The sequence below is a fragment of the Vigna unguiculata genome, chromosome 5 (assembly GCF_004118075.2).
Source record: "Vigna unguiculata cultivar IT97K-499-35 chromosome 5, ASM411807v1, whole genome shotgun sequence".
NCBI classification, from domain to species: domain Eukaryota; kingdom Viridiplantae; phylum Streptophyta; class Magnoliopsida; order Fabales; family Fabaceae; genus Vigna; species Vigna unguiculata.
Window position 1 is genome coordinate 13,797,565 of NC_040283.1, and position 72,089 is coordinate 13,869,653.

Here is a 72,089-nt window from a genome sequence, read left to right on the forward strand (position 1 = left end):
TTTAACAAAAGAAAATAATTAGGGAGGATTTATCATACAAGGTCATGTTTGTGATAATTCCAATGAAGAACTAAAATTAATTTCTATTTTCTTTCACTAAATTTTTAAATAAAGACATTTTCATTTGTATTTTTTTCTTTTTCTTTGATTTTTTAAAACAGTTCTTATCCTCAGCTCCGAATAAAAAATGTGTATTTTAATGTTAAGAGAATGGATGATGTGATTGTTAGGATTCGGTAGTTACTATTAGGTCAAAAATTATAGTTTTTAGTTAGGATGTAACTTTTTTCGTTTAAGAGTGTAACACAAGTTCAAACATTACAATTCAATTGTAATCCGATCTATTTGGTCTTTGTCACGTGATAATTGATATCACCTTCAACAGTAACAGTGATATGTATTAAACACTATAATTTTATTTATTTTGGTACATTGTTCAACGAAAAATAAATGCATGAATTTAACAATTTAACAAGAGAAATCAATGTTATTTGTTTGAAAGATATAAAGGTCAAAGTAAAAAATTTGATCAAAAAGTTTATATAAATTTGTGAATGATTTAATGGATATGATAAAAAAATATTTTAATAGATTAAAATTAATTTAAAATAAAATAAAAACATTATTTGTTGAAAATAATTTATTAAATATTACATTGTAATAAAATTAATATTATTGTCATTATTATTTTATTTAGATGTTGTGTTATTTTTTTATTAATTTTATTTTTAGATACCTTTTATTTCATTATTTCAATGTTTCATGTGCAGTTTTTAACGGTGTCATGCACAATTTAATAAAAATGAAAAATACTCTGGTCAAATAACATTGCATAAATAATATTACTCATTCCGCGTGTTCCCTCAAATAATCGTCAAATCCCTTTACGCAAAAACAACCTCATTTGTATCTTCATCCACTACAATAAATAAGCACAAATAAACACAATGATAAAGAAAATACAAACATAATAAATTGAATGATAAAAAGAAAATTGAAAAAACAAACGAAGAATTAAAATTGTAATTAAAAACATGTATCCTAATTGTTTTCTTTGACACTAATTTTTGTTTATTTTTATTTTTATTGTTATTTTATTATTATCTTTTTAATATTATTGTCGACATCCGTAATAAAATTTCAACGGATGTCAGGTTATGTTGCGGATGTCGACATTCGCAACATACTTTTCTTTTCTTCTTTTCATATGTAATTTTTTTGGATAAAATTTGTTATCCATAAATTTCAGTAAAAATTGTATAATATGTATAAAGATTAATATAGTGGTTCGATAATTTTTTTTTTCATTTACTTGAGTATGCTTTCATTAAAAAAAAATTAAAAACAGGGGTAATTAAAAAATGTATTGCGGATGTCGACATTCGTAATACAATTTCAATAGATGTCAATTTATGTTACGGATGTCAACATCCGCAACATACTTTTTTTCTCTTCCGTTACTTTTACTTTTTTACTGCAAGGGCAAAGCGGAAATTAAAAATATTTTTTGGATACAAGAAAAAGGGTTAGGGTTGTAGGGAGAAGTCTCCTTTTAAATTGTATAATGGACTAAAAGCCCATAAAAAAAATACCTCATTTTTTGTTAATTAAATTAGTGTGAATCTAATAAATTGGCGCCCCATTAATATAGGTGACATAAAAATAAAAAATATCCAATGTAAAATGTCTCTTATGTAATAATAGTGTCTAACAAGTGCACAAATTATCTAATTTAAATATAATATTAATTTAAAGTAAATTAAAAATTTCATATAAAATATAATTTAATCAAAACTAGACTATTAACAAATTGTTGAAGTTTTTTTACTAGAAAAGATCGAGTCGATCATCACTGTAGTTAGATCTTACCACAACGAAACATAATTATCTCGATATGAACCAGACACTAAGACAAATCAAATTATGATATCACTCTTAAATTTTTTTTATTTACTGAAATAGATTGAAATTATTGACCACCTCTGACGTATGAGTGATCTATGCAGGAGATCTGATACTCTCTTTAATATAAAACCTTAAGATCCTATTTTTGTGGATTTTATTTTTGTTCATATAGCATTCAACTTTTTCATTTATTCTCAACGTGTGAATTTCAACTTATACTTAAGTTTTTTTTTTAAAGATAGTTATAGTTTAATGCAATTTTTTTAATTAGGTGATTCATTAATTAAATGATTTAATATACTTATTAACGTCTCTTTTACTCTAAGAAGGAAAATTTTATCACTCTATCGATTTCCGTAAAAATAGTTAAATAACACCCTTTAAAACTGATAATGTGGACCTTATTTAATAAAAAATTAAATTAATTTAAAAATTAAATTTTAAACATTCAATGCTTTAAATAAGTAATTTATTAAATAACTATATTGATTTTTTTTACCAAAACTTTATTTTTGAATTAAAATGTCCCATAAGTACAATGAGTATTGCATGATAATCCTGAATAGCATTTATATATAATGGTTAAATATGTTTTTGGTTCCTTAAGTTTTAAGTTTAAGTTTTAAGTTTTAGTGAAATTTGGAATTAGTCTCTCTTCAAAACTTTTGACCAATTTAGTCTTTCATCTTGAAAGATACGTGAATTTAGTCCTTTTAACCAAATTTTGTTAAGTTTATCTGACTTTTCAAGCACATTTCATTATAATATTTGAATTGTTTATACCATTTGACACATTTTTGTTTCAATATTAACTCGAATATTATCATAAAATACGTTTAAAATGTCAAATAAATTTAACAAAAATTTGGTAAGAAAAAACTAAATTTACATATTTCTAAAAACGAAGAACTAAATTGGTATAGAGTTTTAAAGAAAAACTAATTTCAAAATTCCTTGAAAGTTGAAAAACCAAACACATATTTAATCCTATATATAATGGTTAGGATATGAAACATTCATCTCACCACCAGAAGAAAATATCAATCTGAAAAATAAAATTCTGTGGAAATGGCTTCTCGCTTCTGTCATCCTTTTCTCTTCAGTGTTTTGTTAGTTGCTCTGGTTTTCACAGCAGGTGATTAGAAAAATAAATCACTTTCATTTCTCCAATTTGGTATCTTGTTTTTTTTCTAGAATGAAGGAAAAATACACAAATCCATATGAATTTGATGGTGAAATTTGATATAATTTTTTGGTGGTCTTAATAACTCAGGAGTAGAAGCAGCAACAGAACCAAAAATAGGATTTCTGAATGATTGCATCGGGCTTTGTTCTGGTGGATTAGCAAAATGCAAGAGCGATTGCGCAAAACTGGGCTATAAGGATGCTTTGTGTATCGACAAAATAAACATAAATGAATGTTGTTGTCAATGATTCATTTATACTATACCTATCACTATTTTATCAAATTTTAATAAAACGTGTGTTTCAATTATGTTCTTTTACTATTTATTTAATTTTAAAATATTATTTAAGAGATATAAATTTAAGATAAAAAATTTCGAATTCATCATTTAAACAGATAAATGATATGTGAGAAAGTAACAAAATTAAAATAATAAAAAACCAAAATATAATCTTGGAAGCCGGAAATCAGATTTGATGATTATTTGAAAGACCATAAAAAGAAATAAATAAATTGATTATAAATGAAATGTGTTATTTGTATGAAAATGAAATAATACATGGCATCTTTGTTTAACCATTTTTTCTAACATCCATTTTACACCAATGGCTTTTTGACCTTTAGTTATATCACATAGCTCTCAAGTGTCATTCTTTTCAACGAAATTGACTTCATCATCCGTTGCTTTTTTCTTTATTTTTTTTTTCTTTGAATGCAGTTTAAAAATTGTGGGATCACGATTTGCAAATAAAGATAAATGAGTAATTTTCTCTTCATTAATTCCCTCTACCCTAAAATTTTCTACCCACACAAGTCTCCTCATATTGGGTCGAGGACACTCATTTGTTGGTTCAGTTGCGTTTAATTTTTAAAAATGGTGTTCTCTGACTTGATATAGTTCATAGAACGAAGACTTAAGCAAAGTCGAAGCAATGAGTAATGATTATCTTCACTGCTCACCGTACTTAACTTATGAGAGGGATAACTCAAGTTCATAGTTTGAGAGAGAAGCCAATGAAATTCTCTTCTCCCATTACTAAAATTTTTCATATTACATAATTTCTTTTTTGTAAATTTGTTAAAAAGATTTGTAAATTTTTTTTTTCTATTATTGTTTCTAAGAATCTTAATTGGTAGGTATTCTTTTCTGGATAATTATTTCCTATAAAATTATAAAATTCGTGAATATTTTCTATAAAATTTGTTGTGATAAGTGTTTCATACAAAATATTTTGCAAAAAAAATGACAACAATTTCCTGAAAAAAAAAATTTCATAACAAAATTTATAAGTATTTCTTACAAAAAAAACTTCAAAACAAAATTGACAAGAAATATGAATTTTTTTAATAATATCCTGAAGTGATAATGTTAAGCGACATTTGCTCGCTCAAGTTCAAAGTGTGGTGATGTTGCAAGGGTCATAGATGATGCAATTATGTTAAGATGGTGAAGCGTTGGTGAAATGTAGGGGTGGGCATGGATTGGATATTTAATGATCCAATCCACATCCATTTTATATCCAAATAATTGGATTAGATTTTTGACCAAAATCCATTTTTTTAGCAAAAGTAGTTTGGATTTTTTTAGAATCCAAATCCAAATATTTGGATCAAGATTTAAATCCAATCCAAATATTTGGATAAAGTTTAAAATCCAGAATCCATTTTTAATAAAAGAAATTTAAATTGAATTTCTTAAAACTTGTGTCATTAAGGCCCGAATGACTCGGATGAGATCGACAATCCGGACGGACCCGACAACCCGGACGATCCAGACGGGCCCGACCACCCGAACAACCCAGACGGGTCCGATGACCCGAACGGGCTCGACAACCTGAACGGGCTGGACAACCCGAACGGGCCCGAAAACACAAACAGGCTCGACGACGCGAACGGGCCGGACGACTCGAATGGGCCCAACGACCCAGACGGGCCAGACGACCCGGACGGACAGGTCCAAATAGTCGGGCCCAAACGGGTAGTCGGGCACATTCGAATCGTGGGGCCCGTCTGGGTCGTCAGGTACGTCAAGGTCATCGGGCCCGTCTGAGTCGTCGGGCCCATCCGGGTCGTAGGGCCCGTCCGAGACGTCGAGCTCGTCCGGGTCGTAGGGCTCGTTCGTGTTATCGTGCCATCCGGGTCGTAAGGCCCGTGTAGGTCGTTAGGCTCATCCGGGTCGCCAGGCCCGTCAGGGTCGTCCAAGTTGTCATGTCCGTCCGGATCGTCCGGCCTATTCGGGTCGTCTGGCCCGTTCGTGTCGTCGTGCCCATCTGGGTCGTAAGGCCCGTGTAGGTCGTCAGACCCATCCGGGCCGTCGGGCCCGTACGGGTCTTCGGGCCCGTCCGAGTTGTCGGGCCCGTCCGGGTCGTCAGGCCCATCCAGGTCGTCGGGCCCGTCCGGGTCACCAGGTCGTCCGGCCCATCCGGGTCTTCGGGCCCGTTCGGGCTGTCAGGCCTGTTCAGGTTTTTGGGCCTGCCTGACTCGTTCGGGTCTTTGGGCTGCCTGACCTGTTTTCGTCATTGGTTCTGCCTGGTCCGTTCGGGTTTTCGGGTCCGCATGACTCATCAGGTCATTAGGCCTGATCGACTCGTTCGGTTTGTCGGACCCGCCTATCTCGTTCATATCTTTAGGCCCGCCCAACCTCTTATGGTTGTCAGGCCTGTTCGATCTGTATAGGTCGTCGAGCAAGACCCATCCAAGTCTGAATTTAGCATAGTTCATCTCAACCTTTAGTCTAACCCAACTAAAAATTTAAATTGAAAATTTGGATTGGATTTTTTGGATTATCCATATTTAAAAATCTTAATTTATAAAATGGATATCCAATCCATAAGATATATAAAATGTAAATTAGATTGGAATCCATATCCATTAAATGGATTTTAAATGGATTATAAATGGAGTGGATTGGAGCAAAAGTGGATTGGATCAAGAAAATTAAATTTTTTGCCCACCCCTAGTGAAATGGTGGGTTTCATGTTTATGGGACTTGCTGAAAGTGGTCCAACAAATATATCATTCAAGAGTTATGAACACTCAAGCAAGCGATGAGCTCTCAAATGTGCAAATAGGCATTTCAGCAAGAAGGGACAAATTCTATTATAATCTTTGGAGGTATCTTGCTAAAGTAGCATGAGAACAAACAAAAAAGCTTTTTTTTTAGGTATAGGAAGCAGGGCTGGAGAAAGTCGCTCAAGTGACATATTGATAAAATGATGATGTTTGTTGTTTATTTAATATAGGGTTAATTATTCACATAGTTCTCATTTGGTATGAATGTGTCAACTTGATCTTCACTTTTAAAAAAGTTTTAATTACATCTCAATTTTTTAAAAAAATGTTTCAATTAGGTTATTTCTAAAAACATTACTAATGTCATTAATAACATGTCACGTGTTGTGTGATATATGTTAGTGTCACTGTTAAATGTCATTTCAATTTACTTTCTATATATGTCTTCCTATTAATGTCAAATTACTACTAATATTTTCCTGTGAATTAATTAATTATAAAATTATTTTTTAAGAAAAAATCCTCAAAAAATTATTTTTGTACTAATATATCTCTATTAAAATAATTATAAAATTATGTTTGAGATAAAAAAAAAGTCTCAAAAGAATATTTTATTACTAATATAGATCTATTAAATTAATTATAAGTTTATGTTTGAGAATAAAATTTAATTAAATTATTATTAGTGTATGTGAATTTTTATTGGTATTAAAAATGATAGTTGATGGGTTAAAACTTTTATTTAGTAAATTATAATTTTGTTTACGAAGACGAGAATGATTAGTTATTTTTATTCTCTTATAATTATATTTTCTTCTTTTATCTTTTTATTTCTTTGTGACTTCTCTTGTCTCTCCTTACTTTCTTTCTTCTCTTCTAAGAGTTGTTGTTTGAGAGTCTTGGCAGATTACATTCCTTCAATCTCATATTGTTTATGTGTACCAATTTTTCATCCTCAATCATGATTAGTGTGTTTTTTCTTTCTATTTGTGTTGTTGTAGTTTTTATTCTGTTTTGGATTTGTACTAAAATTTTAGAAATGCATTTCTTTTGTCCAATTTCATTTTTCGGTACTTTTCGATTTACGAGTTTCTAAGAGTTTTTTTATGTATATTTTGATGAGGTATTGGAATTTTTTTACAAAACTATTAATTAAATTAAGGGTTAGTCTTTTGGTGGATAATAGATTAATTGTAGCATAATTAAAAATTGAGTTTTCTATAGAAAGATAATTCAAGTTTAGGAAAAAAAATTCATTATCAAGTCAAAAATAGCCTAAGTTTTGTGAAAAAACATATTAGACGGAAAAAGAAATAATTTATTGTAAAATCTCGTTTAGAACCGTTTAAAATTGATTACTTTTTGTATATTGTAAATAAAGAAATTACCACACTTCAGAGTATATTTGAACAATTTAAAATATATGAAGATATTTTTTGTTTTTTATGCAGTGTTAAAAAATTAAAGTCTAGATTGTACACTTTTGAAAGAAAAAATGCTTAAACTTTGAAAATCTTTAAAACATGATAATTTGTTGGGTAGTGATAGATTTGATTTATTTTCATAATTAAATATCTTAAGAGAAATTACAGGTTTGGAAAATAATAAACCAATTGACATTCTTAATTATATAAAAAGATAATATTCTTTTCCATATATATATATATATATATATATATATATATATAACTTACACAATATGTTAACAATTCTACTGTTAACGATGTCTCAATAAAGATTAAATGGATTAGCTTGAAATGTTAAATGAAATTAATTATTACAATTTAATAAATAATTTTGTATAAAAAAAGCTCAAAAAATAAATTTTAAATAAAATGTCTCATTTTATAAGTTTGTTTTAGGTCTCCCAAACTCTTAATTGCCCTTGTTTTGCTTCGGTTTGGTCCCTACATACGTCTTTTTTGTTCAATTTAGTCTCAATTATTTTCAAAATAGAGTAATATTGTCCTTCTTCAAGACAAAAAATATTATTTGTATAAATATTATACAGATAATTTTATGAAAAATGACATTTTAACACATTATATTATTGTATAGTATTAACTCATGTTTTGTTAATCATGACCTTTAGTACTTAATTTTCTAAAAAAATTATACTTGATTAGTTTTACTTTTATAAAAAAGCATGGATTAAAAAAACATATTTTAATTATTAATCCCTTTTTTTATAAGATCAAAACTAATTAAATATAAATATTTTTACAAAATTAAGTATACCATTTTTACAAATAATAAATTTGGTGTGTCACACCAAGTACCTGACACGTGACAACAAAAACAATATTGAAAAAAATTAAAAAAATTAAAAAAAAAAACGACAGATTGACACGTAGAATACCGTTAACTGTGGTAGTAATTTTTTTTAAATAACCTAATTAATTCTCATTTTCAAAAGTAGGGACACAATTAAAACTTTTTTAAAAATAGAAACCAAGTTGAGATACTCTTACCAAAGTGAAGACCATTCAAATAATTAAAATATGTTTTTTAATTCATGTTTTTTTATAAGATTAAAATTAATTAAAAATAAATATTTTGACAAAATTGAATATTTATATTTATATTAAAATATAATGATAAAAGTTAAGATTAATAGAACCTGCGTTAATAATATAATAATATGTTAAAATTTCATTTTTAATAAAAATATTAATATAACATTTATACAAATAATAAATTTGGTCCAAATTTAAAAAAAAATAATTAATAATTTTTTTAAAGTACCTAATTAAATCATTTTTTTTAAGTTGAGATTCAGTACTCTATATTTTAATTTAAACTTGCTAATATTTGAATTCCCAACATGTTAAAGCATAGCTTTCATTACAAGACTTCGTGACCTTGTAATATTATTGTAACTTTTATCAAATTTTATACCATCAATACTTTTATAAAATTTGTTATTTAAATGTTAAGTTGTAAATTCATATATTACGATTATTTTTATCAAACTGTTTAATAATACTACAGTGATAAAGTTATTTAAATTTTGATATATTTTAAAAAATTATATTAATTATATAAACTTTTATCTATATAAACCAAACATTTTTATGCGAAAAAAGGTTAAATTTAAAAATATTAAGATTTTAATATTTCATAAAAATTGCACCTTTGATTTCACACTTTATATCTACTATTTTATCTTTCAATATTTTTCTTTTTTACAGATACAAAAGTTAATTATTTTAATAACCAAAAATACTCCTAAATATTGGTTGTGAAGTGCATGTCAAAAAAGTATTTTCCATGTGCAAACATGCAGTCAACATGTAACGCATGCATACAAATTCACACATTTTTAGTTGTTAATAGACGTACTTTTGAGTTGTCTAGCATTACTAAGCAAATCTCTTACAATAAATGATAATAGGAAAAGATATTTTGACAAAGTTTTATTTAAAAAACTTTGAAAAATAACTATTTTTGATAAAAAAAATTCTAAAATTTTATTATTTTATTTTGTAACTTTATTACTCTATTTAATAACTTTGTCAACAAAATATTTGTCAAAAAAACAATTTTCCTAAATGATATATTTTCAGAAGAAGAAATAAATGACTTTATGTGATCAGATGATGTCCCTTTCATAGGCGGTAAAAAGATTATTAACTATTTATCATATATTTTATCATAAATATTTACAGATACAGATATTTTTGTTATTTATGATTATGATCTTTGTCCTTCTCGAGATAATGTTTCACTTTGATAACCTAACATCCTGGTAGCGCTTATCGATACGTTAAGGAAAATTATACTTTGACTCGTATCTCTTACTCCTTTTGTCTCTCTCCGACATGACTTAATGTTAATTATTGATTTTTTCAAAATAAAATATAATGGTACATTAATCAATTGTCTACACTAAACCACGTCAAAAAATAAAAGATTAGAATAAAAAGAAAATGAGAATCTTATTATTATTGTTGATACGTTAAAGGTTTCACTTCTAATAAATACAAGCGAAAACACAATAATGGTGTGTGTGCTCATTTTGTTATTATACTTGTTCTCGGTCGAACGAGGAGACCACAACAGAATTCTTTTGCTCTCGACTTCTGAGAACCGACTGAGTTTATTTTCTACTTTTCTTTCTATTTTCTTGCTTTCTAGGCCTCATCCGTCTTGTCCTTGAAGCGTTCCTCGCACCCCTTTTATCTTCCTCGGCCCCAGGTGATGGTCCGATCTTCTCGTGAGGTCGGTGCGGAGGTTACCGAGGATCTAGGATAAGTACCGATCCTCCCCTACAAAATAGGGGTTACTTGCCTTTAAGTTTTCGACGTGGGGGCTCGGTCAGTTTCACCCGAGGTATGTTCGGGGATATGGTTCGAGTATATATCGGATTTGGCCAGGGGTACACTAACCCTCCGACCTCGAAATTCAAAAAAGTTTTGAACTAGAGTCGTTACAACTTCCCTAGCGCGTGAGTTTGCGACACTTGATTGCAATTTACTGATAAGATGCCACGTGGCGTGTGTCCGATGGAGGTTATGTTTTTTCAGACTGCAACCGCCGTTTCTATCTTGTCAATCATTTATGAAGCGTGAGGGGTTTTTTATACTATTTTCTTTCCTCCATCCTCATATATCCGTGACTTTTCCCCTTCCTCAAACTTTCTTGCGACTGCATCTGATTATACTCTAATCTCTTCAGTATTCGTTGGTGAAGTGGCTTGAGCCAGGTACATTTCTTCATCTTGTCTTTTTATTTCTGTTTCTGATCGTGTTAGGGCCTTGTTTTATGAGTGTTTGTGGTCGTGGGTTAAATTTTAGGGTTAGTATTTTGGGGGGAAGATGAAAAGATCGTTTCGTTTCAGAGATGCGGGGTTTTAGCATTTTCCTTTGCTTGGTGGTTTTTGCAGTTTTTCCTTTTCTGCATTGTTGGTAGAGGGAAACGCCCCTTCGACGCTGGGTTTATCGGCAGTACTGGGTAGGGTGAGGCTCTTTGTTCCGCGAGTGTTGGCGAGGTTTTTTGTTTATTCGAAGCAATGACCACTTACGACGATTTTTATCCGTGGGCGCCCTCAGGCCTTAGGCGAGAATGTTCATGCTTTACATCGGATCACTTCATAACACGGTACCGTCGTGGTCAGCAGTTATGCCAGAGTAATGAGCAGGATGTTTTGGTGACTAGGTGCGAACTGGACGAGCTAGTGTGCGCCAATGAATCCACTGATTCCTCGGGGCCCTTTTGCTTTTTCTATGCGACCTTGTTCTCGAAAGTGGGGCTTCGTTTGCCTTTGAGTTCCTTCGAGAAAGACTTGTTGACGGTATTGAATGTTGCTCCGGCTCAACTTCACCCAAACAGCTGGGCGTTTGTTCGGGCGTTCCATATATTGTGTACGCATTTTGGGGTCGTCCCGACACCAAACGTTTTTTTGTATTTTTTTGAGATGAAGAAACCCCATAAGAATATGTGGTCGTCCTTGAATAGTGCTGGGGGTAGAGGTCTGTTGACGTTATTTCAATCGTCGTACAAGGGGTTTAAGGGGGGTTTCTTGAAAATAAGGGCTCCTCCCCATAAGGCGGATTTGTTGGAGGGTTTTCCGCTCTATTGGACACAAAACCCGAGCAATTCGAGCCCTCGACAATTATCCGATCTTTCATCGTCTGAGAAGGAGTATTGTCTTATGCTAGAACAACTAAGGGCGGTCTTTGACACCAAACAGCTGCTGGAATTAGAGTTTCAACCGACTAGCCTAAAGCGCTATATCGGTATATATTTCGTGAAATACTTTCCAAATTTAACTTGGTTTATTTTCTTTGACCTGATCTTTGTAATTGTGCAGAGTCCAGGATGGGGATGTCGAAACAGGATTTGGCTAAGCGCTTCAAGGCTTTGAGAAGCTCTTCCCAGGCTTCCCTAGTTCAAGCAACTCCCTTAGCTCAAGAAGGCGTGACGGTAGTGTCTGACGAGGAGGCCACTCAATCGGGATCAGGTCTCAAAAGGCGGCCTTCTCTGAGTAAATCGAAAGCGTTGGTAGGTGAGACGGCGGGGGTTTCTACTCGGTCCGAACATACATTGTCGTCGAAAGGCCCGCTGTTGCAAGAAGGGTCGAGCAACGTCTGCTGTAGCTTTAGGGATTCTCAGTTCAACCACAGAGCACACAGCCGAGCACATAATGTTTTTGATGGGGATCTCCACTGTCTCTTGAACCAAGAAGTTGATACCATTCAAGAGGACATAGATAGGTTCCTTCATAAGACTGAGGTCTCGGTGGCAGCCCTATGTGATAAGCTGAGTCGGGTAAGTGTTTTGGAGAAGGATTGGCTTGCGGAGTTGGCTTTGACTAAAACGCATTTGATAGCGGCGAAAGAGGAAGTGGCTCGACTTTCAAAGGAAGTAGATGGGTTACAAGGGCTTAAAGTAAAGCTAAGAGCGAGGGGAGAGGATAACCGAGCTGGAGACTGAGCTGCAGCGGGTCAAAGATCAGTTTTCCGAGAAGGAGAAATCTTGGCAAGCTTTGGAGGAAAAGCTGGCGAACGAAGCTGCTTCTACTTACGGAGTGGGATTCGAAGCTGCATTGGAGCAAGTGCGGCTATTGTGCCCTTCAGCGGACATCTCGGCTGCAGATGCTAGTAAGGTCGTCCTTGACGGCCGCTTGGTGGAAGAGTAAACTTATAGGATAGGTTTCTCCTTGTTTTAGTGTTTTATGAATGTTTGTAATGACACCTATGTTATTTGCCACATTTTGCTATACATTCTTTAGGAAGTAATTTAAATGTGACGTACCTGTTCTTCGTTGATATTTACGAATATATCTGATCGCCAACTAGTCGTGTGGATTTGTTGAAACTATGCCTAATACTCAGCTTCTTGGATCGATGCGTAACCCTCAGCCTTTAAATGTCAGGTGCCGATTTGAACTAACGCGTAACCCTCAGTTTCCGAATGCGTAACCCTCAGTCTTTGAGTGCGTAACCCTCAATCTCGAATGTCAAGTGCTGATTTAGGCCCAGCTTCTGAGCCGAGCTTAGGGGATTTGTTGAATGCGGACTTGAATCCGACCCCGAGCCGAGCTTACGGGATTTTGACGTTTGCGGACTTAAATCCAAACTCGAGCCGAGCTTACGGGATTTCGACGTTTGCGGACTTAAATCCGACCCCGAGCCGAGCTTAGGGGATTTCGTCGTTTGCGGACTTAAATCCGACCCCGAGCCGAGCTTAGGGGATTTTGTCGTTTGCGGACTTAGATCCGACCCCGAGCCGAGCTTAGGAGATTTTGTGGTTTGGGGACTTAAATCCGACCCCGAGCCGAACTTAGGGAATTTTGTCGTATACGGACTTGAATCCGACCCCGAGCCGAGCTTAGGGAATTTTTCCGAATGCAGAATGAATATAGGAACAGATTTGTTATTAATTTTGCTTGACCGACCTCATTAAAAAACCCTTTTGTTCCTAAGAAGGGAAAAAGAGTGTCGGCGAAGTTACATGAGTCCTCAGCTAAAAAAGAAACGTAAATTCTTCGCGTTCCAGGTGCGAGGTACTTGAGTGCCATCTAGAGTCTCGAGACGATAGGCGCCCTTCCCAAGGGTTTGTTTGATTCTGAAAGGCCCTGTCCACTTGGGAGAAAGTTTGTGTTCGAGTTGGAGTGGGTGTGCCTTCCGAAGTACCAAATCGCCTTCTGAAAACGACCGAGGTTTGATTTTGGTTTTGTAACGAGCTTCGATTTTCCTTTTGGTTGCTTCACTGCTGATTCGCGCTTGGTCGCGAACCTCTTCCAGTTTGTCGAGGTTGAGTCGTAAATCTTTGTCGGACGAGGTTGCGTTGAAAATCCGCACTCTCCAGCTCGGTTGAGTGATTTCAATGGGTAGAACGACGTCTGTCCCGTAAACCAGACAGAATGGAGACTCTCGAGTGGTAGTTTGGGGCGTGGTGTGTTGTTGAGCGGGGAATGGTTCGGCGGTTCTTCATTGGCATTGGGACTTCTCGCCATGAAAGTTATAAGAATTAGGGCCTGGGGATCAGTTTTACCAGGGCCTCACCGTGGGCGCCAAATCTGTTCTCGGTCGAACGAGGAGACCACAACAGAATTCTTTTGCTCTCGACTTCCGAGAACCGACTGAGTTTATTTTCTACTTTTCTTTCTATTTTCTTGCTTTCTAGGCCTCATCCGTCTTGTCCTTGAAGCGTTCCTCGCACCCCTTTTATCTTCCTCGGCCCCAGGTGATGGTCCGATCTTCTCGTGAGGTCGGTGCGGAGGTTACCGAGGATCTAGGATAAGTACCGATCCCCCCTACAAAATAGGGGTTACTTGCCTTTAGGTTTTCGACGTGGGGGCTCGGTCAGTTTCACCCGAGATATGTTCGGGGATATGGTTCGAGTATATATCGGATTTGGCCAGGGGTACAATACTATTAAATAAGAATCAACATTTAATACTTATTTATTATTTTTAATTTTACATAATTATTTAAATAAAAAATATATATTATTCCTTTACGCATTTTATTGTAGAGGCACTATATATCTCCATTGAATCCTTTGAAGTCTTCACATCAGTCTTCTAAGAAAGCATCGGTGGTGACACAAATTCTGCATAATGGCTTTTCGCATCAACCAAACTTTTATGCCTTGCTTTGCTTTATTCTTTCAAGTGAAGAACAATAAAATGAAAAAATATACTTTGATTCTCATAATTTATTTTCTAATGTAGTTTAGTGTTAATCATTGATTATTTAAAAAAATAGTGATACATTAATTAATAATTCATATTAAGTCATGTTAAAAAATAAAGAATAAAAATCAAAAAATAAAAATCATATTATCATTATCCAAATAAAATTGAGGTGAAAATTGATTATTTAATTTCTCTTACGGAGCTTATAGTACACGACCCAAAAAGGATTTTTTTCAAATGAATTTAAACTTTTATATATATATATATATATATATATATATATATATATATATATATATATATATATATATATATATATATATATATATATATATAGCATAGAGTGTGGTGAGAGATGTGTTAACATGGGTTTCAGGAAGGGAGGTACATGTTCAGCATCGGCTCCTGCTATCTGCTGCTGTTACACATAATTCTTCAACAAACTTTGCATTCAAACTTTCATTACTCAGAATTTTATGTACTGTGTTTCAATTTTATTCAATAATATGAAATTTTATATTAATGTCTTCAGATTTCGTCAAAGTTTCAGAACCAAAAATGACAAACTTGAATAACATAAAAAGAATATCTATATTTATGTAGATCGAACTTGAATTTTGGTGTTGTGTTTATCTGATAAAATCTTTCAAAAGATCAATCTAAATCTCGATCATATTTTCCATTGTCTCAAATTTTTTAAATATAATTGATTTAATAAAATAATTAAAATGAGTCTTTTCTTTGGTGGGCCAGAATTATCACTTTAATTTATTATTGTCTCAATAAGTGTTTAGGTAATATACTAAACATTATTAAATAATTTATATTACATTTCAAAATTTAATATTTTCTTTAATCGATAATAAGAAATATATTTATTGGTTTAGTTGCTTGTTTCTCACTTTGTACGTGCATTCTTGGTGGTTCCTCTCTCCCCCTACCTACTCTCTGAACCCCTGCCCCCTTCATCCATATCATTATCTTCATCAAAATTAGTTTGTAGTTGTTGTTTAATTTTTTCTGCATCCTAATTCCAGAATTGATCCTTAAACACCACATCATAATTAATAACTATTTTCTTACGATTCTATGTACGCTTTTGATTGCTCACTGGCAAAAAAAAATGTATGTTTCTCCTTTAATTATTATCAAACTTTTTTCTCTTTTCATTTGGAATATTATGAGCATAGGTAACATATCAATAGATTTTGAAATGATCTATAACCATTTCCACTCCAAGTCTTTTCATGTGTAATGTTTTGAATAACAAAAGTTGAACTTCTGTTTAAAACATGAGCACCTCCAATCCAATTTATAGCTTCCGGCCAAAATGTTTCTGGAATTCACCCTCATGTTACCAAACTCTCACCATGTTGAAAATGACTCTATTATTCCTCTTTGATACACAATTTTGTTGTGATGTATAAGTAATCGAAAGCTCTTTCCTAATACTGTGTTTTTTACAAAAAAAAAAATGCATATGAGCATTATTCTCCATCATGATCTCTTCGGAGATTTTAGTGGTCATTCCTAATTCTTTTTGGACTCTTGGTTTGAAAGTTTTAAATACGCCAAAGGCGTATGAGTTCTATAATAAAAAAGTAGACGCATGTTTTCTTAAAAAATCATCAATAAAAGTAATTAAATAATATTTTAATTATTTGTAGATTAATATGGTAACTAATGCAAAATTTGTTGAGTATGATGAAAATAATGCATATTGGAATGTACCATATCACCTAAAATAAGCAGGGTGGGTGTTGATGACTATACAATAGACTCTAACTCCATGGTTTTAGTCGCCCCAAGTCAAAGACACTTTAAACTTGTATTTAATTTTTCTTATACTCTTGTAGAGTGTCCTGAGATTTAGGTTAAATTCTTGCTTTGGAGAGTGTGAGTGTACTTGGGGTCAAAAGACATGAGAGTGTTGTCTATGTGTTGTACAAAGGGTCACTAGTGTTATTCTCATGTTGGCTACATGTTGTACTATGACATGTGTGTGAAACGATGGAAACATGATATGCTCTGATGGTTGATCGCAATGGCGGAACGGTTCTACTATTTAGGTGATGCTCGATCTACGTGGTGACAATGAGGCATAGGCGATTGACGATGTCCAGTGTTGTTCTGGTGATGCACGCAGTGGATAATAGTGTCCTATGAGTCAACAATATGATATCTTCTCGAGCAAGGTGTAAAGAGGACCAATTTTGCTTTCCTAGTGGTAATAAAATGAAGATGAAGCCATATTGTATCTCTAATAGAATAAGGAGATGGCGTGACAACTTTTGGTTGATCAAATATGAGAGTGGAGGATTGTGACACTTAGCATCTCCTGGTTGGTCAATATGGATTATTCACATACCCCTTCAATATTTTCATGTATCTCTCAATTGGGTACATCCATCTTAAGAACACTGGTCCACATATTCTAATTTTCCTTACCAAATGAACTATTAAATGGACCATGATGTCAAAAAATGAAGGAGGATTGACATAAGATAACAATAGCTTCATTTTCCAAGTCATCCAACGTGGTAGGCTCAATTACTTTTTGACAAATACTATTAAAAAACATGCAAATACGAGTGATAACATGTCTAACACTTTTAGGTAAGATGCCACGAATAGCCATTGGGAGAAGTTGTTGGATGAGAACATGACAATCATGAGATTTTAAACCAACAAGTTTCAAATCTTTCATTGACACAAGACTTCTAATATTTGAAGAGTATCCTATTGGTACTTTCATTCCTCGTAGAATATCACAAAAGCTTCTTTTCTCAAGTCTAGACAAAGTAGGAGGTAAATATGTTCGTTTACCGTGCGCTTTTGGCTGTAACTCCAAACGAAGACCCATCTCAACTAGATCTTTACGAGAATTAATATCATCCTTTGTTTTCCCTTTGATTTTTAGCAATGTTCCAATTATACTATCACAAACATTCTTCTCCACATGCATAACATCTATGCAATGCCTGACATCTAATTTGGCCCAATATGGGAGATAAAAAGAATATTGATTTTTTCTTCCAAATGCTTCTTCCAACAACTTCCTTTTGTCTTTTCCCAAACATGACATTTACTTGGCACACACGATCATAAGTTAAAGGTGGTGGTTGGATTTTTTTCTCCTGATATCCATTGAAAGCCTTTTTCAATTGACGATATGGGTGATTACGTCTCAAAAATCTTCGATGGCCAATGTAACAAGTCTTCCTCCTATGTTTTAGTTGATGATAACTTGTGTTTTCTTCACATATTGGATAAGCAAAATGTCCTTTCACACTATAACCGCTCAAATTTCCATAAGCTGGAAAGTCATTAATGGTGCAAAATAATAAGGCTCGCAAATTAAAATTCATTTTTCCATATGCATAAAAAACCTCAACTCCTTCATCCCATAACAATATCAGATCTTCTATCAACGGAGTTAGATAAACATCAATATCATTTCCAGGTTGCTTTGGTCCAGATATCATCATAGATAACATCATGTATTTTCTTTTCATAGCCAACTGTCAACACCCAATTTCGTCTCGGTGAATAACATAGTTTTTTGAAAAATAATAATAATAAATAATAATAATAACAAAAATAAATAAAAGAAATATATATATATATATATATATATATATATATATTAAAAATACGTGTTAAATAAAAAAGAGAAGGATAAAAATAAATTTTTTAAAAAATAATAATAACAATAAAAATTAATTAATGTTTTTAAGAGTTGAGTAAAATAATATTTTGGTTTTTTTTTAAATAATAAAATAAAAAACAGATAATTTCGTTTTTTTAATTAATTAATAAAATTCAGAAATTAAAAATTAAAATTTGAAAATGAAAACAGTTTTTTTGGTAGGATTGGAGGGAAAGGTTTCTTATCACATCAAGCACAAAACCTCTATTCAGTTTTTTTGGGGAGTAAGGAAGAAAATGGGGAAAAGAAAAGGTTTTGGGGGCAGTTTTTGGGACATCCATCTTTTCCACTGTTAAATTCACCGGCAAGCCTCTAGAACGAAAAAAAATGTGTGTCAACGGTCTCTTCATCACCTATCACTGCAAATTGCGGGTGGCATCTGTTGGTGCGTTGGGGTCTTTGTTTTCGACATTTCTTGCGACAACAATCTCTGTTATCTTGGTGGTCCTACTCCTTTTGTTGCTTACACTAACAAGGTTCCTCACTTCTCTTTTATATTTTTTTGTTTCTTCTTTATGTTGGCTTGCTCTTTTCTTTGTCTCGGTGTTGAATGAAGGTGAAAGCACTAGGACATTGTGTTAGGGTTTTGAATTTAGATTTCAATTTTGGGCTTTGTATGTTGATATTTCATATATGGTGATAAGATACAAATTTGGTTTGGGAATATTGGAGGCGTTGCTTTCCATAGTGTATGCGGGTCATGGTTATTTTAGAATGAAAATTTTGTTTGCATTAGCTTCAAATGTAGGTGGTGTTTGCATTAGGCTGAACTTGAGGGTGGCTGTTAGTTGAGATTTTCCATGTATAAGGAATGTTATCGGTAGGGGTATACATTTGAACCAGAAAATTTTTGAATCTGTTTTCGTGGAAATTTTATCAGTAGGGATACACGGGATACATTTCGGCTTAGTCCATGAGTCTGATTTTGATTAGAATATGTACAGAGATTTATGTTTGTGTAAACCGAAGTGCAAAGTATATATATGGAATGAGAGACCCGCATGCAATCCAAGTCTGGAATTATGGGTTTGTTTTGTTTGATAAGACATTGATTGAATCATTCTTAAAAGTCATATACAGGTTTGTAAAAATATAAGACAATACATTCCAATTCATGCAAAAGTAGTGGAGGTGGGACCCGTGTTTTTTTAAGCATTGAATGATGATTTGAAATCATGCGTACGTGAGTTTTGTTTTTAGTTTTTAAAAGTGTAAATTGATTTCTATTCACATGTCTATTAGTTTTGTTTTTTTCATAGGATGGTGCAGGAGGCCAAAATCTTGCCACTAATTAGCCATTATTACTCATTTGCACCCTATAATTGCTTTGATATTTCCATTAGGTTACTAATTCATTTTTCTTCGTGCATCTCCATAATTAATTCGCGCATCCCTATTGTTAATTAGAGTTATCAGATTTAACTTTTTCTTCACGTACCTCCATAATTTAAGTTGTGCATCCCACTTTTAATTTGGATTCTATTTACTTATTTATTTCATGCACTCTCCAATATAATAACCTCACATCCCTTACATTAAGTTTTATTTTACTTTATTAAGTTTTATTTTACTTTATGTATCTGCGTTTTCATAAACACACACACACCACTCCTTTAATTTCCCTTTTTAGGTTAGGATGAGTTTACTTTATGCACCACGCGTTTACTTTATGCAACCTGTTTCCGTGTTAGTTTTTTTTTTCTCATTACACCATGCACTCTTATTTTCTATTTTCAATTTTATCATTTTTAATTAAATCTCACATTTCAATCACATCATTTTCAAAAATAATAAATGTATTTTAAAATTGAAATAAAAATTAAAATAATTTTTTAAAAATGATAAAAATAAGAATAAATAAAAATTTAAAATTATTTTTTTTATTTTTCTTTTAGTGTCTAATCGACCATTCGCGTCGCACGAAATTTCTTTTTAAAATAAAAATTTATAAAAATTATTTTGGTGTCTAACCGACTGCTTTCCTTTTTAAAATACAAAATTATAGAAATAGTTTTGGTGTCTAATCGACTGCTTGCGTCGCATGACATTCCTTTTCAAAATATAAAAATCATAAAATAGTTTTGGTATCTAATTGACCGTTTGCGTCACACGACACTCTTTTTCTCAAAAATACAAGATATAAAAAATATTTTTGGTGTCAACACGGCCGCACGCGTCGCATGACACTTATTTTAAAAAATGTCAAAAGACAATTTTAAAAATTAAATATTCTAGTCAAGTTTTATCAAGAACTACATGATCCTTGATTCTCCATTGTGAATGGAGATATTTAGGAGCAAGACAAGTCCTTGTCAGGTTCACTTCCCAAAAATCAAAAGGTTTTCCAATTCATTTTCAAATTGTTTTATAAAGAATTACGTAGCCCTGATTTCTCATTCTTAATGAGAATACGTAGGACTAAGGTTTAAATCCTTTTCGGGTCCCTTTCAATCCAAAAATTATTTTGTTCAATATTTTCTTATTTATGGGAAAAATAAATATTTAAAATAAACACATCTCTTTTGCAAATTTAATTAAAGGTACCGCCTTTGGGCGAGCGTTTTAGGGTACGCGCAACCGACTCCTGGACCCTAAATTTGGTTTTCGCAGACTTTATATTATTTTATGGTTTCCATTGTTTTCCAGAATAAACTATGGTAGCGACTTCTAATCTCTTATACCAAATTAATTTCTTTTTTATTTGTTGTCCTGTCGTGACATGGTTGCGACACCAACCAATAAGGCAAGTTATATATGATCAACAAAATCGGCCATGAACTATGTCATCAGTTGTAAGACCAAGCCTCTAATTTCTTGGATCACTCCCAAATTGTGGGTAAGGAGTATCAATTTTCTACCATTGGGGTGAATCAGCTGCATGACGTAACAATCCATCACTTTTTCTTCCATTTGCATGCCATTGAAGGTTTTTAGCATCATCAACATTGGCAAATAAACGCTTAAGTCGAGGTATGATTGGAAGATACCATAACATTTTTGCAGGAGGACCCTTCTTCATGTTATCTTCATCTTCATCATCATCCTTAACTTTGTATTGCAATACTCTGTATCTTGGACACTTAGTCAATGTTTCAAACTCTTTTCTATAAAGAATATAATCATTAGGACAAGCATGAATTTTTTTGGTACTCATACACATGGGATATAGTATCTTTTTCACTTCATAATGACGGGTTGACAATGTATTACCCTCTGGGAGCATTACATGCAACAATTCTAGTAACTCACTAAAATTTTTATCAGCCCACCCACTTTTGGCTTTAATGTTAAATAATTTTAATGTCGCTGACAAACGTGTGAAACTCGTACAACCATGATATAAAGCCTTTTTTGAATCATCTTTCAATGAATCATAGACGCGTGCTGATCTTAAATTTTCTTGTCAAATATCTTCAATCATATCTTCCATGAGATCCTCACAATGTGGATTAAACTCTTGACTTCGAGATACGGTTGGTAGGTGTACAAATTCACGATGCCAGGTCCACGTTGTATAACGCTTTAGGATACCATCACATAGAAGATGTTCTCGTATCAACTAAAGTTCTTGTCGTCTCCCGTTCAAACAATTAACATAGGGACAATAATATTTTCCATTCAAGGCAGTCTTATGTCGTTGAGCAAATTGTAGAAAATCATCAATGCCATTCTCATTGACATCACTGATTTGGATTGCATTCATCCAACCTCGATCCATTACTACCAAACATGAGAACTTGGTTTAAAAAAATGTTCCATAGACCCAAACTACATGAAGTAATCATGTTTCTTACTTATGTAATCTAATACGTTTTCATTCTCCAAAAAATACTATTCTAGAAAGTAATCTAATGCTTTCCAAACAAAAATATTCTTGTCTAAAAGTTTTCATTTAACCTTCCAATTCTCCTTTCTACTATATTATATATAGTAGAATATTGAAAAAAATAATTTCAATTTTGATATATGACACATGCCATTGGCCTAAGCAAGGAACAACATTAAACATATATAAGTTTGATATTCAAACAAAGGCAGCCAACAATTTCAATTGTAATAAAGTTTGCAGTGACGACGATAAAAACAATTAAGGGCAATCAATAACGACAGCCAATAATTTCAATTTCAATCTCAATTTCAAACTAACCAGCCAATAATTTCAATTTAAATTTCAAATTCAAGCAAGAGCTGCCAACAAGGGCATACGAACTAACCTCTACCAATGCAACAATGACAACGATAACTCGGTGGAGTAATTGCTACGAAGAAGAGGAGGCAATCTTGTTCTGAGCATAAAGGTCGTGAAGTTTGGAGACTTATAGAGACTACAAAGAAGAACTTCTACCTTTGGAGGCTCACAAAGGCAGCAACAACGATAATGGCTTCAAAAGTGGAGCACCTTCCACTGAGCAGAGCACCCGTGGACGATTATGGACCGTGGATGACTGAACAACGACGATGACCTTAACGGGGCAATGACAGCAACAACGTTAACGACGCCACAAGGCAGCGGTTTCTGGTGCAGCGAGAACGGCGGAGGTTCGGTACAACTTCAACGGTGGAGGTTTGTTGCGACTTCAACGGTGGTTCGTTGTGGAGGAGGCGAGGGAGGAAGAAGAAGAACGGTGGTGAACAGTGGGAAGCGGAGAAACTTTGATGGTTCTCAGTGTTGCTAGAACGACGGTGGTTCGCAGGTGGCGAAAACGGTGAGGTTTAGAACAGTGAGGCGCGAGAAGGAAGAAAAGAAAAGGGTTTCACGGGTGTCAGAAACTCACCTATTAGATCGGTTCTCATAATAACCGATCTAATACACTATGTTGATTTTTTTTAATTTAAAAAAGTAATATTAGATCAGTTCCTCCGAAAACCGATCTAATAGGTAAATATAAGATCGGTGCCCCTCACACCCGATCTAATAAGAATACTAAAATGAACCAACCAATAATAAGAGGATCAAATTAAACTAAACAAAAAAATTAGGGACTAAATCAATACTTATAAAATTAAGCTTTCTATTTCCTGCTTTGTCACTTTATCAAATTACTTTAAAGATATAATTAAAACATTTAATTTTTATTTATATATAAGTGTTTGCCTGATTCATGTTATAAGTAATGCTTTTAATTTTATTTGTTATTTATAGAGCTGTCAAGATGGGTTGGAACCCGCGAGCCAACTCGGCTCACCACGGATTTGGGTCAGGTTGGGTGGAATTTTTCTTACAAATTTCAATACGGGTTGATTTTTGACCCGGCTCACTCAGGTTGAACCCGTGGTGAGCCGGGTTGGCTCATCAACCCGCAAATAAAGGGTTACATAAGTTTTTTTTTTAAGTTGGGCTTTGTATTTGGGTCATGTTGGGTTGTTTTTTTAGCCAACACATAGATAATTTGTATTTTTGTGATTTTGATTTGTATTTGAATTGTATTAAAGTTTATTTAGATTTTAATTAGAATTATAATCTAGTTTTGACTCAAACAAAAAAAAATTGTATTTTTTTTAATTAAGTGAGCCCGTGAGCCAACCCGTTTAACCCACCAACCTGCGGGGGCCAGGTTGGATTGAAATTTTTTTTGCTCACTAATAAGTGAGTCGGGTTGGGTTGACTCACTAAGTGATCAACCAGTGGTGGATTGAACTGGGTTACCCATTTTGATAACTCTAGTTATTTAGCGTTGATCTAACCCACTATATAATTAATATATTTAATTTTCATTTGTTGCACACTTAAATAAATATATTTAATTTTTATTTATTATTTAGTGTTGGTATAGAGTGGGCTTGACCCATTATAGGAGAGTCTTCTTTTAACAACTCACTTTCTTATTTTTTAAGGTTAAATTATTCTTTTGGTCCCTTTATTTGTCATGAAATTTCAGTTTAGTCCTCAAATTTTTCGTTGTCTCAATTTGGTCCTTACTAATAACTTTGATCAGACGATGTTAAAGTCAACGTCGCGTGTCAATTTATGGTTTTTTGAAATTTTTTATTTTTTACACGTGTCACTTTACAATTGTGTCACGTGTCACACTTTGACACGTGTCACAACTATGAAGTGACACATGTAAAAAATTAAAAAAAAAATTAAAAAAATTAAAAATTTTAAAAAATAAAAAATTGACACGTGACGTTGATTTTAACACCATCTGGTCAAACTAACAGTGAGGACCAAATTGAATCATTTTTAAGAAAATGAGGACCAAATTGAGACAACGAAAAACTTGAGGACCAAACTGAAATTTCATGACAAATAAAGGAAATAAAAGAGTAATTTAACCTTTTTTTAATTATTTTTAAATTTTAAATAATATTTTTAAGTGGTTGAACCAACTCTAAAAAAAATTATACTTTCTTTTCCTATTTCACTTCGATGGGGCAAACGCTAGTGAGACGTTGTAACTTCAAATTCCGGCATTGTTTAATGTATATTTTTAACAAATAGTAGTATATGTATGTTTATATAGTTTATACTTACTAGTATTTGAATTTGTGGCCTTATAACATTGTTGTAGCTTTTATCAAATTTTATATCATCAGTAATTTTATATATATTTTATTTAAATGTTAAATTATAAATTCATATAATTATGATTATTTTTATCAAACTTTTTAAAATAAACAGTAATTATAAAATGATAAAATTATTTAAATTTTGATATATTTTGAAAAAAAAATACATTATGTCTACTTTCATTTATGTAAACCAAACATTTGTAGGTGAAGACAGTTTCAATTTAATACTATTAAAGATTAAAATTTCATATTGTTTCCACATGAATCAGTAATGTGTAAATTGTCAACAAGTAAACGCAAACATAAATTCACACATTATTAGTTGTTCATAGACAATACTAACCGGAGTCAATGACAACATAATTAGCCGATTTAACTTTATATATTGGCTTAAATACCTTATTGATCTTCATTTTCGTAGTGTTTGTTGCAGATGGTCCTCATTTTCACAGAATGTTTTAAATGGTCCTCATTTTTACCGAATGTTTAAAATAGTCCTCATTTTCGCAATTCATGTTTTATTTGGTCCTTTTCTGTAACGCCGTTTAAATCATTAACGGAGCATTGTACAAGTGACACAGTTTGTATTAGGGTGTGTTACGTGTATTGTACAGGTGCGTAATTAACGTTAATTTTTCAATTTAGGGAAAATTTTGCAATTAGGGAAATTTCTTCATCTTCGTCTTTCTTGAGCTCGGATTTGCAGAGGAAACAGCTAATACTTTTCATTTCATCATTGGATTGCAGTTGCGCTCTTCATTTCAATTTTTCAATTAATCATCATCAACGAGGTAAGTGGGTTTAGGGTTTTATGGGTTGTGTTTGCTCGTGGGTTAGGGTTTTCGTAATTCTATCTTGGGGTTTATTTGTCTTTCAATTGTTGTGATGTTCTACATGGTTTCTAAATTACCTGTTGAGACTGAACCAGATGCCTAAACTGTTGAGAATGCACCAACTGCTGAAACTGCTGAGAATGCACCAACTGTTGAAACTCAAACAACTCAACCACTAAGGAATGAAGTGGAGAGTCAAGCAGCACCACTACCAACACCAAAAGAATCATCTCAGCCGTTTATGATGAAATTACAGATTAGGAGGAGGTCATGATAGAAGCTACAAACGTCTTAGTTATTTTTTGAAATTTCTGATGTAGAATTCATTATTGATTTAATGCATTTTGACTTTCCTTAAACTTCGTTCAATTTCACTTTTGTCAAACATCGATGTAGTGCATTTTGATGAGGATGAACTAACGTTATGAATTTAAGTTCTTCCAGACTTAGATCAATTTAATTTTTCCCAAGCTTAGATCAATATCACTTACTTCAATGCTCAGATTAAGATGTCATTTTGAATATGTTGGGACTAATATCAACATAATCAAACTAATTCATTTCTTCATTTAACAATAGTACAAAATAGATTGGACTTTAAAAGATTACACACAATAACAGTACGAATAATACAATAACAACACAAGTGAACCCTATTACTAATTACAGCCTCTTCTCAGCAACCTTCAATGACTTCTCCAAATCATTAATCTGCCTCATTTGTGTCATGATGATGACATCCTTTTCATCAACACCACTCTGTAAATCAATAAACCAAAAATTAAAACCTATTTATTATTAAAGCAAAAATAAAACAGATTGTACCCAAAATTTTCTACCAATATTCTTTGGAGTTCTTGTCATCCTCAAAGCCGCCATCTTTCCGCAACTACAACTCGGGGTTAATCCATTTCTCATTGAACCACCAACAGTGCACGAAGATTGGGACCGTAACATACCTATATAATGAGATTGTAGGAAGAAGAAGATTGCAGCAACACCAATTGGGAATGGAGGAACAAGATTGTCAAAACTCACCAACTGCCCAAACATTCCTTACCAAAATCCTAGCTCACTTATTTATCCCCAAATATCTAATTACCACACCTGTACAATACACGTAACACACTACAACTCAGGGTTAATCCATTTCTCATTGAACCACCAACAATGCACGAAGATTGGGACCGTAACATACCTATATAATGAGATTATAGGAAGAAGAAAATTGCAGCAACACCAATTGGAAATGGAGGAATAAGATTGCCAAAATTCACCAACTGCCCAAACATTCCTTACCAAAACCCTAGCTCACTTATTTATCCCCAAATATCTAATTACTACATCTGTACAGTACATGTAACACACCCTAATACAAACCGTGTCGTGTCACCTGTACAATGCTCCGTTAATGATTTAAACGTCGTTACAAAAAGGACCAAATAATCCGCAACAAACACTACGAAAATGAGGACCAAAAGGTATTTAAGCCTTATATATTTAATTATTCACTTATTATATATCATAAATGCTATTTAATGTTTTTAAAACAATTTTCATCAATTTGAATTAAAGGTATTAAATAAAACCTTAAAAAAATAAAGCTTTTATTGATACGTTAAAACGTTACACTTCTAATAAGTAAATACAAACACTACAACAAATACAATACACTAATACACCAGTATAACTAATAATTCATTATTTCACTGTATTTATATTTATGTCGAAATCTGATATAATTAATTTCATAGATTAAAATAGGATAAATTTAAATATTTATATAATTAATAATTATTGATTTCACAATATTTAGGTTGAAGTATATAATTATTAACTTTACTAATTAAAATAACATAAATTCATAAACATGTTAAAAATTCTTTTTATTTTTTTTGCTTACAATTGTTTTTTATTTATTTTAAAATAATATAAATTCATTTTTTTTAATTTTAGATGTTTAACACTTTATTACTTGATAGTTAATATATTATTGAATTGAGTTGCTTACTTTTTTTTATTTGTTATTTTCTATGTTAATTTTTTTTTAATTTTTAACAATATTAAAATGAAAGACAAACAATCAAAAACAAGAAAAAAACAATATAACAACATTAAATTTATTTAATTATTTTTTAATCTATTTTTTGGTTACATTAAATAAATTATTAATTACAGTTAAATAGACATTCTTATTTTCTAAATAAAATAAAAATACATTAATGATTATTAAAATTAAAATTAATTTAATATCACAGTTATTATAAATTTCAATAAAATTTAATATTTATTAATTATTGTTAATTAAGGTATGTAGGACACGTGTTAGCAAGAAGACTCTTGTACTATTATAAGTATTAGCATTTTAATATATTATTTTTAGTTTTGTATATTTATTTAAATAATATTTGAATATATTTCATCGTAGAGGCAGTAAATCTCATTGAATCCTTTGAAGTCTTCACATAACTCTTCTAAGAAAGCATATCTGCCGTCAAAAGTTGTGCATAATGGCTTTTCGCATCAACCAAACTTTTCTTTTGGGGCTTTTATGCATTGCTTTGCTTTTTTCTTCAGGTAAAGAGAAATAATTGCTTTTCATCTCTTATGCTACATTTTTAATCCATAATTGAATTGAAAAGTGATTTTTTTTTTGTTCTCTTCGTGTTTATAGTGTATTAGTGGAGATTAACTTCTAGATTTTGGATATGCATGACCCAACAAGGTTTTCTTTTTCAAATGAGTTTTAACCTTCTTCTTTTTTTTTTTTTTTTTATATATTTGTGGTGATTACAGGATTAGCAGAAGATTGGGATCTCCCAGGAAAAAGCTGCGAAAACTTCAAATGCAGTAGTAACGATAAGTGTATTAGGGACTGTAATAGGAAGGGTTTCAACGGAGGTTCATGTACAGGAGTGTCTCCATGGATGATCGTCTGCTGCTGTAACAAATAACTAGCTTCTTCAACTTCCCATTCAAACTTTGATGAGTCAGATCATGTATTGTATTTTAATTTGATTAATTAATATGAAATTTGAAATTAATGTATTGAGATTTCATCAAAGTTTCAAAAGGGAAAATAAGAAAGTTGAATAACATAAAAAATATCTATATTTTAGATCGAAGATGATTTTAATTTTTTATGTAAATTAAATTTATATTTTGTTGGTGTTTTTTTTTTCATTTGATAAAGTTTTTCAAAAGATCAAACATTAATTCTATCAAAATATTCACACCAATTGCATCAAATTGCACCTATAGCATACAGTTATTTTCAAACAATAGATAAAACCTAAGTATTTAAAGTATTTATCGTTTTCAGACATCACAACCCAGTTCAAATATCCAACACATAAGTCAATTACAAAATAATCTTATAATAACATCCCTAACAGGTTTGTGAGACATGATAGATATTAGCTTTTCCTTACCTAGTATCCTACTTAAACAACTCTATAAATGTCAAACGTCTCTAATTCCACAGGATGCTCTATCTACATATAGAAACATCACAAGAACAATTAGAACATAGCATTATGATCACTGATCAACAGAGACAGACTCATACTAATAAATAAAACGACGCGTGCAAGCGGAAGATGACTTACATGCAACAGAAAACAGAAAAGACCAAAAAAAGAGAGCGAAAACTTAACTTACGCGAATGGATAAACTAGTCGATCTAAATTGAAGAGCTCACCGAGAAGATCAATCCTACCGTCTCAGTTCTTCAATCAGACGACCAAAACACAGAACACTCAGAGAGAAGACAGAGAGCTCTAGAAAAGTGTTTTCTAGAGAGATAGTGTGTTTTAAAATAATGAAACTCGTTTATAACAATTATATTTATACTAAAACTTTTTAATATTAAAATAATCAAGTTTTACTATTTTTCAAATGTTAGAAAATGATTACTCAAATAATACTAATAATAATCAAAATATGAAATAATATAATAATAATTATTAGAGCAATAATAATGACATGTATCTGAATCAAAGAATATTAATAAGAGATATAATACTATTAATAATAAAATTATTATAATAATAATAAATAATAGATAACAAAATAAATGAGGTAAGGAGTAGAAATAACCTAGGTTAAGGCACGCATAGCGCTATCCTTAGAGAGAAAATGCCCCTACTGCACAGGTCTAAACAAATACACAATCATATGTGTTTCAAATCATATGCGTTTCTCTCCCAAGATACAACAACTCGTCAGATCGATCGAGTGCAGTGAAGGATCTCCGAACCTTATGAATACCATTGTCTTAAAGAAAATATAGAGAAGAAAAGAAGAACATTTTTTTAGAAAACTCTAATGTTTGTTGTCTCTATTGTTGTTGTATTTTTCTCCATGTACCTAGGTGGTATTTATAGGTAGAAAAGGGAGACAAAGGAGTAAATATTAATAAGAATATAGCCGTTAGCCATAAAAAACATTAACCTATAAATTAAAGGTCTATAAAAACATGAGTAACAGTAAGTTTTTTTATATTAATTATTTATTTTTTAAATTATATTAAAATATTTCTAACAATCCCCCACATAACTTAAAAATAAAACAAAATATATTATCTTTTAAAACAAAATGTTGTAGTTTAGCGTAAGGAACCTTCCGGGTCTGACCCTTACACCTAGTGCTTATAAACTTCCACACGAGAAAATGTAGAGACTTAATTGCCTTAGCTACATCCCGTGTGACCGAGTTTTAGTAAATAACACATACAATATTGGTGTTCATTATAGGTTCTAATCAGTGGGTGCACGTTTGTGCATGTATCTTGTTTTATGAGTGTCACTTAGAGACTTGCCTATGTCTCACAATGGCGACCCCACCATCACACTCACTAGGTAAACCCTCAAAGGATGGTTTCTGACTCAGACGCCTACAATAATTGTCATTGGATTTGTTAAGAGGTATTTTATAAAATAATGCACATACCTCAACCATTAGGTTTATTAAGAGGTATTTTATAAAATAAGTATAATAATGCACATACCTCAACCTTATTATTGCCACAATTTATAGTACACCTCGCCATAAGAATGAGACATAAATTTTAATCAAATTATTTGGTGTACTTTAGTCAACAACGACTTCGTTGTTACCCATTGAACTCCATTCCATGGGGTCGCCATTCATGTGGAGATGGGTGTCCATTGTTGCAACTAATTTATGGGCTATAATCTCATTCCCCTCGACGACTCAAATACTTGTTGTTGATGCATCAACTATGAGTAATTCAGTTTCTAATATATTTGTCTATCATCCTCATATGTCAATTTCATTGAAATTTTTACTAGGAACTTTAAATATAACAATTTGATTGTCAGGATGCATCAGAAAAATGAATAATTTATGCTTGCATAGTAGATCATGACAACATATTTTTAACATATTTCCATGATAGGACACCTCATCCAAGGTTAAAACATAACCATAACCAACAGTTGATTTTGTCACCAAAATCAATATCCAATTTACATTATCCTTCAATCATCTCAAGAAATTAGACATATTGCCATAACTAGAAGAAACACAAATAATATTACACTAGATGGAAAAACAATGAGGTATATATTCATTCACTTTATAATATATAACCAAGATTTTTTTTATTAACAGGTATGTTAACCATAACAAGACACCCCCACACTTTGAAATATTTTAAATGTAGTTCTTTTTTCTTTCATAATTCATTATCACAATCTTCTATGTTCAAAATATGGCAAGCAAAATATAAAGTTTCATCCGATATAATTTTATAGACAAAAAGCTAGAACTTGAAGCATAACATTTGTTATATCAAATAAAAGCATTTTTTTTTCTTTTGATGCACCATTAAATTAACACCACATGAAAATATTACTTAATGAATAATGCAACAAGTTTCACACAAAAACACTCATTTATACATACATGTATCATAACTTCTTGATTTAATTAATTTTGTACCTCAAAATTTCATACATAATTTGAATGGTCTCTAACCAAAATTTCTCAACTTCTCAACAATTGTAATAGTAGCATGTCATAAATCACAACTTAACATATGTAATAATCAAAGAGAACTTATAAATATTTTATTATAAGATAAATGTACTTAACTCAAACAAATCATCACAAATATATTATTTACCAATCAAAACACATGTCTAGAAATAATAATTCTATTGCACTCGAAAATGACTTTATAACCTTGTAGAGTAGTAAGGAAGTTTCTAAATCCATAAACATGAAAAACATTTAAAAAAAAAAAATCTAGAAGACAAGTTTAATTTTTACTTCACCATCCCTTCAATTTATGATATGAAGATTTTTTTTAATCATCACATACATGATCATAAGCATGATGTCAATTAATTCATTTTAATTTCATGTCATAAACAATAATTTTGAATTCATAAATTTGATAAAGATTATATTTATTATCAATCATTTTTCTTTTCATATCAATATCAAGATAATTTTTTTTTCATTTGCAAATGCAAAGCTTCACAACTCAATGATATTTTTAGTATGACAAACATTACTCAATTATTTTCATACAAAACACTTAAAATATATACATGATATAGAACATCTTTATCAATGGTAAGAGTAGACAATATTAAAGCATAAATTAATATAACAACAAAAACATTAGCTATAGACATCACAAAAAATTATTCAATGAGAAAGAATTTTATTTATCCATAATTTCATTGATTGTTACCAACAAAAATAAAAACAATTATATACATAAATTTTTAGGCTTATTTGAGACTGATTTAATTATAACTATAACAAACACATTAGTTCAAAACAAGTGTTTTCAGTCTTCCCCTTTATATTGTTTTTAATTTTAGAAATGAATACAAACGAGTAATCAAAAATAGAAATAACAAGAATTTTTCTATCTAAGAATGTTAGAAAATGATTACTCAAATATACTAGTAATAATCAAAATATGAAATAATATAATAATAATTATTAGAGCAATAATAATGATGACATGTATCTGAATCAAAGAATATTAATCAGAGATATAATACTATTAATAATAAAATTATTTTAATAATAATAAAAAATATATAAAAAATAAATGAGGTAAGGAGTTAGAGATGGCAAATAAACCCATTCCGTGGGTATTGCCCGAACCCGTCCCCGTTTTGATGGGGAATTCTCGCATTGACTGGGTATGGGTATGAGTATGGGGAATCCTCGACTTTTTTAATTGGGTATGAAGATGGGTATGGGGATGTACTTATCCCCGCCATAATACCCGTCCCCGCCATATTTCCGTCCTCGTTTAAATTATTAAAATATTCACAATTAATGAAGTAACCCTATATATATATATATATATATATATATATATATATATATATATATATATATATCGCATTGACTGGGTATGGGTATGAGTATGGGGAATCCTCGATTTTTCAATTGGGTATGGAGATGGGTATGTGGATGTACATATCCCCGCCATAATACCCGTCCCCGCCATATTTCCGTCCTCGTTTAAATTATTAAAATATTCACAATTAATGAAGTAACCCTATATATATATATATATATATATATATATATATATATATATATATACACACACACTTTTTATTTCTTCTAATTATTTGATTTGTCATGAAATGCATTCGTATCTCCAATATATTTTTCATCTTATCATAACCTTTATATAATTATGTTAAAATGATGTATGTCAATTTAAAACTTTTTATGTCTCATATTTGAATATTTCTATTTTTTTAATATTTTAATTTATTGTATATTTTCTTTCACATGAATATGTTTAATACACTCAATTTAAGTGTTTAATAGCATAAACCTTTCATTTACTAGGTAATATAAAAAAAATTCTTTAGTTATTATTATTAATGTTTGTTTCATTTAAAGAACTATTTTGTTTCGCTAAAACAATTTTCGTTCTTTCTCAATCATTGAGTATATATATTGATATTTAAAACGTTTTCTTAGATCTCTAAGGTATTTTTGATCTTATCATACCCTTAATTATACATTTATTTTTTTCTTTGTGCGCTTTCTTTCAATAGTTTTTCAAATTGTTTCTCAGACACACATGTGTTAATTTTTTAATATTTTTACTTGTTGTTTATGTTCATCATGTAGAATACTATTTCAATATATTTTATCTAATTTATTTTCTAACTCATTATCAATCTTACTGTAATTTTTACACTATAATTGTATAAATAACTTTTATTTACTATAATATAAAAATGTAATGTAATTGCCATGAATTTTTTTTATCACTATCCAACATATATTAGAGTTCAAAAGATACAAGATCTATGTCAAAATTTTATTGTTATGTTTATTATTTTTTCTTTGCGTCATTTTGATTAAGTGATGTATTATCATTTTTATTAGTGCATAAAAAAGAGATTCATTATAATTTAAAAAATTAAAGTAAACAAACATTTAAAATATATTTTAATTTCAATATTTTTTTTTCCTTTTATATTTTTTTAAAAATATTTTTAAAATTTATCAACTAGGTTTCATTAATGTTTGTAGTTTGCAAATTTAATAAATATTTTGGTTCTCATAAAATTTTATTTGGTATTCTAATCTAAAATGTAAATAATTATAATTTATTTCAAAGTATTTGATATCGAAAAAACAATCATCCTCCTAATATTGAATGTTTGATAATATTATGTTCCTTTACCGTAATTTTTTATTATTTTATAAAAATTAATTAAAATTAATATTGAAGTAGTAAGAAACGGGTATGGGTATGAGTACGAGATTATACCCGTTACCAGGTGGGGATGAGGATGAGACAAAAATTTGATACCCGTTGGGTTTGGGTATGGGGATGAGGATGAATTTTTTCTATGGGGATGGGTATGGGATAGCGAAATCCGTCCCCACCCCGCCCTGTTGCCATCCCTATAAGGAGTAGAAATAGCATGGGTTGAGACACATATAACGCTATCCTTAGAGAGAAAACGTCCCTACTACACATGGCTAAACAAATACACAATCATATGTGTTTCAAATCATATGCGTTTCTCTCCCAAGATACAACAACCCGTCAGATCGATCGAGTGTAGTGAAGGATCCGATCGAGTGTAGTGAAGGATCTCTGAAACTTATGAACACCACTGTCTTAAAGATAATATAGAGAAGAAAAGAAGAATTTTTTTTTTAGGAAACTCTAGTGTTTGTTGTCTCTGTTGAAAATAGATTCATATTCAAAGGGTGCATAACCGCATGGATAAGCTCACACTAACCCGTCAATTTGGGATTCAATTCGATTCCGAGGTATCGGGAAGGAATTGGAATGTAATAATATCGATTCATCCAGATACAAAAGAAAGGGTTCTCTATTGATTCAAACGCTCTACCTACGAGATAGGGATAGAGAAAGAGGAAAAAACCGAAGATTTCACATAGTACTTTTGATTGAAAAATCGATCTGATTTTTTTCGTACTTTTCGCTCAATGATGAAATGGGTCAGATTCTACAAGACCAAACCTTGTGGGAGTTAACGAATGATGAAAGAAAAGAAAAAAAGAAAGTAAATAAAAATGCAGTAGAAGAGTCCTGATTCCAAACGAAAAAATGAAAACTTGATTGAAAATGATCTTTTTGATTTTGAAGAATGGGGCAAAAGGATTGATCGCAAAAGATTTCTTGTTCTTATTAGAAGATCGTGATTGGATCCACATATATTTGGTAAAAAGAAAGAAAGAAATCTTCTTCTTTGAGAATAATAAAAAGGAAAGTGTTCAATTGGAATATGAAAACGTGACTGAATTGGTCCTAGTTACTCTTCGGAACGGAATAGAAGAAGGGGAGAGATTCTCGAATCGAACTAGGAAACGAATCCAATTACTTAAAAAAAAAATTGAACGAGGAGCCATATGAAGTGAAAATCCATGCACCTAGGTGGTATTTATAGGTAAAAAAATTAAGATAAAAGAGTAGATAATAATAAGAATATAGTTGTTAACCTTACAAAACATTAACTCATAAATTAAAGGATTATAAAAATATAAGTAACATTAAGTTTTTTTATTTTAATTATTTATTTTTTAAATTATATTAAAATATATCTAACATAAACCCCTGTCAATTCTAAAATACTATTATCTAAGATTTTACACTAATAATATGACAAAAATAATATGACGCATACAAGCAAAAGAGGGTTTACATGTAACAGAAAACCGAAAAGACAAAAAAAGAGAGGGAAAACTTAACTTACGTGAATGAAGAAACTGATCGGCTTAAATTGAAGAGTTCACCAAGAGGATCAATGCTACAGTCTCGGCTCTTCAATTAGACGACCAGAAAAACATAACACTTAGGGAGAAGACAGAGAACTCTAGAAAAGTGTTTTCTAGAGAGATAGTGTGCTTTAAAATAATGAAACTCATTTATAATAATTTTATTTATACTAAAACTTTTTAATATTAAAATAATCGAGTTTCACAAATTTTAAACCACTCTCAATTCTAAAATACCATTATCTAAGATTTTATACTGATCGATAAAAACTAATATTTCTTTTACACATTAATATTATTAGATAATTTTTAATTTAATATGTTCGCAAAAAATAAAAATACTTCTTGAAACGTATAGAATAATAATTAATCACAATCATAAACAGTCATAAAAGAAATTATTAATTAGTAATGAAAATATTTAATTGAAAACTTTTAACTGAAAATTTATTTTCTAACCAAAATTTATTTTTTAATTTATGTCCAATAAGCTATAAGGAGTAGTAGTGCATGATAATCCTGAAGAGCCTTTATATATGGTGAGTGGACTATGAAACCTTCATCTCACCCGCAAAAGAAAAAATCAAACTGAGAAATAAAATTCTGTTGAAATGGCTTCTCGCTTCTCTCATCCGTTTCTCTTCAGTCTTTTGTTCGCTGCTTTAGTTCTGATAGCAGGTAACTGGAAAAAAAAAAAAAACAAATTAATTTCATTTTTCCAATTTAGTATCCTTGGTTCTTGTTTTTCTTTTTTGTTTTTCTAAAATGAAAGCACATATAAATGAATAGATTGTTATGAAATTTACGGTGAAATTGATAATGTTATGGTGATCTGAACGCAGGAACAAGAACAGTAGCAGGAACAAGAACATTAGCAGGAACCGCCGACAAAGGACCTCTGTTATTCTGCTTCGAGCTTTGCTATCCAGGCTGCCATGATGAATGTTTAAAAAGGGGGTATAAGGAGGGTTTCTGTTTTCAAGAAAATGCTGATTATTCCTGTTGTTGTAGAGGAAAATGATACCTGTGCCTATTTTATAAAACCTTAATAAAATTCAGTTTTTGATATATTTTTTTTTAATTTTATTCTGTTTTATTTTCATGTGGAATATTATTTAAGACTTTTAAGTTTAAGATCAAATTTTGGAATCATTTAAACGACTAGAGTAAAACATTTGAAAATTATATAAAATAAATGGAATCTTGGAATTATTTGAATAATCATAAAAAGGAAGAAAATTATAATTGTTCATGCATAAAGTATAGAAAAAATGATTTTTTACTACTAAATTTTGACAATTTTCTCTTACAATCTTAGGTGGCATTTTTTAAGTGGTTCACTAGTTTTTCATTTTCTTATTCTCAATATTCCAAAATCACTTAGAAGATGACACTTCGTGTTGTAAGAAAAAATTATTAAAATTTAGTATTTAAAATATCATTGTTCTAAAGTATAAACATAACACTTTTTTTATTTATCAGCCATGATAAATAATTGTTCATAGCATAAGGTATAAATTCGTGATAAAATTACATTACACTCATAAGCAAAAAATAAATATTATGAAACGAAAAACTAAGTAAATATATTGATGGAAAATAGTAAAACCAATGCACCACTAAATAACTCAATAATAAAATTCATTTGCATATCACTAGATTTATCGTTAGTTAATTATGTTTCATTCCAAAAAAAAAAAAACCTTTAAAATACGTTATTGGATTTTATAAATCATTGGTTTCGTAGATTTAGTATTAACTTTCTTTGGCCTACCCCTACTAGGTTTTTTTATAGTTTAAACTGGCTTATCATCCTCTTTAGTATTAGAATCATTCCTTTCATCAAGCATATTAGTCCATTTAGAAGCTATAAAGTGAATTACTACAAAGTTAAAGAACTAAGAACTGCCTCAAAATTACTTTGAGGTGAATTGAGATGTAAACCTTGCAAACTATTGATAATAGGAGTGACATCCTCCCAAGGAGGCATATCAACCAAGGAATTAGTATCTATTGGCACACCACCACCAATAGAAACATTTAGAGTCTTAACAATAAAAGATCCTTGCATAACACAAACATTATAATGATTTGACTCAGTCTATGAGTGAGCAATAAATAGCACCACAAAAGAGTGCACCATAATAGGCTGAACTATAGGCTTCAACACAAGCTGCCCCACATGATTCACTATAGGGTCAATCATAGAAAGCACAAGATCCACCACAAGCTCCAGCATGGGATCCACAATAGCCTCCACGGGCTTTAAAGTCGAACCTAGAGAGTCCTTATTCCAATCCTAGGCACCCACCACCTTAGGACGATAAAGTTGTTATATATTTGCCCAAATATTTTCTCCCTAGTAGAAATTACATTGATATCTTGTTGTAACTATCTACAATTAGATAGATCATGGCCAATCATTTTACAATTTGAACAATAAAAAGATATTTTTTTCATACTCCATATCAACAATAAACATAAATCTAGGCATTTCCACCAAAATTTTATTAGGTAAATCAGATAACAAATCAACATCAACCAAAACATATGTAAAGAAACCTCGAGACTTATTCTTAGTGTAATCATCTAAAGATAAGGGTGTGCCAATGTCATGCCCAATTGATAATATGGCCTTTGACTGCCATGTATGTGCACCCAAGATTGGGTTTTTCTGAGCTTCGTAAAAGCCGAAACAAAATCTTTAGTCTAAGAAAAAACACAAAGGATTCCAGGAGATAAATTTAAAACTCCAACCACCAAAACCCTTCTCATATCTTCGAGGGAAGAAAATGAAAATTAATAGAACTCTTTGCAATGAGGAATTATTTTCCATTGACCCAAATGTTTCTAGTCAACAAAGATCTAAATTTATGAGAGGTTTATAGCCCTTTTTTTTAACAAAATACGTCCATGCAAATGATTTTTGCACTTCTCCAGACCAAAAACATAAACTTCTTCAACAATTTGCACCAAGACCATATCCCCCTTTATGCAAGGAGAATGTAATTGTGATAAAGGAATAACACAAGCATTATTAAAAACCTAGGCAAATGTATGTTTTTATGCCCACACATTCAAAGAAAATGTAGAGGGAGATGTTTTTTCCTGATCATGATCTTGTAAGCAACCCAAATGAATTTAAAACCTCGAAGAAGAAGAAGAATACATACATATCCCTCAAACCACCCATGCTCTAAATTTTGGAAAAGCACCAACGACAAAGCAACCACCCGCCCAACGAAACCAACACTGCCCATAAAATGTTGCATCCAATATTTACATAATGTTTACACAATTACACATGTTACAATGTGTGAGAACTCTCCCATCTCCTTCTCACCACCTAATATATTAGTGTATGTGACGTATATCATCAATGAGGAGAGATATATTAGCACATAGTTGTCGATACTTAATACACAACTCAAACAATGATTCACATATCATCCATATGTATGACCTCAAATTCATACAAATTCAATCAATCTTGATAAGCATTGTAAAACATTATAATCCATTCAAATAAAATCACCAATCAAACAAATATAAACATTTATAATTGTTTTGTATTTATAAAATCTGTAACATCCCGTCAGGATATTACGGATTTTAAATAAAATAAAGAAAATAAATAATAACGTCGCATTTAATAATACCTCATTTCCCAAAATGTGAGAAATTTAAACTTTTATAAATGCAATTGATAAAAGTAAAATCCATAATTACAAAAGTGGAATAATCCAAAAATGTCTCAAAAGAGTTTGCAACTTATTTCCAATAACAAAAAATATATATAAAGATAAAACTCCCAAGCTATCCCCTCTCTGCAGCTAAGCTTCACCAGAACCACCTGCATCAACATCATCTGCTCACGTGTACCGCGTACACGATCATCGCCAATCACAAGCAGATAGGGTGAGCTTAACAGATAAAACATATAAAATGGCATACACACATTCATCCCAAAAGGATTCCATCTTTTAAATTCATACTACCTGGTCACAACCAGGTTATTTGTGTTCTACATCTTCTAGTGAATGCTTCAAGATGACTTGCTGTCATACCTATCGGCCACAACCGATAGAGCACGTGCGGGAACCATTGCTACGGATCATACATCGTAACGCCAGGTGGAGTTCCCAAATGCGAACATAGTTCGCAACGTCCCAAGACTACCAAACTCGTTAACCAACTACTAAGGAGGGCAATCTATCTGGACCCATCCGTACTGGCCACAACCAGCACACTCACACCGGCAACACTCGCCAACCCGAGCCACAAATCAAGGGTTCATCATGTTCATCTGCATCCCGAGTCACAACTCAAGAGATGTTATTCCGAGCCACAACTTAAGGAATACCACGTGCTTAACCCCTATCCCAAGCCACAACTCAAGGGATACATTTCGAGCCACAACTCAAGGAACACCCGCAATCCCACCTTTGAAGCATCACCAAAAGCCTCGTAGATCACGCCTACAGAATCAACAACACCAATACTGTTGCAGTAAAATCGTCTGGCAGGGGACACGTACTGCCAGGCACTACCCGCTTCCAAACCGCCTGGAAGGTATGATGAGTCGAACCTTAACTCACATTCAATACTTAAATTTTGGGAATTTAATATTATTTTTGCACTTAAAAATTTGATATTAGTTGCATCAAATTTATTATTGGATATTCTTGAGTTTAATAATGCAACTGTAATTTAATTTAGGTCCACAAGAGTGTAAATAATGAATATTTTAATTCATATATTAAGTCCCGAAAATAAGAATTTTGGAGAGAATTAGTTCAGATACTAAATGCACCCCCAATTCTCATGTTTACACCCCTTTTTTTTTCCAATTGGAATCTCTATTTCTAAAAAAACATTCCCGGAGCTAACTGCACCATTGTTTTCAGGTTTATACCCCCTCCTACAATTGGACTTTACATTTCTTTTCTGCACCTCTTCTTTTTACTAATTTACACCACTAATATCACTTAACTCCAGTCCACCATATTGCGCTACGTGACAATCCTCCACTTACTAAATTAACCAATCAAAGCTTGCCACGTCCTCAATCCCCCACTCACTAAAATAACCACTCATAGTTTGCCACATCATCAATCCTCCATTAACTCAAATCATCAATCAAAACATGCCACCTCATCACTCTCTCTCTCTTTCACACAACCAAAACCCTAACCCTAATGTCCTTCTCCCTCTCCATCACTCTTCCGCCGCCGACATCCCCCATGGCCGCCATGAACCAGTCCGGCCACCGCTGCTCACACCGGAACACAGCCACCGTGATGCGTTATCCCCGGAAAACATCATCACCGCTGTTGCACCGATGGTTCGCGATTGCATCGTCTTCTCGCGCGTCCCGCAGCCACCACCGCACCGTGACAACACTCGCATGGACGACGGCCACCATCTTCTACAACTCTTGCGCCTCCACCGGCCTCCGTCGTGCCTCTATCGCACCTCCATCGCGCCTCCATCGTTTCACCATGTGCGAACCAATCTTCGTGATTCATAGAACCACCGTGCCTACCGCCTCCAACCACCGTCTCTGCTGCGTCTTGACTCCCCTCCACGTCGTCCCTCTGCCAGCATCTGCCATCGCAGTACCTCTCATCGTGACCACCATTTATTTTTCTCCTCACTTTCACGCTGTTGTCGCGCCTGCAAGGAGACGAACACAATCGCGAATCTGCACGCGAGTAAAATCGTCACAGATCTACAACAGTTCGAAAAAGACTAAACACCACCACCCTATCACCGTGCGCGTCGTCGGAAGTGCATTCGCAGTCATCGCGAATCATCTGCGGTTGTCCGATCAGTCCTCCTTGCAGCGATCGTCAACCATGGAAGAAACTCACATGGGAAACCCTAATTTCGGAAGGGAAACTAATTTGGGAGAGACTGCTCTGACACATGGCAACCTCTCACTGAACAATCAAAGAGTCAACAATGGTCAACTCTGGGCAAGGGCGGTCAACAATTGTTCAATAGGCTATTTTACACTATATCTGGCAGGTGGTACCTCTATAGAATCGTCTGGCGGTAGGTCATCGCCAACTAGACAATTTCTGGAAATTCCCAAAAACAATAAATTAAAAGGAATAAAATATCAATCATGTTCATACCAATTCAGCATACTAATCAGAATTAATTTAATCGATGCATGAAATTACCCTATTTAGCATACCAATCAAATTTAAATTAAAGTTAACGCGTAAAGCTCCCCTAACTTGGATTCCTTTGCCAAATTTGAAAATTGCAATCTCTTCCCTTGATCACTAAAAGTTTTCCTTGGTTCTTTTCAATTCAACTCCATAAACCTCGTTCAAACCTCACCACTCTACCCTTGATCACTAAAAGTTTTCCTTGGTTCTTTTCAATTCAACTCCATAAACCTCGTTCAAACCTCACCACTCTAACCATATTTGTGTCCTATTTTCTGAGTGCTATTTCAGCTTTGCAAAACCCTCTCCTAACCTAATTTCTTGCCTTACCAATAAGTAATTACCAAAAACGAAATTTAAGTTTTTTTTAATGGTAATGTTTATTATCATTCATTACTCCTTTATGGTCCGTTTTTCAGCCATCATTGGCTGCCTATGCATCTAAGTTTTCCTTCAACTCTTCACATTCAAGCCAAAACTAAGTTTGGCAAGAATAAAGTTTAATTTGGCTTCTCTAAGACTTGAACCCACAACCATGCCAATACCAAGTCAATGCTAAACCGTCAAACCAATTCATGTTTCTTATTAACTAATATAATTCACATATTATATTATTCGACAACATAATTACACATATTATTAAAACAATAATAATTAATTAACACATAAATGGCATATACAAGACTTGAACCCAAGTCAAGTCCTCTCACATAATTAAGTACTCTCAACCACTTAAGTTAGTACTTTTTCACACCATAACAACCAGCATTAAATGTCATAAAGGCTCCCACTACCCGCATTTATTAATTATTTATTTATTTAATTAATTAAATTTCATGGGTCTTACAAAATAAAAAAATATTCAATAAAAATACTAGAAGAAAGAAAGAAAAAAAATTGGTGTGCTAGGCCATGTTTGGGTTGACATGTCAGGTAAAGAAAGGAACTTTTTTTCCACAAGCATATTATTAGGGTGATATTGTGCAGACATTATCTTGACATGTCATCAAAATATGACTGTTGATGCAACTTGTGGTGAAACTTTGAGTGAAGGCTAATGTATAGCATATGGTCGAGGTCGTGTTGCATTAGCCTAGATCATGTCATACTAGTCATGTTACACCAGTTGAGATTAATCATACTAATTAACCAACATCATCACGAACTACATTTAAGGCTAATAATGCATCAATCTAACGTTATATGATATAGAAGTTAATGTGATTTCCATGTGTTACATATTCTTAAAATAGAGATAACATATTTGAATTAGGCTCGTTCAGACAAGGGCCCATGAGAAAAAGGTATATAAGGAAAGTCAATCACTAGGTAAGGTAAGATGTCTTTGATAACACATTCATATAATATTTTGTATGACTTGTTGACTCCAGCATCAAAGTCTTTTCATGTACCACACTTTAAGTCAAACAAAGAAGTAAGGAAGGACAGAACATCCTGGATGAAAAGGTAAGGAGGGAGAGAACATCCTGGATGAAAAGGTAAAGAGGGAGGGAACATCTTGGAAGAAGAAGTAAGAAGAGAACATCTTAAATAAATAGGCAGGAGAAGTTAGGGTCTTGTGGGGACATCTTTCTCACACACTGAAAACAATTAGCTTGAGCAAAAATATGTTCGTTTAAAAGAAAATTAGGTAGAAACTAGGGTGAGTTGTAGTGTTATTTTCTCTTAAGTGAAAAAATCCTTCACTTAAGCAAAAAGTATGGCTAAGAACAACGTTATTTTTAATTCTGTTTTCACTTGAGTGAAAATGAGACATTGAGTAAGATTTGGATATTTGTTCCATTTTTGCTTACATACAAATATCAGAAAGATCAACCTCACCACAAAATCAAACAATTTTTAAAAGATCTTTAAAAAACATTTTAATCACACAACTTTCAAACGATTCAGAATAATCAATCCTAACCATGATTAATTCAAGTATCATTCGTTCAACTATACAAATCTCAACTCAAACATTAAAAGCAAGTTCAATTAACATTTTGACCAATAAAACTAATCATGCATCCAATCAATCTCTATTCTCAAAATTAACTAAAAATCAACTATCCAAATTTCATCAACACAAACTACATTTCTCAAACCAGACAATGTGAACACATCATTCATACAAAATATAGAACATGCAAACCAACTATGTCATCCATCAATCATCTAATTCAACTACACAAAAATGCAAAGATTTTTAACAGTTATTGGGTTTGGTGACCATGTCACCTCCGCGTTCAAATCATCTAACCTAATGTTCTATCAAAAAATAAATAGTTTTACTAACCTGAAAATGCTTATGTTCAAAGAAAATATTACAAATCCAAAGTAGAAAAGCTACTCAAAACTTAGAGAACTAGAGAAAGGTATCCAAACATAGAGAAAGGTATCCAAACATAGTAGAAATTCAATATATAGTAAAAAAAAAGTTAAAATGATTACTTTTCTCAATTGACATCACTAAGATTGATGATAAAATTGTAAAAAAAAAAGTAAGAAGATAAAAAATCTATAGAATAAATAGAAATTTACTTTGTTTGAAATTCTAATTGAATAAAAATGTTCCTTAATTACAGTTGGGTGCAATTAAATTTTGAAAGAGAAGAAGACTGGAAACAGAGACTTAGATAGAAGGGTAAAAGGAGAGAAAGAGAACAAGTACAGAGAAAGAAATGAGAAATGAAGAGAGGTGAGGGTTTTAGAACTAGAATTACTGTAACAAAATAGCCGCAAGCTTTAACTCATAATTAATGTTATTTTTTATTTATTTATTTTGTAAGTCTGAATCCAAGCAGAAGATAAGAAGCATGTACTAAATCTTTTGTCGAAGAAAAATTGCAAAGACATCTAGTAGACAAGTTTCAAAACCAAAACTTTTCTCATGTCCTCTAAGAAGGAAAAAGCAAACTCAAAATCCCTTTCGAAAAGGTATGACCTTCCAAGAAAGGAGTTCAAAATAGCATCCAAATTTGTGCAAACGTCTCCTTTTGACATAATTAGCTTCTCATGAAAGTGATATTTGCAGTTCTCCAAACCAGCAAAAATAAATTTCGTCAATGATTTCGACAAAAACCATATATCCCTAAATATAAAGGGCAAATACTTGGTTAAGAGGGATATTGCAGGCTTACGAAAAGGAACATTTTTTTTACCATAGCCACCTGAGATGCCTTAGAAATAAAATCATCAGACCAACCACAACAGAGAAACCCACCAAAAATATAGCAAGAACCTCAAAGACGCAAACCGACAAACACCTGAAGTGCGTTAAAAGCGCTAAGCCTAAGCACGAGGGTTAAGCGTAACGAGAAACAAAATAGCCACAAGAAAGTCAAAGACAGATATCAGAAGCACTTCCTCCCAAAGAAAGGGGACAAAAACAACGAAAGGACAGAAAAGGCACATCAAAACGCACGAGAAAAGCAGTTATCAACAACTCAACAAAGACACAAACACCAAGTAGGCGAGCGAATCGCTAAGCGTAGAGCATTTTGGCTTAGCGTGACGCCTAGAGATAACTAAAAACGCATAAAAAACCTGCCTTAAAACGAGAACTGCACTACGGAACCGGAAACGCCAGTCCAAGAAGAAGCAAGAACAGCCAAAAGACAAACACTTGGTGTGCAGAAATATCCCAATTATACTACCGTCAACAAAAAGTGAACAAAATTTACTCATATTCCTCTTTTGAATTCCAGGTTCCAACCAGGTTTACTTACACAAGGGGTTTGGGTTGGTTTATATTTACAACAAAAACTTCTAATTCATCGTTGATGTACATGATTAATTCATACTATATCCCTATTTTATAAAACTTCAATAAAATGTGTGTTTCAGTTCAGTTTTTTAATGTATATTTGTTTATTTTTAGATTTTTTTATCAAAATATGAAATATTATTTAAGAAATTTAAATTAAAAAAATTGAAATTGTCATTTAAACATATAAATGATACGTGAGTGAGAGAGTTAGAAAGTTGAAAATTATAAAAAACAAATAGAACTAGTGTAAGTGATTAAAATGAGTGTCAAAAGAGTCACATGCTTTAATTCGCAGGCATAAATAAGTAATATATAACAAAGTTGGTGAACAATGGACGGATTTTTGTTTAATAATTTACAAATAATATTAATTTAAAGAAATTTTGAATCATTATAAGTATAGAATAAGTATTTTTGAAGATATATTCTTATTAACATGATTTTTTTTATTGATATTGTTTTATAGAATGAACCTAAAGTTTAAAAACACACCTACCTATTTTTATTATGATTAGAATTTCAAGTTACTGAAAGAAAATCATGACAATATGAAAAGATTAATTTAGTTTCTAATATTATTTATATTCTACGATAGTAGGAACATATAAAGCTAATGCGAAAAAATAATAAAAAATAACTTCCGGTCAATGTCATTGTCATGAGAATCTTTTAATATGCTTTTTAATTTCAAACTCTAATTCTTTAAACTCTGATTTCTCAACATTTGAAATTTATAGAGTTCTCTGTCTATATCTATAGAGTAATCACCACAATAAATTGTTGCCATGATAGGATTAAGGTATGAAAATTTACGCAACAATTATAAATTTGTTTGACAAATAGATCATATTTATGGAACTAATTGATAATGTGAATATCTAATGTTATCTCACATATTTGAGAAATTGTCAACATTTTCTCACTAGTTCATTTATCTCATAATCAATCAATACAAGAAACTAAATATAAGGATTATGGTAACAGATCCTAACAAAATTGAGTATTATCGCTCATGTATCCCAATATATTAAGTTTCTCATCAAAGACTCTTAACTATAATGAATAAAGCATAAGTTGATTCTGGGTCAAATGAAAATTTTCAAAATAAAAACAAACATGTGTATAAGAAAATGAGAAAAAAAATTGAATAAGAGTTTTACCAAAGTAAAATTAATCATTGTCACGACATGGAACCAAATCCCATTTGCGCTAAATGATCCTTAAAATTCTTTAATGACATGCCTTTAGTCAAAGGATCAACAATTATCAACTCAATGCTAATATGCTCAATGACCATTTAACACGTTCTCTTATGACTAGATATTTAGTGTCAATGTGCTTACTTTAACTTCCAATTATATTATTCTTAGCCAAAAATAGCGCAATAAAGTTATCACAATAGCCTAACAATTGAATCTATAATTCTAACCCAAATATAAAACTCTTCAACCATACACCATGTGAGGTAACCTCGAAAAAAGAGACAAACTTAGCTTCCATAGTGGAAGTAGCATTCAAAGTCTCATTTTTGCTACTCCAAGTATATCTCCACTAGTTAGCATAAAAATATAACCAAATGGTGATTTTCTTAGTATCAACACAACCAACAAAGTCTAAATAAGAGTGGCCTATCACCTCCAAATATCAGTTCATATGTATAAAAGCATGAAATCCTTTGTTCTCTGAAGATATCTCATTACCTTTTTTGCGGCTTTCTAGTGGTGTGAAGCTTATTTCAAACCATAGATGGATTTATTAAGCTTACAAACTAAGTGCTCACTATCACTAGAGAGTAATCCTTTAGTTTGTTTCATGATCACTTTTGGCTCCAATGTTATAATCTGACTCTTGTAAATACTTAATAATCACTAGAAATTGTTGATCTTTTTATTCTTGTAGATTTTCTTAATGTTGCTTTACTACCTTGATGAGAAACTTCTTGTTCAACTTGTTCCTCAACAACTTGATCTATCACCAACAACTTGTGGAATTCGAATAACTGGTTGTCTAATACGCTTTCGAACTAAAAGAGTATGAATGAATATCATCTTATCATTTGATGTAGAGGGTTGAACTTCATTATGATTATTTTTAACTAAACCACTCTTACTAATTAAGTCATTTACAAGAAACTTTACATTCCTTGATTCCACAATTCTAGTGCTGTGAGATAGACAATAAGAAACTCTAATGCTTGCACTTTTCAACATATCCAATGAAATACCAATTAATTCGTCGGAAATCCTTGTAACAACTTTTTGGACTTGTTATTTTGCTTACCCTTTATGCAATCCACACAAGTATCAAAATCAGAAAAATCTAAAGTATTAAGTACTGAATCATTTACTAATCGCTTGATTCTCTAATTGGATATATATCTCAATCTTCAGTGCAATAAAGGAATTGTTAATCACAACACATCGCTTTAACCCAATAAAAACATGCATTGAACTATAAGCATTATAATTTTGTAATTTAATAGAGTAAAGACCATCAAATAGTTTACCAAAGCCAATAACTTTCGATTTATTCATTAAAGCAGAACCATAGTCCATAAAAGTAAAGAAAAACACCCAAATGTGCAATTCATGAAATAGAAATTAAGTTGTTACGAAAAGTAGGAACATAAAAGACTTTTCCTAAGCACAAAAATAAAACCATTAATTAAAACTACATTTCATGTTCTAATGGCTTCCACATGTGAACTCATCTTGCTTTGTAAATAAATGTAATGTTCCCATTCGTCTCCTTAGGTTTTGCATACCTTGTATGGTATTATAAACATGGATTGTAGATCCAGAATCAATTCACCATGTGTACCATGTGTTATGATTAATACTAGTCATATTAGATTCATAACAAACAAAAGCAAAATAATTACATTTCTTCTCTTAGTCAATTCTTAAACTTTGGGTAACCCTTCTTCATGTGTTCTTTCTTTTACAAAAGAAAACACTTGGACTCCTTCTTTATAATTGGCTTAGCAAACATTTTTCGTTCTAATTAACCTGGTTCTTTTTATTCTTAAGAGAAGTAGTTAAGTTCGCCATTTCATCTTCCTCCATTAGTAATCTTTCTTCTTCTTGAACACACATGGTCAACAATGTATTAATAAACCATTTATCCTTATGTGTGTTAAATGAAAAGTTAAAAGGAGAATATTTATGAAATACAAAAAATATAATTTACTAGAAAGGAATCAAACATGGTAACCTCCAAGGCTTTTGGTTGAGCCATAATGTCTCTTATGTTCAAAATATGATCAAACATTTCCTTAATTCCAATGACCTTTAAGGATAAAAAAAAATTGCATGATAATAGTGTTGGCAAGAGATTTAAAAAATGTGATGAATTGTTCATCAATAGTCTTTATTAAATATCTTACATTGTCATATTGATCAACAGAACCCCTAATTCTGACAAAAAAATTGGTCTTTATGAATGTAACAAGAGACAATCTGACCTATCTCACTATCTCAGTTTTCATAAAGATCAACAACATCTTGAGTGTTGGTCCCATTAATAACCATGTTTCTAGTTCTCTAATAGCATTCTCAATGTCCATCAAACCCCCCAAATGGAGAAGAACTTTCTCCTTCCAAAACTTATAATTATCCCTTTTTAATTTTTTTAGTTTGGGAATACCACAATCGATATTAGAAATATTCACAGATTGAGAAATTAAAATTTTTAAAATACATGCTTATAATAATAATTTGAGACTATAATAAACACATAAACATCATGTCTATGGGCTAAGTCTTACCCAATTAGATTCATATAACTAAATGATAAACCTATTAAACTATGTCCCTTTTTTTCAATTCATGTGGGAAATTTAAGAAATATAATCCAATATTTCAATCTAATTAAGTACAGAGATGTTTACCCATGTAAACATGTTTTTCATCAATGAATGACATAAAATTTATGTGGGATAAAGTCTTAGCCAATTAGACTCATATAACTAAATAATAAAATTATTATACTATGTTCCTTCTCTTAATCCTTGTGAGAAATTTAAGAAATATAATCTAATTTCATCCTCATTAATGATAAATATGTTTACCAATGTAAGCATGTTTTTAATACATGAATATAGTGACATAAATTTTGCATATGGACTAAAGTCTAACTCAATTAGACTTCAGACTAAATCATAAAACTATTAGACTATGTTCTTCTCTAAATTCTTGTGGGAAATTTAAGAATTATAATTCAATATTTCATCCTAATTAACCATAGAGATGTAAGAAAATTTTTGTGAGTAATCATTACATCACATATAATTACCAATCATGAATTCATGTTTATTATATGATTATAAATATCAATCATGTTGACTATTCTCTAATTTATTAAAATTATATCCAACATTCAAACATTTAAAAATAAATATTTGTATCAACATTATTTATAATGTACCAAAATAAATAATAATATTTTACATATATGAATTAATTCTATAACATAATTTATATTAACTATATAGTGTAGTAAAGTAACGAGTTTAAAGCTTCACAAAATAATTGTGTCCAACCATATGCTTTTATACTTTGTTATTGGTTTCATGAAAAATGTCATGTACAAAATCATATATTAATATTATATTTTCTTCAATTATATATGAATGAGTTTTTTTACCAAACATATCCAAAATAGAACAATCACATGTCCATCATTAATGAACCCATCCCGTGATTCAAAAAGATGCACTATTTAACCACCACACCATAAAATATCTCACATTGAAATATTTATATTACACGTTATAAAACAAAGTTACACTTCTCATTATTATTCTAACAAAATAAAAGGTGCAATTTGATTTATTTCCAACTTCAAAATAATTAACACACTCATTAGCCACAAGATGGTGTCATTGCCATAAGCAAGCGTAAACTTTCCATACTACAAAGGTATACAAAACAGATCTCATAATCCTTAGAGCAATTCTGGTGAACCCTCAAAGAGTCGTAATGTCAATGCTCTGAGACATTTTGTACCCATAAAACAACGTCCAACTGTGGGTTAGCGTCAGGGTTAGCGTCACCTCATTAATGACAACACCTCCAACATTGACAATGTTAGATATGACATAAACGCAAAGAAAAACACAACTAAATAGTCCACATGGATAACCACGACAGATTCTAAGACAAGGCAAAGGTATTTAACTTTTCTCTCATACCAAATGTAAAACTAATGTGAAAAAAGGAATAAGGATTAACTTCTCGTCATTGCCACTGCCACGATAACTCTTTAATGTGCTTTTTAGTTTCAAACCTTCACTTTGTAAACTCTTATAGTATAGTATATTGTAGAAGAGAATAAATCTGATGACCCAAAGCACAAAGGACTTGTGAAATTTATAGAGCTCTCTTCCCATCACAGAGTAATTGTCATAATAAATTATTGTCAATTTTATAGGATTATGATATCAAAATTTATGCAACAATTATAAAATTGATTGATAAATGAGCAATATTTATGGAAATAATTGACAATGTGAATATCTCATATTATCTTACATATTTGAGAAATTGCCAACACATCAAGTACTTGTTTAACAAAAGGTGACGAAAACAAAACATATGAAATGGATGATGTTAAAAAGAACTATGATTTCAATTTTATGTTCCATTCGAAGAAGGTGAATCTTTTTTAAGATTCCTTGATTAAGAAAATAGTCCAAGTGTCAAATGAATGGTTACCTATCTTTCACAATTAGTGAGAGGATATAATGCAATCTAGATAATAGTACACCAACTATCGAGAAATGCATAATTTCTTTCATAGAATATGGATGAAATTTTGAAAGATTATGACTTTTAGTTGAGATATCATCCTCGGAAAAGAAATGTTATAGATACTTAAAGTCATAAAGAGATACAAGTGGTAGCACTTAAGATTAGAGAGTTAGAGCTTGAGTGAATGTTTTTGGAAGTTTGTGTATCTTCATACCACATTAGTTGTAATATACTTATTATAACTAATGTGTTTCTAGAAAAAAAAATCAGAGTAAAACAACTAACTTGTGGATTTGAATTTTAAAATATTTTTGATTTATTAAAGGCAAAGACTTTTTTATAGGTGTGGATGATATGTTAATGTTTAGAAACAAAAATATGTGTGCCAAACAATGATGAACTAAAGCTCATTGTGTGTTTAACTTGTAAAAAAATCAAAGGTTGAACATCAGCGACTTGGAGGGATGCAAACACAGTTAAAAATACCAATGTTAAAGTAGAATAATATTTTTGTGGATTTTGTCAAACACTTAGTATAGATAATAATGATTATACTAACCAAGATTGCACCCTTTCTATGTATAAAATTGAGGATTTCTACAAAGTTAGCACATACTCATAAATGAAGAGTCAAATTACATGGTGTACCCTCCAACACAGTATCAAATAAGGATTTTGTTTCATTTCTTCTTTTTGTAAGCTCTTCAAAAAGCCTTGGGGACTAAATTTTGAGTCAGTGAAACATATCATTTGTAGGTTGATAGAAAATTAGAGAAAATTATTCAATTTTTAGAGGATTTACTCAAAATTTATGTGTTGGATCATTTGAGCAGTAGATGAGATCTTATCTCTCATAGAATTTTTTTATTATTATTAGATATGTATACGCCATGAGAAGGAAAATATTAACAAGAGGTATTTGATGAAAACAACTCAATAAGAGCTTGCTTATTGATTTATTAGAACTTTGTTCAATATATAGAGTACAATGTCCCATCATATAAAGGGAAAAGTAAAACCTAATAAAACAGAATATTTGATAATAATAAAAGAGAATAAAATATATGATATCTCTATCATTATAAATAATAGCAGAAGATATATAATATCTTTATCACCCCCTCTAAAGGTGGGCATGAAGATTATAAAGTCCCAACTTGGAAGTAGCAACTTGGAAAGTAGAAGGATGTAATAACTTGGTAAACATATCAGCAAGTTGACGTGTAGAAGGAACATGGAGAAGGTGAATAAGGCCAACAACAAGCTTTTGTCGAATAATATGACAATCAATTTCTATATGCTTGGTTCTCTCATGAAAAGTGGGATTCTTGGCAATGTGAATAGCGGAATTGTTGTCACAAAAGGCAGTGTAAGAAGTGGAAACGGAAAAATACAAATTTTGAAGAAGGTATTGAATCCATTGTAGTTCACATGCCAGGGATGCCAACGCGCGAGACTCAGCCTCAGAAGAAGATCGCGAAACAGTGGTTTGTTTCTTAGACTTCCAAGCAACCAAAGAGGTGCCTAAGAAAATACAATATCCAAAAACAGAGCGTCGAGTAGTGGCACATGTTGCCCAATTAGAATCTGAAAACGTCTGAATTTTAAGAGAGGTGTTGGATTTATACAAAATGCCATAACTAGGAGCATGTTTTAAGTATCGAATGATCCGTAACGCCTGCTGCATATGTGGTTCACGTGGAGAAGAAACAAATTGGCTAAGTTGTTGGACAACAAAACTAATATCAGACCTGGTGTTAGTCAAGTAAAGTAATTATTCAATCAAACGCCGAAAGGAAGAAGGATCTGGTAGAAGAGCTCCCTCGTCAACATGAAGTTTGATAGAAAGATCAAATAGGGTTTACATCCAAGCATCCTTGCCTCTGAAAGGAGGTCTAAACAATATTTTTTTTTTGATTCAAAATTAATCCATCAAGAGAACGAGTAACTTCTAGGCCCAAAAAATATTTGAGAGGGCCAAGATCTCTAAAATGAAATCTAGAATGAAGATGAGCTTTTACAACATTAATTTCAGCAATGTTATTACCAGTGAGAACCATATCATCGACATAAACCAATAAAACAGTAATATCATAGGCATATTTCTTCACAAATAGAGAGTGGTCAGCAGAGCTTTGTGTGTAGCCAAGAAGAAGTAGCTTTGAAGTTAATTTTTGATTCCAATTACGATTGGCTTGTTTTAAACTATATAAAGACTTGTTAAGCTTACAAACAAGATTTGGCTGAGGAAGAGAAAGACCAGGTGGAGGCTTCATATAGATCTCTTCATGTAAATCTCCATGGAGGAAAGCATTGTCAACATCTAACTGATGAATAAACCAATCATTAGTAGTGGCCAATGTTAAAAGGATGCGTACAATAGTAATTTTGACAACAGGGGATAAGATTTCAAAATAATTAAGCCTCTCAGTTTGAGTAAAACCCTTAACCACCAATTGAGCTTTAAACTTGTCAACTGTGCCATCTGGTTTATGTTTGAGTTTGTAAACCCAACGACAACCAATTGGCTTGATGCTAGAAGGAGGAGGAACTAAAGTCCAAGTCTGGTTTTTGTCAAGAGCATATAACTCAGCCTCTATAGCCTATTTTCAAAAATCATGTTGAGCAACTTCTTTGAAGGAGAAAGGTTCAGCTTGGGCAAAAATATTATGACAAAAGGCAGTATGGTCAGGAGAACAATTATCATAAGAAACAAATAAATGCATTGGATAAGGTGTGGAAAAAAGTAGAGCATGAAGTGGAAGCAACACCACAATAATATTGATCTAAGTATCAAGGCTTGTTTTTCACTCTATGAGAAGTTCTAAGATTAGGAGCAGTAGCTTCAACATTATCAGAAACAAGAATAGGAATAGGTTCCGTAGTAAGATCAGTGGCATGTGAAACAGGTAAAGTGGAAAATCATACATGCTAATATCACAAGAATAAGAATCATCAATGGAAGCAATAGAGTTATCAGATGGCAAAGAGAATGATTTAAGAAAAATATTTTCATGAAAGATAACATTCTTAGTCACAAAAATAGACTTGGAGTGAAGATCATACAAAACATATCCTTTTGTTCCAGATTTATAACCAAGAAAAACACATTTTTAAGCTTCGGAAATCTAATTTAGTTCTTCTAGTAATGGTGGAACTGGCATAAGCCAAACAACAAAAAACTTTTAGATTAGAAAAATCAGGTTTAATAGAATAAACTAATTCATATGGAGATCGATTATTGAGAAAAGGAATGGGTAACCTATTAATGAGATGAACAACCAATTTAATAGAATAAGACCAGAAAATGTTTGGTATTTTTGCTTGAAAAACAAAACACATTGAGAAGATGTTGATGCTTCCTCTCAACAATCCCATTTTGTTGAGGAGTTGCGACACAAGAAGTTTCATGAAAAATACCCTTACTATTATAGAAATCATTAAGAAGAAACTTTTTGCCATTATCATAACGTATTTTCTTAAGCTTGCAAGAAAATTGATTTTGTGACTTCAATTTTATTTTTAAGAAAAAGAATCCAAGTAAACATATAGTCATCAACTATAGTTAAAAAAATACTTGTATCCATCAATGGTAGAGATAGAAATTGGGGGCCAAATATCAACATGGATAAGTTCAAAAAATTGAAGAGATTTACTAGTGCTTGAAGAATATTTCAGACGTTTTTGTTTGGCAAAAGCACAAGCATCACAAGCAATAGTAGAAGGAGAAAAAAATATCAGAATGATCAAAAGCGAGAAGCTTTAAAATGTTATCAGATGGATGACCAAGTTTCATATGCCACAAGTTACATGGATTAGCATTATTAATGAGAGCAGAATGTGGTAAGGAAATATTTGTGTCAGATATACTCAAGTTACGTATGTCTTGAGAACTATCTAAGAGATAAAACAGGCCTAGATGTTTCCTAGTTGTTCCAATCATCTGGAAGGTATAAAGCTGCACAATAAGACAAGTATTTTGGGAGAAAACCATAAAATAATTAGTAGAATTAAGCAATTTAGGAATAGAAATGAGTTGAACAGAAAATTCAGGAACAAAAAGGGTGTTATGAAGGAGTTTTGGTTGGGTAATTGTACCCAAGAATTTAGCAATGACAGAGTTTTTGTTGGGTAACTATATAGAAATAGGAGAAATAGGTTTGAGATTTTGAAATAAAGATTTAAAAGGAAAAATATGGTCAGTAGCACCACTATCGAAAATCCAAAAAGAAAAGGGAAAGACAAAACTTGTGGGTTTGGTACTACATTGATGAATAATAGTTGTGGGAGAAGAATCATTTTGAAACGGCTGGATCAAGGTGAGAAGAGCTTTATACTGCTCTCTAGAGAAACCAAATTGAGCTTCAACTTTGTCATCCTTCCTAGCACAAAGATCGGCAGGAGATGAGGCGTTATCAACCATACTAGTATAGAGCGTGGAAGAAGGAGGATGAAATTTAATGTTTTGGTGATAGCCTTGAGGCATGCCATGCTTAATCCAACAGTTACCAGAGGTGTGATTGGTTCGGTGGCAATGGTCACAATACTTGGGATTGTGACCACCAGACCGAGCAAAGCGTCCCCGTCCACGATTGCCAAAGAAACCACCGCGAAAATGTTGCCCATGTCCCTCGTGAAAGGCAAGATTGGCAATAGACTCTTGAGAAGTAGAATAAAAAGTAGCCTTAAATTCACGTTCTTGTTGAAGAATCAAAAAGAAATTTTTCGCCATGGTAGGAAATCAATAAGAAAGGAAAAAATGCGGAAGGCGATTTAAATCTAATACCATATTAGATATGCATAAGTCATGAGAAGGAAAAATATTAACAAGAGGTATTTTATGAAAACAACTCAATAAGAGCTTACTTACTGATTTATTAGAACCTTGTTCAATATATAGAGTACAATGTCGCATCATATAAAGGGAAAAGTAAAACATAATAAAACAGAATATTTGATAATAATAAAAGAGAATCAAATATATGATATCTCTATCATTATAAATAATAGCAGAAGATATATAATATCTTTATCAGTTATAATAGTTACCAAGTAAGCATAGTGATGATGTAAGACCCGTGGAATTTAATTAATTAATTAATTAATAAATGCGGGTAGTGGAAGCCTTTATGACATTAAATTTTAATTAGTATGACGTGAAAAAGTACTAGCACAAATGGTTGAGGGTACTTAATTATGTGAGAGGACTTGGATTCAAGTCCTATGTATGCCATTTATGTGTTATTTAATTATTATTGTTTTAATAATATGATTGATTATGTTTGTTATGGGATAGTGCTTGAGTTGTATTAGTTTACATGAAATATGAATTGTCATGATGGTTTGGCATTGATTTGGCATTTGCATGGTTGTGGGTTCAAGTCTTGGAGAACTCAAGTTAAACTTTATTTTTGCCATTTTGGGTTTTTGGCTTGAATTTGAAGGGTTAAGGGAAACCCTAGATACATGGGCAGCCAAGGGTGGCTGAGAAACAGATCATAAAGGATCAATGAATGATAATAAACCTTACCATTAAACATTGGATTCGTTTTTTTGTAATTACCTAGCTTTAAGGCACCTTTAAAAGACCAATGTGAGGTAAGGAGAAAGGTTTTGGCAAGTTGTGAGTGTACTAAGAAAATAGAGACGAAAATCAGAGTGTAGAGAGCGTGCGAGTGATCAGTTGAGGGGCTGGGAAGTGGAAGAACTTAGAAGGATTATTGGAAATCAAGGAAAGGATTCAAGCTTCATACCTTAAGCAAAGGAATTTCAAGGTTAGGGGAGTTTTCCATGTTAATTTGATGCTTCGGTATGAGTTGTACGATAATTATATGTTAATTTGTTCTGTGATTCTGCTATGTAGCCCGCCAAGCTGCTCATACCCAGTTTACGTGTTTGTTGTGCTTTATGGAGGCAGCACTTGGCGGTGAAGCCTTGTACCGCCAGGCAACGCAAGCTTGTAACCCATTCTAGGTTTCTTTGACGAACTGCCTGGCGGTGATGAATTTTCGCTAGGCGACGCGAGTCTTTTTGGCTCGATTTTGTGAATCTGTGCATTTTGGGTTGTTTTTGATCGAGGGGAAGTTAGCTTTAAATTGACAAAGAGACAATTGGACGTTAAATTGTGTCTAAATACAAATATTGAGAGCAAAAAGCAATGGAACAGTGCGAACATGATTTTAGGGTTAGAATTTGGGAGTTTTTGGATGAATCGATATTAAGGGTGGTTGGTTGTACTCGAATTGTAGATAAAGATAGTTAAAGTTTGAATGTTATGCCACAGTTATTTGGTTCGAGAGTGAAAGCAATTAAGGAACGTAGAGAGAAGTACTGGAGAATGAGGGAAGGATCTTGTGGCTGCTGGAAATCCTGGGAATCTGCTCAGAATTGCTTGCACCGCCTGGCGGCACGGGGCTTGCCAGGCACTAACTTGGAAAGTTGAATCTTCACGTGTTGCGAGTATTGCTGACAGCACTGGACGAAGGGAACCATGTTCATGCTACTGGTGCAGTTGAAATGAGTAATGTGATGGAAGAATGAATGATGATAGGTAAGAGTTAGGGTTGAATTCAAGTATTGGGATGGGGAAGAAAATGCTATTATAGTAGAGTGAAAATTTCAGAGTGAGTGAGAAATCAGAGGTTCAAATCATTGTGGTATTAGTTGTTCTAGAGGGTGGCTAGAACCAAGTAAGATTATAAGGATAGCTGGAATTGCCAATTTGTAAGGAGAGTGTAAATTATGGTTAGGTGCAATTGTTAAGGTATATATAAATTGATGGATACCAGGATAGTTAATTTGGGTAAATAACAGAGCATAAGTGGTAGTAGATTATAGTGACATTAATTCTTGCAACAGTTACACCTAAGCAAGTCTAATTTGATAAACTAGATTGGTGATCTAAAAAGGGAAGTGAAGTGCTTTCTACATTGTAAGTTGTAATTGAGGATGGTTAGTTTATAAGGGTGTATATATATGGGTTAAAGAGGGTTCAGCTATCTGTATACATGATTACGCAAGACTAAAGTGGGGAACTTGAACAAAAGTCACAAAAAACCAGTAAGAGTTTATTATTGGTGTGGCCCCTAGCGGTGAGGTCACACCCGTCAGGCGATAGCAAGGAAGTAGTGGGGTTCTGGACTTGGTGGCGCCTGGCGGAGGGGAAGTTCTCGCCAGGCGATAGTAGTGAAAATAGTAACCTCCTGGAGCACGTCCGCCTGGCGGTGTGGATTGTCCCGTCGGGCGATGGTTGCAGAATTTATGGTTGTTAGGCGCTTGGCGCCTGGCGGTACGTGTCCCTCGCCAGGCGGTCTGGAAGCTAGTAGCGCCTAGCGGTACGTGTCCCCCGCTAGGTGATTTGGTTGTTGTAAGTCCTAGTTGTTGGAGTTGCAGGTGTGATCTACAGGACTTTTGGTGATGCTTCAAAGGTGAGATTGTTGGGTCCCTTGAGTTAAGCTCGAAACGTATCCCTTGAGTTGAGCTCGGGATAGGTGTTAAGCATGTAGCATTCCTCGAGTTGAGCTCGGAATGGCATCCCTCGAGTTGAGCTCGGGATGGCGGATGAACATGAGGAACCCTTGAGTTGAGCTCGGGTTGGCGAGTGTTACCGGTGAGAGTGTGCTGGTTGTGGCCAATATGGATGGGTCCAGATAGATTGCCCTCCTCAGTGAATAGCTGACGAGTTTGGTAGTCTTGGGACGTTACGAACTATGTTCGTATTTGGGAACTCCACCTGGCATTACGGTGTATGATCCGTAGCAATGGTTTCCCGCACGTGCTCTATCGGTTGTGGCCGATAGGTATGGCAGCAAGTCACCTTGGGGTAATCATTAGAAGAAGTAGAACACGAATAACCTGATTGTGGCCAGGTGGAACGAATTAGATGGGTTGGAATTCATATGGGATGTATGGGTTGTCTACATATATTTATGTGATATATATGCGTGTGCTCTTTTATATGATTAATCTGTTAAGCTCACCCTATTTGCTTGTGTTTAGCGATGATCGTGTGTGCGGTACACATGAACAACTGATGTTGATGCAGGTGGTGCTGGTGAGACTTAGCCACGGAGCGGGGATAACATGGGAGTCTTTTTAATTATTATGTTTTGGAGATAATATGTAAACTCTTATGAAACATTTGTTTATTATTTCAGTTTTATAAACTATGGTTTGGAATTATATTTGGCTTTTATTGTACGTTAATAAAAGTTTTAAATTTCCCGCGTTTTGGGAAATGAGGTATTATTAAATGAAAGTACTTATTATTTCTTTATTTATTATTAAATCCGTAATATCCTGTCGGGATGTTACAGATGACTTCTTAGGAAGCATTATATGGAAAGAAATGTAAAATGTAAGACCCATGAAAATTAATTAATTAAATAAATAATTAATTAATAAATGCGGGTAGGAAGAGCCTTTATGGCATTAAATGTTGATTGGTGTGATGTGGAAAAGTACTAGCTCAAGTGGTTGAGAGTACTTTGATTATGTGTGAGGACTTGGGTTTGAGTCCTATGTATGCCATTTATATGTTGTTTGATTATTTAAATTTTAATATTATGCATGATCATGTTGTGTTAATAAGATTATAGAATTATAATAGTTATCACTAAATATGAATTGACATAGTGGTGGTGCTTTGGCCTTATGAGTGGAAGGACATGGGTTCAAACCTTGATAGACAAAAATTAACCTTTATTTTTGTCAAAGTTAGTTTGGAGTGAATGTGAAAAGGTAGAGAGAAGGCAGCGAAGAGGGTATGAAAAATCACCTTGTAATTACCATTGAATAGGCATTAAACCCATAATAAAGCCCAATTTTCGTTTTACCTCTTTAAACCAACATTAGGAGACCTATGAAATGCAAAATTTGGGAGAAAGAGGGGTTTTCTGCATTTGGTTTGTTTTGGCTTAAAAGGAGAACGAACTTTGGATTGGGAGTGGCAAGTTTTGGGTGCACAAGAGGTGAATTGGGAGAAGGCTTAAGAAGAAGCATCCTTTTCTTCTTAATTTTAAAAACTCCAGGTTAGGGGAACTGTCATTATGTGCATATGAATTCCGTCATGATTCTGTGTTTGTGTTATTTCCCATTTGATTCTGCATGATGCTAAATTCGTATTATAGGCACTATGATTGAAAATGGGTGGAATTGATATTGTGCACCTAGTTTGTGGTGAATTCTATGGATTGTATGAGGTTTTTTAAGTTGTAATGGTTAATTATGGTCAAACCTTTCGTTTTAGTGATTTAAACTTGTTTAAAACCTGTTTTTGTGGTTGCCTGATCAAATGGAGTGTTTGGTATTGAATGATTTGGTTTTTGGGTATGGTTTTGGCGATTTTAAAGCATGAACAGAGGCGAAACTCTGCATGTTTCGTCCAAGCGACTTCTTCTCGCCTAGGCGAGAGTTGCAGGAGTTCATCCACGGTTTAGGCTCGAGAAATTCGCTCAGGCGACCAAGGTTGGGGTTGAGCGAAACGCAGTCTCGCTCCGGCGAGAGAGGCTCGCCTAAGCGAGGTCGCGATGTGACCTGTGTGTTCTGAGTGCGAAACCCCGTCTAGGCAAGGAGTTGTGTGAGTTTGAGCGAACCAGGGTCTCGCTCAGGCGAGAAGGTCTCGCCTAAGCGAGATATCGTGATAAATATTGGTGTGTTGCTTGCATTATAGCTCAGGCGAGAAAGAATTGTGAGTTTGGGCGAGAGATGACCTCGCCTAAGCGAGATATTGTGGTGAGGCCACTATTTCACACTCGCTCAGGCGAAGTGAATCAGCTTGGGTGAACAGGCATGGCTTAAGCGAGAATGGCGAGGAGCCAGGTTCTTATGCACTGTTTGGACTGTTGCTTGGTATTTCCTAACTTATAGGAAGTTATATGAATGTGTTTGTGGTGAGTGGGCTTGAAGGACTAAGTCTATAGGATTTTGGGATGTGCTTGGAATGAGTCGCGAACGAGGAGTTCGTGATGGGTGGACTGCATGCGGAACGTGAACAGTTAGTTCACCGGAGGTACTCTTGTTGGGATGAATGAGCGAGGGAGTTCATTTCATACTCAACTTGAGAATGCTATGAGCGAGGGAGTTCATAGTAGGAAAGGCGGGTATGCGGTCTGGGTCCGAGCAAGGAGTTCGGATGACGGGCGAGGGAGTCCGTGAAGCAGGACTACAAGCGGGATAGGCTTGTAGGTTGGACCACGAGCGAGGAGGGTCGTGGAAGCACATGAAATCCCAGAGTTAGAGTACGTGCATGAACTCATATTGGTTATGAGTGGGGCAATGTGGGTGTTTTTGGAAAATAAACAAATGATTAATTATGAATGGATTGGGGATTTAATTTCATATTTAATTATGTTTATGTGCATAGCTCACCCTATCTGTTTGTGTGTAGCGATGATTGGGTAATTTATCATCCTGGAGCAGATGATGTTTCAAGTGAGCCAGAAGACACTTAGTGGCGAAGAGGGGGCTCAGCGCACGAGGGGATTTTTGTTATATAATTGTTTTTATTTGATTTCCATGTAATTGGATTACAGTTTTTATGGTTTTGGTTTATTAATGTTTTAAAGTTTTAAATTTCCCGTATCTTTTGGAAATGACTATTTAATAAATGAGGTATTACATCCTACCTGTTTACTTTATATTATTTTATTTTATTTTTAAGTAATATCCTATTGGGATGTTACATAAAACATCTTTATATTGATTTTAGAATGATGGGAGTGTGTTGATTCGATCAAAATTAATACAATATACAAATAAGAAAGTCAAAATGATTTATAAAGGATGAAAACACCTAAGTAGAAAAAAATCTTATACAAAGATCCTTAGAATTCTTTATTGGTGAGTGTTTTCTTTAGAGTTACACCCTTCACTAGTCCAGAAGAGAAATGAAATTAAAGAAGCTAACATTCACGTTATCCTTGAACCTAACACTCACTCACCTTCTGTTTCCTTTCTTTCTCCCTCTACTTTTTACAATTTGGTATATGTCTTCTCTCTAAATTATTTCATCTATATTTCATCTTTTTAATAATTTGTGTAAGGCCCACTTTTATTTAGTGTCCTAATGTTTAAGGGCTGCCACACTGTTGGGCCTAAAGGCTGACCCATAGGGTGCCAAGGCCCCTAAAGCAGCCAAGGTCCCTCATTTGCAGCTCACTTTAAAAAATCAGTGCTCTAACTCTCCCTTTTTCTCTCCATAGAACCTCTATTAGGGTTTGTCCCTCCGTCCCATTCAAGCTAGTCCAACTTCGTACTCCCTTCACCTCTCGAGTCCGCTCTTGAAGCTACTGGGTTCATTGAGTCTGGTGTCGAAGTCCCTTGCCAACCCCTTTCCAGGTAAGGGATAAGGTTTCACGTTTTAAAGTCATATATGCTTGTTGTAACTTGGTTTCTGTGTTTAAAATGCTTGGGTGTCGTTGTGATAGCTTGTAATGTTATTAAATGTCGTTGGGGTTCTTGAATGTTGGTTGTTGCACGAGGGAACAATGGTGAGCACTGATTTTCTCGCCCAAGCGAGCGTGTCTCGCTTAGGCAAGATTGAGAGAGGCTCGCTGTAAGACCCGTAGAATTTAATTAATTAAATAAATAATTAATTAATAAATATGGGAGGAGAAATAATTATGACATTTAATTATAGTTGGTATGACGTGGAAAAGTGCTAGCTCATGTGGTTGAGAGCACTTTGATTGTGCGAGAGGACTTGGGTTCGAGTCCTATGTATGCCTTTTGTGTTGTTCGTTGTTATTTTAATATGTGATAATCATGTGGTGAAATAGTATGACAATTGAATTATGATTGTTTGCATGAAATATAAATTGGCATGATGGCTTGATATTGATTCGGGGAATTGTAGGGTTGTGAGTTCAAGTCTTGGAGAACTCACATTAAGCTTTATTTTTTTGGTGTTTTGGATTTGGGTTGAATATGAAAGGGTTGGGAAGAAACCCTAGTGGTATGGCAGCTTTATTTTTTTGGTGTTTTGGATTTGGGTTGAATATGAAAGGGTTGGGAAGAAACCCTAGTGGTATGGCAGCTGAGAGGTGGCTGGAAAGGAGCCATAATGGTTTGGTAAATGATAATAAACTCCATTCAATAAGTAATTTTCTTTTTAAAACATTGGCTTAGTTTTTAGGGCACCTTTAAAAGGCTATAGGGAGGTAGAGAGAAGGGTTTGGCAATCTGCAAATTTGACTTACAGAGAGAGCACGAAAATTCTGGAATTTGGTGAGGATTGGGAGAGATTGAGAGGCTGAAAAGAGAGGAACCAAGGAGGGCTAGTGTGCGAAGGAGAACTATCCAAAGTTTCAAGGGTTAAAGCTTAAAAGGAGAACCAGGTCAGGGGAGTTTACTGCGATTATATTGTTGTTTTGGTGTGAATTGTGTGAAAATAATATTTAAGTTATGCATGCACTGTGTTCATTCTGAGTTTTTGTTGAATTCTGGAAATTTTCCAGAAACCGCCTGGCGGGCTATACATAGCTGCCAGGCGGCTCATCCATTTCTGTGCATTTTGCTGTGTTTCTAGGTGCAGCGCCTGGCGGTGAATCCCTGTACCGCCAGGCAACTCAAAGTCTGGGCTATTCTGGGTGTTTCTGGATGAATCGCCTGGCGGGATTGGTTGTGACCGCCAGGCGGCGCGGGTTGGATACTCGTTTTAAGTTTTTCCTGAGCGTTTGGCGTGAATTGTTCGGAGGGAAATCAAGGGGTGGGTCTTATGAGTGGATCTAGTGTAGAAATGTTTTGATTTCGAGTGTAATTGACATGGAAATTCAATGGAACAGTGACCAAGTGTTTAGGGTTGAACAATTGGGGTTTGATGTCATGAGAGTGGTCAGTGATTGGAATGCTTTGAATAATTTTAATGGATGTGGGTGTAGGCTGCGAGGAACATAATACATAAGGGAGGTTGCGCGAGAAATGATGGAGATTAATCTGGAATGAAAAGCAGGGGAGAGTGGGACTGCGCAGGTGTGGGAATTCTGGAAATTTTACCAGAAGTCTGATGCACCGCCTGGCGGCACGGGACTAGCCGCCAGGCGCCAGTACAGTGACGTGGATACTAGTGGTTGTTCTGGTCTAGGAGTGAGTTTTAGGATAATTGGCGTTTGGTCCCTTAGTAAATCAATTTCTAGTTTATCTGTGAGGGGATAGAGTATAGAGATTCCACTACGGTAACGATATTTTTCCTTCTTACTTTATAAGCGAACTTGTGGGTGTATAAATTGGTCGAGAGAGAATGGTAATTAGAAGTTTGGGAAGTACGTTAGATCACGGGATATTCTAGTACTGTCAGAGCCTTAATAACATGCGTGTCAATATGGATTTGGGGAAAATAAGAATGACACCCAACCATTGGTGAGTTCCTTGGCGTGTAATTATTTTATGGAGAGTTGTAGTAGAGAGGGAGAGTGGTAAATGTTCATCTAAGTAAACAGTACCATGCACTGAGCTAGGAGTATAATGGATTGAAGATGGGTGCGAGGGCAAGATGCGAAGAGTATTTGACCAAAACCAGTACTGCATAAGTACTGATACGGCGCCTGGCGACAGAGTTAGGTCCGCCAGGCAGTAGAGAGGCTACAATGGGGTTCTGGTGCAGGAGGTGCCTGGCGGCAAGGGGGTGCCGCTAGGCGATGGCGACGAAAAATCGTGGTCTCTGGAACAGCATCCGCCTGGCGGTGGGAACGGTCCCGCCAGGCAGTAGTTGCAGACTTTGTGATTCATGGGGCGCTTGGCGCCTGGCGGCACGTGTCCCCCGCCAGGCGGTCTGGAAGCTGGCAGCGCTTGGCGGCACGTGTCCCCCGCCAGGCGATTTATACTGCTGCAGCTTTGGGTTTTGATTATGAACTTGTGATCTACAGTGTGTCTAGTGATGCTTTAAGGGTGAGATTGTTGAGTTGTGGCTTGGAATGTATCCCATGAGTGGTGGCTCGGGATAGGGGTTAAGCACGTGGTATTCCTTGAGTTGTGGCTCGGAATAGCATCTCTTGAGTTGTGGCTCGAGATGGCGGATGAACACGAGGAACCCTTGAGTTGTGGCTTGGGTTGGCGAGTGTTGCCGGTGTGAGTGTGCTTGTTGTGGCCAGTACGGATGGGTCTAGAGAGATTGCCCTCCTCAGTTGTTGGCTGACGAGTTTGGTAGTCTTAGGACGATACAGACTATGTTCGTATACGGGAACTCTACCTGGCGTTACGGTGTATGATCCGTAGCATGTTTTCCCGCACGTGCTCTATCGGTTGTGGCCGATAGGTATGGCAGTAAGTCACCTTGAAGTAATCCTTAGACGTTGTAGAACACGAATAATCTGATTGGGGGTCAGATGGTAGGAATTAAAGAATAGGGCAATATGAGATGTTTATGTTATGTACGATCTCTTGTGTTTATATGTTTATGTTTCTGTAACTTTATATATGTGATTTAATTGTTAAGCTCACCCTATCTGCGTGTGTGTGGCGATGATCGTGTACGCGGTACACGGGAGCAGATTCTGTTGATGCAGGTGGCTCAGGTGACGCTTAGCCGCGGAGAGGGGTTAGACTTGGGAAAATGCTTATGTTTTCTTTATTGCCTTTGAAAATAGTTGTAAATCCTGATGGGTAATTTTATAACATTATGGTTTTGGTATTCATAGACTTTATTCGATGGTTTAATAAAGTTTTTAAATTTTCCCGCGTTTTGGGAAAATGAGGTATTATTAAATACACGTGGTTTTAATTTATTTCTTTTATTTATTTATAAATCAGTAATATCATGACGGGATGTTACACTCGCCTAGGTCTTTTGTGCGAGTTGTCGCTCAGGCGACCAATCTTCGTTTTGAGCGAGGGAATGTCTCGCTTAGGCGAGGAGGTCTCGCCTAAGTGAGAAAGTGCAAAAGGCCATTGTTCCTATTTGTCGAGCTCTCGCCTAGGTGAAAGAAGCTCGCTTGAGCGAGACCTTTCTGCCTGAGTGAGAAGCTAGGCGAGAGAGTTTTTTGTTATGCTTTCCCTCTGTTCTTGGATGTATACCACTTGTTTGGGTTGGATTAGTAGGTTAAAGTATGTTTTGAGTGATGTTGCATATATTGGTTGGTTCATGGATTAAAATTGATGAGTTGGTAGGGTTTGGGCATGGAATATGAACGAAGGTTGGTTATAAAGGTTAGCATGAGATTGGTATGCATGATAAGTATTTACTTTGTTGGTGAAACATGATTTGTATGTGGTTAGGGCGTAATTCCATGATAGTTTCGTGGTGGTGCCTCATTGGTTAGGGCAAAATCCCATGAATCTCTAGGTGAAATCTCATGGTGGTGCCTTAGTTGGTCGGGACATAATTCTATGATCCCTGTTAGTGGGAGTTCATGGTGGTGCACCATTTATATAATTTAGTAAGGATTCAAGGTAAGGATTGCATCCTGACACTCTAAAGAGTTTGTTAGTCTCACATAGAGCATACTGACTCGAGTGGTGAGAGTAGCAGGAGGCCTGGAACCCATTAAGGGCTAACCTTGTGTGGGGGGATGAGACACTGGAACAATTAGCTCGGTAGAGCAGTAAAGATCACCATAAGTGCAAGCATCTGCTGAATTCTGACTAATTATATGTATCCGGATGAGTCGTGTCTGAGTCTTAGTGTATTGTATGCAAGTCATAACATGATTGGTTGACACATGCATCTTGAACTATGAAATTGTATGTAACTATATGATAAACCATTTTTCTACTCTAGCTTACCCTTTTTACTTGTTGTATGTTCTGTGTGTATAGTTTTCTCTCTTGCGATGATCATCAATTTATTGATGTGAGCAGATGCGAGAACTATTTGTGGTCAACAGGGAAATGGTGATTCCACTGCTTAGCCTCTGGGATGGTTTCTGCTTGTCTGAGTTTTATTTCAGGACTATGGCCCTTGTATTATCTTGTCTTGAGTTCTGTTTGAATTACTGTCAATCTCTTACTTCACTTTATAACTAGCATCGTGGGTGTGCCTTAATCCTTTCTTGGTTTCTTCTGGGATAATTGTAAGGAGTAGTATTTATACTCCAGGACCTTGCATATCGTATTATTCTGTGTGACATTTCTTTTAATTAGGATTATTAATTAAATGGGATGTTACAATTTGATCATATTTTACAAAAGTTTAGAAATTAGGAATCCTTTCTAAATTATCAGATATTAATATAAAAAAAATAATACTTTTATTTTGAAATGTCTTTATTTAAATAAGTGTTTAGATATTTTTCATAATATTTTCAAAATATAATTTATTTAAAAAAAAACTTAACTAAACCATTTAATTTATTAATTTAAATTTGTTTGATTGATAAAAACCAATAATATTTTTACACATTAGTATTCTTAAGTAATTTTTAATTTAATACTAGGGAACATACATAATAAAAAATAATAAAATTAAATATAAATAATTTTTTTAATGTTATATTATAAGTAATTTTTATTTATTTTGTAAATATGTTTTAATTAAAAAAAATTAAATAAAAAACAGTTGAATTTAGACAAACAGTTACGTAAAAATAATATTGATAAAATAATCAGTTTAATTAAAAAAATTATTTGAAATGTACAATTAGAAAACAAACACCAAAATAGAAAATCCCTTTTTTATATAGAAAAAGGTGTTTACAAAATTAAAAATATCTTTTGAGATGTGTAGAATAATGAAATAATGAAATAATGAAATTATTAATTAGTAATGAAAATAAATTAATAAAACCCTTTAAACTGAGAATATATAACTTGTTTAATAAAAACAAAATGAATTTAAAAATTGAATTTTAAACTTTCAATGAATTTTACCGCCATTTATTAAATATTTTGATGGTGTTTTTTGACAAAAAAAATATATTTTTGAATTTATGTCCAATATGGTATAAGGGGTAGTGCATGATAATCCTCAAGAGCTTATATATATAGTGAGTGGAATATGAAACTTTCATCTCACCAGCAAAAAATAAAAATAAAAAATCAAACTGAGAAATAAAATTGTGTTGAAATGGCTTCTCGCTTCTGTTGTCATCCTTTTCTCTTCGGTGTTTTGTTCGTTGCTCTAGTTCTCACAGCAGGTAACTGGAAAAAACAAATTAATTTCATTTTCTCGGTTCTTTATTTTTCTTTTTTTGTTTTTCTAAAATGAAAGCAGATATAAATGAATAGATTGTTATGAAATTTATGGTGAAATTGATAATGTTACGGTGGTCTGAACGCAGGAACAGGAACAGTAGCAGGAAGCGGCGGCGTAGCAAAAGGAGTTGTCTGCATCAAGAATTGCTTTCCAGATTGCTATTATGATTGTTTAAGAAAGGGGTTTGTGGAGGGTTTCTGTGTGCGAAAAGGAGCTGATTCTTCCTGTTGTTGCAAATGATACCCCTGTGCGTATTTTATTAAACCTTAATAAATTTAGTCTTTTCTATATATATTTCTTTACTTTTATACTCTTTTATTTGCATTTGGAATATTATTTAAGAGTTTTAAGTTTAAGATCAAATTCTAAAATCATCATTTAAACAGATAAATGACGAGAGAGTAAAAGGTTTGAAAATTATATAAAACAAATGGAACTTGAAATAATTTAAAAGATCATAAAATAAAGAAAATAAATAAATTGAATATATATATATATATATATATATATATATATATATATATATATATATATATATGGTTGGAACAAATCACACTTGAGTTAATTTATTTCCTCATCGGTATTCTCATATCATCAATTTTTTACCTTATAACATGATAAATTAGATACAAGTTCTTAATTTTGTAAACTATTTTTTATTTCTTTATAAAATATAATCATTATAACATCAATGATTGTTTTGTATTTAATGTCTATTGGACAAAATATTTTATTTACCTCATAATTTCGATCTGGTACTGTATTATATTTTTGAAGTATTTCCTTTAATAACTGAAATAATTTTGTGAAGTTTTTATCACGCTATCAATTTAATTTAATGGCTAATTCATCAAACCTTAACACGGTTGCTTATCGCATTACACACTGTTGCTTATATAATTAAATTTTTGTATTGTCACAGCCAAAATTGGAGGAGACAACAAATAAAATTCTATAATAAAATATAAAAGATTCGACACCATAATTTATCAAAAGAAAATCATTAAAAAATTTAAAATGAAAATAGTACGTGAAAATTGGATTCAATCTAAAATCTTGTTATGATTACGTGTGAAGAAAATATTAACTCCCTTTGATTATAAGACAGTTTTTTTAATTAGGTTTGTAATTTTTAATTATCAAACAATTACAATACTTAATTTTAAAAATTTAAAAATTTATATATAAAAATTTAAATTATCAAGTGAAACCAAGATTCAACCAGAAAATTAATTATTTTCAGCATATTTTAATTATGAAGCAAGTTCTAAAGTTAACATGATAATTAATTATTTTAAAGACTTTTTTAGTTACAATTTTGATATAAATAAAAATATTAGTTTATTTAAAAAATATGGGGAGTCAAATATTAATGTAGATGAAAGTATGAAAATTGAAACAAAGGGTTAAAATAAATAAGCCCATTCCAAAAATAAATAAAAAATAATATAAGGGTACAAGTAGTAAAAGGTCGTTAAGTCTAATGGTTACAAAGCGGGACAGATGAAACCCTAGTAAACCGCAGAGAAGATTGACATTTTGAGTCTGGGGGGCTTCTCCCTACACCTCCAATAATATCTTCAGTACCCCAAAACTAATTTTATTCCTATGTTTACCCATGGTAAAAATGAAGAGTAACTGGATGTCTTTTTTTACCGCGTCTCTGCACCCCAAAAGCACAGTCTCCTTCATCTTCTTGAATATCTCATCAGCATCTTGTGGCACAGGCTCTTGAGCATTTGGATTGGAATCTGACCACTTTGCTTCTTCAGATTGCTTGTTTGCAGCAGCCTCTGACTGATTAACTGCTTTATCATCAAAAGCAAGCTTGAATTTCTCAAGGAAATTGTGTCCTGATTGCCCCAAATCCTTATTTGTTTCTGCCACATTCATGCCCTGAAATGCAAGATCAATTTTGGAAGATTTATTTGAGTTGTCCAAAGCACCAGGCGCACCATGGCTGTCATCAAATCTTGGAGGAAAGGAACCTCTACCAGATTCTCGGAAACGTGGAGGAGGCTGATTAATTGGCTTCCCACCTCTCAAAGGCCTACTTGGAATTGAATCTGACAATCCCTGTTCAACATTATATGCCTCATGGATTTTCTTGCCACCATTGTCTTCAAAACTTGAGTCCGACTGTTGACGAAGAAAATCATCACGTTCCCCAGTAGAATGTTTGCTTCTACCACTGAAATCATCGGTAAAGCTAAAACGGAATTCAAACCCTTTTTTTTTTTAAGGAAACGGAATTTGGAATCCGTTTCCCACAGACCTGAAACGAAATTCCAAATCCGTTTCTGTATTTTTTTTTTAAAGGAAACGGAATTTGGAATCCGTTTCCCACAAAGCTGAAACGGAATTCCAAATCCGTTTCTGTTTTTTTTTTTATTGAAACGGAATATGTATTCCGTTTGGTGTTTTTTTTGGTTTTCCATTGGAGAGGTGGAGAGAAGAGTATTAATGATTGAATTTGAATTGGTAAAGGAACACATAGTGGGGTGTGTATGATTGATGGTTTAGGGTTTGTGCATGGGAGAGAGAGATTTGGGAGACGGAAGACACATTCCGTTTCATTTTTATTTATTTTTAGGGAAACGGATTGTGTACTCCGTGTCGGAGGAAGGTGAAGTCTATATATCAGAAACGACATACAGTTTCCATTTCATAAATTTGTGAATACGATTCGGAAACGGCATACACTTTCCATTTCAAAAATTGTGAAAAGGATTCCTCTTCCCAGAGAAAAAGAAAATCCTTATTAAATTAACAAAGGTAGCATCCCAGAACCAGCTACGAACATGAGAGTAAGGTTTAAAATTAATGGGGTGGGGTGTAATTTTAGCATGGAAAAATCAAAATGCATGTGAAACGGATTACAGAATACGTTTCATAGTATTATGAAACGGAATCTGTATTCCGTTTCATAAAAAAATTTGCAAATTTTTTTATGAAACGGATTACAGATTCCGTTTCATAATACTGTGAAACGGATTCTGTAATCCGTTTCATAAAAAAATTTGCAAATTTTTTTATGAAACGGATTACAGAATCCGTTTCACAGTATTATGAAACGGAATCTGTAATCCGTTTCATAAAATACAGATTCTGTTTCATAATACTGTGAAACGGATTCTGTAATCCGTTTCATAAAAAAATTTGCAAATTTTTTTATGAAACGGAATACAGATT

The 72,089-nt window shown here is 33.0% G+C and overlaps 1 protein-coding gene across 3 annotated transcripts; it reads left to right on the forward strand.

Annotated features, from left to right (window-relative positions):
• The first annotated feature begins 10,125 nt into the window (after positions 1-10,125).
• LOC114184073 lies at positions 10,126-12,875 on the forward strand. 3 transcript variants are annotated; one of them, XM_028071311.1, is made up of 3 exons: positions 10,126-10,808; positions 10,989-11,841; positions 11,916-12,875. In XM_028071311.1, the coding sequence occupies exons 2-3, from the start codon at positions 11,115-11,117 to the stop codon at positions 12,536-12,538; spliced, it is 1,350 nt and encodes a 449-aa protein (XP_027927112.1). In that variant the 5' UTR covers positions 10,126-10,808; positions 10,989-11,114; the 3' UTR covers positions 12,539-12,875. The 3 variants fall into 3 exon arrangements, with proteins under 3 accessions (XP_027927112.1, XP_027927114.1, XP_027927113.1); XM_028071313.1 differs by having other exon boundaries at positions 11,155-11,841; XM_028071312.1 differs by lacking the exon at positions 10,126-10,808 and having other exon boundaries at positions 10,815-11,841.
• Positions 12,876-72,089: the final 59,214 nt, after the last annotated feature.

Bases quoted from the DNA above. Each gene is read 5' to 3' on its own strand.
- LOC114184073 (XM_028071311.1), top strand. From the start codon at position 11,115: ATGACCACTTACGACGATTTTTATCCGTGGGCGCCCTCAGGCCTTAGG. The intron at 11,842-11,915 runs GTATATATTTCG...GTAATTGTGCAG, and splicing joins TAGCCTAAAGCGCTATATCG to AGTCCAGGATGGGGATGTCG.